A 65556-nucleotide genomic window follows, 5' to 3' on the forward strand; every position below is an offset into this window, starting at 1 on the left:
CCTTGAGGAGTGGAGGCACTGGCTGGAGGGAGCGCAACATCCATTTCTGGTCTGGACGGACCACAAGAACCTGGAGTACCTCCAGCAAGCCAAGAGACTCAATCCATGACAGGCTAGGTGGGCCTTGTTTTTCAGTCGGTTTGACTTCACCCTATCATACTGCCCCGGCTCTAAGAACACCAAACCTGACGCGCTTCCCAGGCTGTTCACTCCCACCAACAGGGAGAGTGAAGTTGGGCCTATTATCCCTGTGTCCCAGATTGTGGCCCCTGTCCGCTGGGGTGTTGAGGAGGCCATCCGACGAGCCCAACGCCAGGACCCTGGTCCTGGGACGGGGCCACCGGGCCTCTTGTACGTCCCATGTCAAGCCCGGGCCAAGGTCCTCCAGTGGGGTCACTCGTCCCCTCTCACCGCCCACCTGGGAGCTCGGAGGACCCTGGACTTCTTGAAAAGACGCTTCTGGTGGCCAAGCATGGAGAAGGAAGTAAGGTCATTCGTCCTGTCTTGTGATGTGTGCACCAGAAGCAAGAACCCACGACAGCATCCCCAGGGCCTCCTGCATCCTCTGCCTATTCCCCGGCGTCCCTGGTCCCATGTGGCGGTCGACTTCATCACGGGCCTTCCAGACTCTCAAGGTAACATGGTCATTTTAGTCATAGTTGACAGATTCTCCAAGGCCTGCCGCTTTATACCGCTGTGCAAGCTCCCTTCTGCCCTTGAAACAGCCCAACTAATATTTATGCATGTCTTCCGAGTCTTTGGTCTCCCACAGGTCATCATCTCAGACCGGGGGCCCCAGTTCTCCTCCCGAGTGTGGCGGGGGTTTTGCAAGCTCATCGGGGCCACTGCCAGCCTCTCCTCTGGGTTCCACCCCCAGTCCAATGGCCAGACAGAGAGGCTCAACCAGGACCTGGAAACCACCCTGCGAGGCCTGGTGATGGATAACCCGACATCATGGAGCACCTGGCTGCCATGGGTGGAGTACGCCCACAACACTCTGCAGTCGTCGGCCACCAGGTTGTTGCTGTTCCAGTGCCAATTCGGGTTCCAGCCACCTTTGTTCCCAGAACAGGAGGAGGACGCTGGGGTGCCCTTGGTCAACCAGTACATGAGATGGTGGCGCAAGACCTGGAACAAGGTCAGGAGGACCCTCATCCAGACTTCCAGGGCCAACCAGACTCAGGCCAACCGCCATGGAAGGCTTGCCCACATTTTCCGCCCTGGGCAGCGGGTTTGGCTGTCCGCCAAGGACCTTCCGCTGCGGGTGGAGAACCGCAAGCTTGCTCCTCGCTACGTTGGCCCCTTCAAGGTTGTGTGCAGGGTGAACCCTGTCACCTACCGGCTCCAGTTGCCCTGGACTCTTAGGATCAACCCCACATTCCATGTATCTCTGTTGCGGCCTGTACTGTCGTCCTCGTATGCCCCTGCCCCTAGGAATCCCCCGCCCCCCCGCATCCTCCAGGGTCAGACCATGTTCACCGTGCGCCGCCTGCTCGACTCCCGCTGGGTCTGCGGTGGGCTTCAATATCTAGTGGACTGGGAGGGCTATGGCCCTGAGGAGCACTGTTGGGTCCCCGCTCGGGATGTATTAGACAAACAACTTTGTCGGGACTTCCATTCGGCCCATCCGGATCGCCCTGGGAACGTCAGGAGACGCTCCTTGGGGGGGGGGTCCTGTTAGGACTGGGGACTGTCTTGGCCTCTAGAGGCTGCTGTTATTTCTTTTTCTTGTCATGTTTGTTTTGGCCTCTAGAGGCCGCCACTGTTTCTGTGTTTTGTGTTTGTTTTCATGTGCCTTTTACCCCACCTGTTCTTTATTTTCTGCCCCACCTAGTTTCCTAATTAACCTGTGTGTATATATACTTCCTCAGTTTAGCCCCTTGTCACGGAGTCTTTGTGCTGCTTATGGCTAGTAACCTCTGTCTCGTGTACCTTGCTTATGTCCTTGTGTTTTTTGGTATTTTGCTTTCTTTTTGGACTTTGTACCTTTTGGATCTTCTGAGCGTTTGCATTTTTGCCTTTTCTTTTCTGATTTTTGGACTTTGAACTTTTGGATGTTTTTTATTTTCCCTTATATCTTCTGAGCGTTTGGATTTTACTTTTGTTATTTTTTGCTTTGGATTTTGGATCTTCTGAGTGTTGTAAATAGACTGTTTTTGAACTCTACTTTTGCCTCACTCCTCTGCACTTGAGTCATTCCCCTGGTGGCCTAGTGGGGGTTTGCTGGATTACTACACCAGCAACCCAGGTTCTATTCCCAGCAAAACCCTAACACTTTTTTTTTTGCTCTTCAAGGTCTAAAGAATCATGGTATTTCAGGAGAGAAGGCACACGTTCTGTCTCTCTTGTCACCATTTGGTTTTAGCGTACATCCTGTCATGGCGGGATAGTTACCATTGCTATGGGGGTCACGTGATGGTGAAAAGCCTCTATGGTCCACAAGAGGAAGGTATTCAAAGTGAAAAGTTGTTGAAACATATGTGATTTTAAGTACAAATTTTCAAGTATTGTGCAGCGATGTTTGAACATGGTGATAACTGTCATAACAACTGAAGTTTACGCACTTCCTGTTTCCTGAGTTGTTCGCGCCGAGTCCTTTTTCCCGCGAGTGCCGGCGTTAATTACTAATCCTTTTTTAACTTTTTTTTCTATAAATAAATTTCCAGTATCCTCTTCATTTTTATTATACTGTCGCTTTCATTTTTGTACTTTTCACTTTCGCTTTCCTTTTTCCGTTTTTTTTCCCGGTTTTTTCTCTTTCTTTTTTCGGAAGAACGCAGAGACCGGAAGCTTTCTTTTTCTCTCCTCCTGTGTAAAGTCCACAAGTGGAGGCCATCTGATCTGCTTTAATATCAACAGATCTTCATTTAAGGTACGTGAATCTTTTCATCATGGCACACCTTCAGCCTGTTCAGTGTGCTGAGTGCAGGATGTTTAGTCATTCTTCCTCTGTCACTAGCGATAGCTCTATTAGCTTTACTTGTGATAAGTGCAGATTAGTTAGCTCTCTGACGGAGAAGATTACAGTGCTAGAAGCGCGTGTCCAGGCTTTAGAGCAGGTTAGTGAGCGTGAGAACAGTGTAGTTTCTGTTAGGGAAAGTCTGGACGCCCTAGGTGGAGTTAGCAATCCCCCAACTCCGGCATTAGAGCCCTTACAGCGGGGCGAATGGGTGACGGCTCGGCGGCATAAGCGTAGAGCCAAAGCTACCGCTGAGGCTTGCCCACGGGAGCACCACTCCTCTCCGCGTCACGTGTCGAACAGGTTTGCTCTCCTTAGTGATGCACCCACTGAGAAACCTGAAAGAGCTCTGGTTATAGGGGACTCTATCATACGGCACGTGAAATTAGCTCAGCCTTTAGGGGCACCAGCAGCTTTAGTCAGGTGTATACCGGGAGCCAGGGCGCCGGACATAGCAGGTAATCTTAGGGTCCTAGGCAAGCACAGGTTCTCAAAGATAGTTATCCATGCAGGAGCTAATGATATACGCCTTCGTCAGTCTGAGGTTACTAAGAGTAACTTTGTAGAGGTGTTTAAATTAGCGAAGGCGATGTCCGATGCTGTAGTATGCTCTGGCCCCATCCCAATGCGGCGTGGCGATGTAGCTTACAGCAGGTTATGGTCGCTGAACTGCTGGCTGTCCAGGTGGTGCTCTGAAAACAGTGTGGGCTTTATAGATAATTGGGCTAATTTTGAGGGCACTGCTGGCCTGTTAGGGCGGGACGGTATCCATCCCACTCGGGAAGGTGCTGCTCTCATTTCCTGCAGCATAGGTCATAGTCTCAGAACAGGCCTAGTTAATTTCTGACAATCCAGAGCCAAGGCCAGGGAGCAGACGAACAGGCTAAACCAACTGTCTGCTAGCTGCACAGAGTTGTCACTCAGGGCCCACTACATCGAGACTGTGTCTGTTCCCCAAGCTCAACAAAAAGGTAGAAATTTTCAGAGAGTTTGTTCCAGTAACCTAATCAAGATAAAATTAGATCATACTGACTGTACAGCTGCTGCCAGCACCTTTGATCTAAAGGTGGGGCTATTAAATATTAGATCTCTTACATCTAAAGCGCTAATGGTTAATGAACTCATTACTGATCAGGAGTTTAATGTACTGTGTTTAACAGAAACATGGATTAAGCCAAATGAATATATAGCATTAAATGAAGCGAGTCCTCCTGGATACAGTTATATACACTAGCCTCGTCTAACTGGCAGAGGAGGAGGCGTCGCGGTTATTTATAATGATTATCTAGGTGTAACACACAAACCTGGTTATAAATTTAATACATTTGAAGTTCTTCATACTCATATAATGTATGTAGCCTCGAAAAATAAGTCTACCCAGTTAATTCCATTGCTTATTATTTACAGGCCCCCAGGGCCATATTCTGAGTTTCTTTCTGAATTTGCAGATTTTATCTCAGATTTGGTTATTTCCTTAGACAAAGCTTTAGTTGTCAGAGATTTTAATATTCACTTCGATAACCCAGAAGACCCTTTAAAAACAGCGTTTGTGTCCATCTTAGATTCAGTCGGGATTAAGCAGAATGTCATAGGACCGACCCATAATGGTGGTCACACCCTTGATCTAATACTAACATTCAGATTAAACGTAGACAATATAGTCATACTTCCACAGTCTGAAGTTATCTCAGATCATTCTCATCTCATTCAAAATATGTCTGAGTAATAATATATGCACCTCACCACGCTACTGTATTAAACGTACTTTCACGTCAACTACTGCACAGAGCTTTATAAATGATCTCCCAGAGCTGTCAACTTTGATTGGGTCACTGTCAGCCCCTGCAGAACTTGATCAGGCAACTGAATGCTTAGAGTCAACATTCCGCCATACTTTAGATAATGTAGCTCCTCTAAAAAGGAAAATGGTCAGAGACAAAAAATTAGCACCCTGGTATAATGATGACACTCGCACATTAAAACAGACCACTCGAAAATTGGAACGTAAATGGCGTCAAACAAAATTGGTAGTGTTCAAATTAGCTTGGAAGGAGAGCTTCCTGAAGTATAGAAAAGCTCTTAGTGCTGCGAGATCAACATATTTCTCCTCCCTAATAGAAGATAACAAAAATAATCCTAGATTCCTATTTAATACTGTAGCAAAATTAACCAGGAATAAGTCCACTATCAACACATGCACACCTGCAGTATGTAGTAGCAACGACTTCATGAATTTTTTTAATGACAAAATTGAGAATATCCGACAAAAAATTCAGACTACTAATTTAAGGTTAGACAATGAAAGTGACCTTGTAGTTAACAATATAACTGTATCAGATCATCAGTTAGAATGTTTTACTCCCCTAAAAGAAACTGAATTACTTTCATTAATCTCTACATCAAAAGCCTCAACTTGCGTACTAGATCCCTTACCGACACATCTATTCAAACACATAATGCCTGGAGTAATTGAACCGCTTCTAAAAATAATAAATTCTTCTCTTATGATTGGCTATGTACCCAAATCCTTTAAACTAGCAGTTATCAAACCCCTGATTAAAAAACCTGACCTTGATCCCTGTCAGCTGTCCAATTATCGGCCAATATCAAACCTCCCCTTTATCTCCAAGATCCTTGAAAAAGCTGTGGCACAGCAGTTATGCTCATATTTACATAGGAATAACATCCATGAAATGTTACAGTCAGGATTTAGACCTCATCATAGCACAGAGACAGCACTGGTTAAAGTAGTAAACGACCTACTGTTGGCGTCTGATCAGGGCTGTGTCTCGCTACTTGTGTTGCTTGACCTTAGTGCAGCATTTGATACCATTGATCATTCCATTCTTCTGGAATGACTAGAAAATGTTGTGGGAATTAAGGGAATGGTCCTCTCCTGGCTCAGGTCTTATCTAACTGATCGTTATCAGTATGTTGATATAAATGGTGATATTTCTAGACGTACCGAGGTAAAGTTTGGTGTTCCACAAGGTTCTGTCTTGGGTCCACTGCTTTTTTCTCTATATATGTTACCTCTGGGCGATATTATTCATAAACATTGTATTAGTTTCCACTGTTATGCTGATGACACACAGTTGTATGTCTCTGCAAAACCTGATGAAAGACACCAGCTTAATAGAATTGAGGAATGTGTTAAGGACATTAGACACTGGATGCTTATAAATTTCCTTCTGCTTAACTCTGACAAGACTGAAGTACTTGTGCTAGGACCACATACAGCTAGAAGTAAGTTTTCTGATTACACAGTAACTCTGGATGGCCTTTCTGTTTCTTCACATGCAGCAGTAAAAGACCTCGGAGTGATTATTGACCCCAGTCTTTCATTCGAAACTCACATTGATAACATCACCCGGATAGCTTTCTTTCATCTCAGAAATATTGCAAAGATAAATTTAATGTCATTGCATGATGCAGAAAAACTAGTCCATGCTTTCGTTACCTCCAGGTTGGATTATTGTAATGCCTTACTGTCTGGATGTTCCAATAAGTGCATAAACAAGCTCCAGTTAGTTCAAAATGCAGCAGCAAGAGTCCTTACTAGAACTAGAAAATATGACCACATCACGCCTGTCTTATCCACACTGCATTGGCTCCCAATCAAATTTCGTATTGATTATAAAATACTACTATTGACCTTTAAAGCACTAAATGGTCTCGCACCACAGTACCTGAGTGAACTTCTGCTCCTCTATGACCCGCCACGCCTACTTAGATCAAAAGGTGCAGGCTATCTGCTGGTACCTCGTATAGTGAAGGCTACTTCAGGGGGCAGAGCCTTTTCTTACAAAGCCCCACTGTTATGGAACAGCCTTCCAAGTAATGTTCGGGAATCAGACACAGTCTCAGCATTTAAGTCTAGGCTGAAAACATATCTGTTTAGTCAAGCCTTTTGTTAATGGTGTTTATGAGGTAAAGGAGTAGATCTGGAGGGTCCTCAGACATAGAGTGTTTTGGTAAACTGGGATGTATGGATGCTGTCAGTCCCCACTCGCTTGCTCACTCGAGTTTGTTGACGGTGTAGTGGCTGGCTGCTTTATGTCCCGGGGCTCCCTCATGCCTGTGTTACCTTCTGGCTCTCTCCTTTTAGTTATGCTGTCATAGTTAGTTGCCGGAGTCCCTGCTTGTACTCGGTGCAAAATGTATACTGTTTCTACTTATTCAGGTGACATTAGGCATACCTAACCACCTGTGTTTTCTTTCTCTCCCCCCCACCCCAAATCTGTCCCTCTGAGTTACATGGAGTCAACAGGAAATCTTTTGGTGGAGACGGTGGGGACCTCGACTGGCTATCGTAGTCTGCAGGGAATCGGCCGTCAGACATTCTGTCGCATGTCCCAGACCCGGTGAAATGTAACTGAATTGTCTTGGCCAGGCCTAAGGGTCCCATCTGCATCTCATCATTGCTGAGGAGTGTGCTCCCATCACCCAATCAAGCATCCAGCCAGAGCAGGTCATGATATATTTTTTACCATATTAACATGCCAGGGCGGCACGGTGGTGTAGTGGTTAGCGCTGTTGCCTCACAGCAAGAAGGTCCTGGGTTCGGGCCCCGGGGCCGGCGAGGGCCTTTCTGTGCGGAGTTTGCATGTTCTCCCCGTGTCCACGTGGGTTTCCTCCGGGTGCTCCGGTTTCCCCCACAGTCCAAAGACATGCAGGTTAGGTTAACTGGTGACTCTAAATTGACCGTAGGTGTGAATGTGAGTGTGAATGGTTGTCTGTGTCTATGTGTCAGCCCTGTGATGACCTGGCGACTTGTCCAGGGTGTACCCCGCCTTTCACCCGTAGTCAGCTGGGATAGGCTCCAGCTTGCCTGCGACCCTGTAGAAGGATAAAGCGGCTAGAGATAATGAGATGAGATGAGATTAACATGCCATTGTGTGTTATGCCTGATGTAAAGACTCTCGTCTCTGCGAGCCTACCACACAGATTTAATACTTGTCATTTTTAGGGCATACCTAACAACGTGTTTTCTTTCTCTCTCTCTTCCCCCCCCATCTGTCCCTCTGAGTTACATGTTGATCCTGGGATTGAGATGCTGGCCTCTTCTGCCCCTCGGACCTGCTTGATCCATCCTGGTGCCCTGTGTCTGGTCGGAGTTTTATCGCCCCACTCCTGTGAAGGACGGCCCCATGAGGACAGTTGAGGGTTATACCTGTTAAAACTGTTAATATTATAGTCAGGCTGTCTGTTGTTGCCCAAATGAGGGTGGGTTCCCTTTTGAGTCTGGTTCCTCTCGAGGTTTCTTCCTCATGTCGTCTGAGGGAGTTTTTCCTTGCCACCGTCGCCACAGGCTTGCTCATTGGGGATAGATTAGGGATAAAATTAACTCATGTTTTAAGTCGTTCAAATTCTGTAAAGCTGCTTTGCGACAATGTTTATTGTTAAAAGCGCTGTACAAATAAACTTGATTTGATTTGATTTTGAAGTGGTGATGATCCTTGTGGTTTTCCAGAGAAGACTCTTTTTGACAGATTCACATTTCAACCACATGTGAAGCTCTGCTGCAAATGTGTCTCACATCTGTTTCAAGTCCAGTTTTTAACTGTGCAACAACAGAGTATGTATTCTGCTTCAAAAGAGACATATTTTCTTAAAATCATTTACAACTTCATCATCTGGTGAGTGTTTTCCAGAGAGGACATTTTTGACGGACAAAGGATACTGTCAGAGGCACTTAATTTACAAAATAATGTAACTTCCACTTAAATATGTTTCTATTATGAATGAAAGTACTGAATATGTCCCAAAGTAAAACCTAGTTAGTGCTAAAACAAAATGCAATTCTGAATTTAACCAGTAAAATCTGGGTGCTGAAAAAGTTAATGTTGACACCTTTCTGTTTTAGCCAGCATTCACTTCTTCAACAGTTTGTGCTACAGTAGCTCTTCTGTGGGACTGGAGCATATGGGCTAGCCTTCAGACCCCATGCGAATCATTGAGCTTTTGACACCCATGACCCTGTCACCGGTTCACCAATTGTCCTTCCTTGGACCACTTTTGGTAGGCACTAACCACTACATACCAGGAACACCCCACAAGATGTCCCATTTTGGAGATGCTCAGACCCAGTCATCTTGCCATCAAAATTTGGCCCTTGTCAGAGTCACTCAGCTCCTTACGCTTGCCCATTTTTCCTGCTTCCAACACATCAACTTCGAGAACTGACTGCCTCTTGCTGCCTAATATATCCCACCCCTTGGCAGGTGCCATTGTAATGAGATAATCAATGTTATTAACTTCAACTGTCAGTGTTTTTAATTTTTTGGCTGATCGGTATATACACACGCTGGACCTAGTTGCAGGAGTTAGTTGGTGTTATTCAAAAAGACAACCATGATTGTGAAACAGCCCTAATATGGTCAAATCTATCTAGCATTACGTATTATAAGATCTCTATAAATCAAAGATTATTAAACTTATTTTGAGACATTTTCACTCATTTAAGCTTCACATTTTCTTATTCTATTTTCAGATAAGACATTATACTAGATAAATTTGACTACATTCGAAATATTTTCACTTGGTAAAATGTCAGTTGTTGAGAAGGTTTTGGGTTTGAACCTGCAGGTCAACTGGGCCCTTTTTGTACAGAGTTTACATGTTCTCTTCATGCACACGTGGGTTCCCTCCAGGTGCTCCGTTTTCCTCCAACAATCCAAAGGCATGAGGATTAAGTCACCTGGCTACTCTACATTGTCCATCGGTATGAATGTGAGTGTAAATAGCTGTCTGTCTCTCTGTGTTAGCCCTGCAATAAATTAGCGACCTGTCCAGGGTGTACCTTGCCTCTTGCCACTCGGAATGGATAAGTGGCACAGAAATTGAATGAATGAACGAATCATGAAGTGGCCTATGCTTTTTAAATTACTAGGGGATCAATCTTTTCAAGTTAATTTCAAGCACTTTTAACACAATAATAAAAAGTGACACTTGTTTCATCAAAGGCAGAGTCAGCTACAACCCCGATTCCAAAAAAGTTGGGACAAAGTACAAATTGTAAATAAAAATGGAATGCAATAATTTACAAATCTCAAAAAGTGATATTGTATTCACAATAGAACATAGACAACATATCAAATGTCAAAAGTGAGACATTTTGAAATTTCATGCCACATATTGGCTCATTTGAAATTTCATGACAGCAACACATCTCAAAAAAGTTGGGACAGGGGCAATAAGAGGCTGGAAAAGTTAAAGGTACAGAAAAGGAACAGCTGGAGGACCAAATTGCAACTCATTAGGTCAATTGGCAATAGGTCATTAACATGACTGGGTATAAAAAGAGCATCTTGGAGTGGCAGCAGCTCTCAGAAGTAAAGATGGGAAGAGGATCACCAATCCCCCTAATTCTGCGCCGACAAATAGTGGAGAAATATCAGAAAGGAGTTCGACAGTGTAAAATTGCAAAGAGTTTGAACATATCATCATCTACAGTGCATAATATCATCAAAAGATTCAGAGAATCTGGAAGAATCTCTGTGCGTAAGGGTCAAGGCTGGAAAACCATACTGGGTGCCCGTGATCTTCGGGCCCTTAGACGGCACTGCATCACATACAGGCATGCTTCTGTATTGGAAATCACAAAATGGGCTCAGGAATATTTCCAGAGAACATTATCTGTGAACACAATTCACCGTGCTATCCGCCGTTGCCAGCTAAAACTCTATAGTTCAAAGAAGAAGCCATATCTAAATGTGATCCAGAAGCGCAGATGTCTTCTCTGGGCCAAGACTCATTTAAAATGGACTGTAGCAAAGGGGAAAACTGTTCTGTGGTCAGACGAATCAAAATTTGAAGTTCTTTATGGAAATCAGGGACGCCGTGTCATTCGGACTAAAGAGGAGAAGGACGACCTGAGTTGTTATCAGCGCTCAGTTCAGAAGCCTGCATCTCTGATGGTATGGGGTTGCATTAGTGCGTGTGGCATGGGCAGCTTACACATCTGGAAAGACACCATCAATGCTGAAAGGTATATCCAGGTTCTAGAGCAACAGATGCTCCCATCCAGACGACGTCTCTTTCAGGGAAGACCTTGCATTTTCCAACATGACAATGCCAAACCACATACAGTACTGCATCAATTACAGTATCATGGCTGCGTAGAAGAAGGGTCCGGGTACTGAACTGGCCAGCCTGCAGTCCAGATCTTTCACCCATAGAAAACATTTGGTGCATCATAAAACGGATGATACAAAAAAAAAGACCTAAGACAGTTGAGCAACTAGAATCCTACATTAGACAAGAACGGGTTAACATTCCTATCCCTAAACTTGAGCAACTTGTCTCCTCAGTCCCCAGACGTTTACAGACTGTTGTAAAGAGAAAAGGGGATGTCTCACAGTGGTAAACATGGCCTTGTCCCAACTTTTTTGAGATGTGTTGTTGTCATGAAATTTAAAATCACCTCATTTTTCTCTTTAAATGATACATTTTCTCAGTTTAAACATTTGATATGTCATCTATGTTCTATTCTGAATAAAATATGGAATTTTGAAACTTCCACATTATTGCATTCCGTTTTTATTTACAATTTGTACTTTGTCCCAACATTTTTGGAATCGGGGTTGTATATATAAGTAATCAAATGCACTATTCAAAAAAAAAAAAAAAATCACACACAAGTATGCTATTAATAAAATGACTGAATCTGTTACCCAACTTTGGCCAACCCCAGAATTCTGCTATAAGAGTTTTAGACTTTTTACTTTTGACCAATTCTCTGCTCAGTTATATAAAGGATCATGTTAAATGGTAGTGAGTGTTTTGTGTGATGCTTGCAACACAACAGGTCAGCTGTTTGAGCACCACAGGCTGACGGCCTTTGACCAGATTCCCAACTACACGTTTTCAGAATGATTAACTGCCATGTATGGTGTACTTTGTAAGAATAAAAATGCCCCAGAGCAACAATAACTGTCTGGTTGTGGGATCTGCATTACTGAAACAAGCAAATGACACACTGTTTTAATCACGTTATATGTCCATTTGTACATTTACTTTACACTTTACTTTCACTCATCACATCAGCATAGTGTTTGGTCTTGTTCTTTACACTATGACAATACTCTAAAATCTTCCCTTCAACTGATAACGCACACCAGAGCACATTCTTTCTTGCACCCACTTATTGAATTTTATTTTGAAATTTTTGGTTTTATATATTAATTTGTTTGATGTCTGTTTGATACTGGTTGCTCCAACGATTATACACTCACCGGCCACTTTAATAGGAATTTGTTCTTGATTCTAAGATTCCTGTTTTTGGCTGGAAGGAGTGGAACCCAATGTGGTCGTCTGCTGTTACATGCTGAGATGCTTTTCTGTTCACTAAGGTTATAGAGTTGTTATGAGTTGCTATATTTTTTCTGGCAGCTCGAACCAATCTGGCCATTTTCCTCTAACCACTCTTATCAACAAGGCGTTTGTTTCCACCCACAGAACTGTCACTCACTCAGTGTTTTTTGTTTTTCGCACCATTCTGTGTAAACTCTAGAGACTGTTGTGTGTGAAAACCCCAGGAGATCAGCAGTTTCTGAAATACTCAAACCAGTCCATCTGGTTCAAACCAACAGCCATACCACAGTGAAAGTCACACTTTGAGATCACAGTTTTTCCCATTCTGATGTTTGAACATTGTGAACATTAACTGAAGCTCTTGATTTGTATCTGTATGATTTGATGCATTGTGTTGGTGTCAAGGGATCGGCTGATTAGACGTCTGCATAAAACAGCAGGTGGTTGGGTGTTCCTAATAAAGTGGCCACCAGGTGTACATATTTTGTTCTTTCTTGTTAGGAGTTTGCCTTTACCTATAGTGAATACAATGTAACTGAAGTGTGTTTCCACTTTTAATTTTACATTGAGTTGGTTGGAGTGTAGGAACTTTCAAGCTGTAATCCATGACTTCCTGATTAAATGGGGTACAAATATGAGGTGACACAGAGGTCAAATTTCCTTAGGCATCCATCAACATGGGAAAGATAGCAGAACACGCAAACCAAATGAGGGAGAAGTGTGTTGACCTTCATAAGTCAGGGAATGGTTAGTTTTTGTTTTTTTCTTTTTTATCAGACATCTAATTTTTGGGTTTGTTTACCTGACATGTTTCGACGTACAACTTCCGTCTTCCTCAGAGTGTCACCGGATGTTATTGGTGACGCATCTTTTATCAGCTGCTGTTTCTGAAGGCGTGGCCTTCCTGTCTGGTTTGACAGGTCGGTCACGCCTTATACTGTCTGTTCGTCCCCTTTCAAAAGGGAAAATCACATTATGGACTGGGGGAATGCCAAAGTCATCTGCACAGAAGATAACAAACATCAGCGCTGGATCAGGGAGGCCATGGAGATCCGTAAGCGAAGCCCGAGGACCATCAACCGGGATGAGGGAGCATACATGCTCTCCCATACCTGGAGTGACATCTTGCAGGGGACGAACAGACAGTATAAGGCGTGACCGACCTGTCAAACCAGACAGGAAGGCCACGCCTTCAGAAACAGCAGCTGATAAAAGATGCGTCACCAATAACATCCGGTGACACTCTGAGGAAGACGGAAGTTGTACGTCGAAACATGTCAGGTAAACAAACCCAAAAATTAGATGTCTGATAAAAAAGAAAAAAACAAAAACTAACTATATTTAATATAAGACATAATGAACGTAATCGAAAGGTCAGGGAATGGTTATTTAAAAAAAAAAAAAGCTCCTCCTGAAAATGTCAATTTCCTGTGTCCTGTTAGGGCAATAATAAAAAGTGGACACCAACTGGAACTGTTACAAACTTGCCTGGAAGAGGACCCAAGTTTATTTTGCCCCATGTACAGTGAGGAGGAGGGTAAGAGAGACAAAAAAAAATCCCCAAGGATCACTACTGGTGAACTACAAGAAAAAGTACATTCTTGGGGTTTCCAAGTCTCCAAAACCACCACCATGCCTTTTCTGGTAATTAACCACAAACATAAGCACCTGAATTTTGCAAAATATTACTACGACTTTGACTGGAACTGTGTTCTATGGTCTGATGTAACAAAAATAAAGCTTTTTGTCAATAAACACTCAGGGTGGGCTTGGTGTAAAAAGAAGGATGGCTATTATGAAAAGAACCTGATCCCAGCTGTAAAATATGGTGGAAGTTCTGTGATGTTTTGGGGCTGTTTTTCCTCCAAAGGCCTGGAAAGCTTGTTAGGGTACGTGACATCATATACAACCTTTCACCATGTCCAAAATGTTACAGGGGAGACTCAGTGCTGTTTTACTGGCGGGGGGGGTCGTACAAAGTATTAAATGCAGAGGCACCAATAATAGTGGCACATGTATGTGGCAGTTCGTATGAGTGGAGCACAGAAAGACGGCAGGCCAGGATTAAGTTCCACAAAGAAAACTTTTTATTCTACTTAATTTAGCTTTTCAGCTTTTACTCACTCACTCACTCACTCTATCACACACATGCATTGTGGTTGGGAGGGAGCCTCCTTTCTCTGCTCTCTCTCTCCTTATATAGGGCGTGGTCACTGGGGAAGACACACAAACACAGATTAACCAACATCAGGTGCAGTGATTCTGCCACTTACCTTCCCTGACTCCGCCCTCCGGTCACAGACCACCGCTTGACCACACCCCCGCTGCCACATACCCCCACCGCCCGACTCAGGCCGGGCACCCGTCCGGCCTGCAGCTGACTCCCCCCCCCCCGACAGGAGAGGAAGTCCGCCACGACCATCTGCGCCCCCGGCCTGTGGACCACCTTGAAATTAAAGGGCTGGAGTGCCAGATACCAACGGGTGATCCGCGCATTGGCATCCTTCATGCGGTGGAGCCACTGGAGGGGTGCGTGGTCCGAACAGAGGGTGAAAGAGTGCCCCAGGAGGTAGTAGTGGAGGGCGAGGGCTGCCCACTTGATCGCCAGGCACTCCTTTTCGATGGTGCTGTAGCGCCCCTCACGCACCAACAGCTTCCTGCTTATGTACAGGACCGGGCGGTCCTCCCCCTCCTGGGACAGAACGGCCCCCAGCCCTCTGTCCAACACGTCCGTCTGCAATGTAAAGGGGAGAGAAAAGTCAGGGGAGTGTAACAGTGGCCCCCCGCACAGTGCAGCCTTCACCTCAGAGAAAGCCCACTGGCATTGCTCCATCCACTGGACCGGATCTGGTGCCCCCCTTTTAGTCAGATCAGTCAGTGGGCTGGTGATGTCTGAATAATTGGGTATAAACCTACGATAGTAGCCAGCCAGCCCCAGGAACTGTCTCACCCCCTTTTTGGTCTTGGGCCTCGGGCAGGCCGCAATTGCTGCTGTCTTGTTAATTTGGGGACACACCTGCCCGTTGCCCAAGTGGAAGCCCAGATACCGTACTTCCACCCACCCAATCGCACACTTCTTCGGATTGGCTGTGAGACCCGCCCGCCTCAGTGACCTAAGGACGGCCCTCAGGTGTTGTAGGTGCCGCGGCCAGTCATTACTATAAATAATGATATCGTCTAGGTACGCGGCCGCATAGGTGGCATGGGGGCGGAGGACCCTATCCATCAGTCGCTGGAACATAGTGGGCACCCCAAACAGCCCAAAAGGAAGTGTGACAAACTGGTGTAAGCCGAACGGTGTGGAAAAAGCCGTTTTTTCTCGGGATAATGGAGTCAAGGGGATCTGCCAATAACCCTTTGTCAAATCCAGTGTCGAGTAAAAGCGAGCCGTGCCTAGTCAATCGAGCAATTCATCAATACGAGGCATTGGGTACGCGTCAAATTTAGACACCGCGTTGACGTTTCTATAGTCTACACAGAACCGGACCGACCCATCGGTCTTGGGTACCAAGACCACCGGGCTGCTCCAGTCACTGTGGGACTCCTCAACGATGCCCATTTCAAGCATGGCCTCGAGTTCTTCCCGAACCACTTTTTTCTTGTGTTCGGGTAGCCTGTAAGGGCGGCTGCGCGCTACCACCCCCGGGGGTGTCTCAATATGGTGCTCTATGAGGTTGGTGCGGCCGGGCAGGGGTGAGAACACGTCCGAAAACTCGGTCTGCAAATGGGCGACCTCGGCGAGTTGGGTTGGGGAGAGGTGGTCTCCACAGGGGACCGGAGAGGTACGCGATACCAATGTTCCCTTTTGAACCTCCGGCCCCAGCTCCGCCTTCTCCGGAACCACCGACACCAATGCCACGGGGACCTCCTTGTTCCAGAGTTTGAGCAGATTGAGGTGGTAAACCTGTAGCGCCCCACCCCTGTCCGTTCGCCTCACCTTGTAGTCGATGTCCCTGATTCGCCGTGTAACCTCAAAGGGTCCTTGCCACTTGGCGATTAATTTGGAGCTCGATGTGGGCAACAGTACGAGAACTTTATCTCCCGGTGCGAACTGCCTAAGGCGCGTACCCCTGTCATACAGGTGGGTTTGCCATTCTTGGGCCTGCCACAAATTCTCCTGGGTTAGGTGTGTGAGTGTGTGGAGTTTTGCGCGCAGGTCCATAACCTATTGAATTTGATTTTTACTGGGCGAAGGTCCCTCCTCCGAATTTTCTCACAGCACATCTAGAATGCCGCACGGCTTACGCCCATATAACAATTCAAATGGGGAGAACCCCATGGAGGCTTGGGGGACCTCTTGCACTGCAAATAACAAGGGTTCGAGCCATTTATCCCAATTACGTGCGTCCTCACTTACGAATTTTTTAATTATACTTTTGAGGGTGCGATTAAACCGTTCAACTAAACCTAAACTAAAACTAAACTAAAACTAAAGCCTAGTTTGTGGGTGATACACACTCGTGCGGATCAGCTTAATACCTAATAAGCCATACAGTTCGTGCAGTGTACGTGACATAAACGAGGTGCCTTGGTCAGTCAGAATCTCTTTCGGGATTCCGACTTGGGAGATGACGCTCCTGGTGCATCGGGGATCTGAACCACCGCGCCCACTTCCATCGCTGAGCACTGCTGTTGGAGGTGGCCCGGCTCCCCGCAGCGCCAGCAAACCGGCCCGGGCTTCCTCTCTGCACCGGTGCTCTGGGGCTCACTCACCTGGGGGGGGAAGAGACAGACACAGAAGGGGAAAATGGGAGGGCACCGCGGGTGCGACGGGCCGGCTGGGGTGGGGCCGGCCCCCGCCTCCGCCGTGGGGGAATGGGGCGAGGACGAGACACAGGAGGAGAGAGGGGGAGAGACAGAGAGAAGAGGATGTCCGCTGTCCTGCCGTCGGAACAGCCGCCAAATGGTCCTCCGCCAATTCGATGGCCTGATCCAGCGACACCGGGCGGTGGCACTGGACCCACTCCGCGGTTCCCTCTGGTAGGCAGGCGATGAACTGCTCCAGTACCACCTGATCGTTTGATCCCCTCGGCATCGCGGTTGTCGGCCCTCAACCACCGCCAGCAAGCGTCCCGGAGCTGCTGGCCAAACGCGAACGGCCAGCCGACTTCCTCCAGACACAGAGCGCGGAAGCGCTGTCGCTGTTGTTCAGGGGTGCGCCCCACCCGCTGGAGGACGTACCGGCAAAGGTCCACGTAGACCAGCCGGCGATCGGCGGGGAGCTGTAACACAGCCAGCTGCGCCTCGCCTGTTAGCAGGGGGAGGAGGCACGACGTGCGCTGTTCCACCGGCCAGCCCGAGGCCTCTGCTGCCTGCTCAAAGAGCGTGAGGAAGGCCTCGGGGTCATCATGCGGGCCCATCTTAGTGAGGGTGAGGGGAGAAGGGCCCGCGGCGGTGGAGGTGGTGGACCCCGCCGACGCGAGGTGGTGCCGGAACGCTTGTTGGTCTTCCTGCTGCGCCAGCACCAGGGCCTCGGACCGGTGCTCCTGCTCCTTTCGGAGGGTGACTAGCGCCTGGTACTGGCTCTGCTGGGCCGTGGCGAGGGCGTGGACCAGGTCCGCGAAGGGGGAGGACTCCTTGGGGCTGTTCTTCCTGTGCTCGAATTTCCCGGGTTTCGGCACCACTGTGGCAGTTCGTATGAGTGGAGCACAGAAAGACGGCAGGCCAGGATTAAAGTTCCACAAAGAAAACTTTTTATTCTACTTAATTTAGCTTTTCAGCTTTTACTCACTCACTCACACTATCACACACATGCATTGTGATTGGGAGGGAGCCTCCTTCCTCTGCTCTCTCTCTCTCCTTATATAGGGCATGGTCACTGGGGAAGACACACAAACACAGATTAACCAACATCAAGTGCAGTGATTCTGCCACTTACCTTCCCTGACTCCGCCCTCCAGTCACAGACCGACGCTTGACCACGCCCCCGCTGCCACAATGTATTTTTGTTGAAAATAATTATGGCTTGATGAGGGATTTGTTTTTCTTTGAATAAATTGATTTCAATAAAGGTTGGATTTTTTTCTCATTTCTTCAGTGTGAGATGAAGCGAATTCACCAAAAGGTGGATTTTTTCTAGCCCTTTTTACTAAACTTTACAAGGGGGGATAATAATCGTGGAGGGCACTGTATATTCACTTGTAACTCAGTTTACAATTGTTACTGGACACTAAAAGTGCATCTGTTCAGGTTGGGTTTGAAACCATCCATCCATTATCTGCAGCCGCTTATCCTGTACAGGGTCACAGGCAAGCTGGAGCCTATCCCAGCTGACTATGGGCGAGAGGCGGGGTACACCCTGGACAAGTCACCAGGTCATCGCAGGTCAAACACATACAGACAAACAACCATTCACACTCACATTCACACCTACGGTAAATTTAGAGCTACCAATTAGCCTAACCTGCATGTCTTTGGACTGTGGGGGAAACCGGAGCACCCGGAGGAAACCCACACAGACACAGGGAGAACATGCAAACTCCACACAGAAAGGCCCTTGTCAAGACAAAGCACAAAGACAAGTTGAGCATCACTCTCCATCCAGCATCCAGTCACTAAAAGATGTCATTGTTGAAGAATGGGAAAAGATTGATGTAAAATGTCGCCAACTTGTTCATTCCATGCCTAGAAGACTTGGTGCTGTCATTAAAAATCATGGAGGCCATACAAAGTACTAGATGTAGTAGTTTTTGTTGTGGGGTGTACTCATTTTTGCACCACCCTAATTTGAGTAAAACTGAAAAAATGTGTAATCTAAGTTTATATTATTAACCTTACTTTCACGTTATAAGTTAAACAGATGTTATATTAAACTTTGTCTTGTCAACATTTTGGAAATTCTTTGTGTTCATTGAGATATTGTTTAAAATGTTACTTTACTTTTCAAAGGGGGTGTACTCATTTACGCTGAGCACTGTGTATATATATATATATATATATATATATATATATATATATATATATATATATATATATATATATATAACCTCTGGGTGATATTATTTGTAAGCATGGTATTAGTTTCCACTGTTATGCTGATGAGACACAGTTGTATGTTTCTGCAAAACCAGATTAGAGACACCAGCTTAATAAATTGAGGAATGTGTAAAGAACATTAGCCACTGGATACTTTTTAACTTCCTTCTGCTTAACTCTGACCCTGATACTTGCACTAGGACCACATGCAGCTAGAAGTAGGTTTTCTGATTACACAGTAACTCTGGATGTCATTTCTGTTTCTTCACGTGCTGCAGTAAAGGACCTCGGTGTGATCATTGACTCCAGTCTTTCATTTGAAACTCATATTGATAACATTACCCAGATAGCTTTCTTTCATCTCAGAAATATTGCTAAGAAATATAATGTCACTATATGACACAGAAAAACTATGCTTTTGTTACCTCTAGGTTGGATTATTGTAATGCCCCCCTCCCCCCTTCACTCTGTCTGAGACTGAGATGCTGATGTCTTCTACTACTTGGACTTGCCTGATCCATCCTGATGCCCTACTTCTGGCTGGAGTCTCATCACATTGCTCCTGTAGAGGACGACCCCATATGGACAGTCAAAAAGTCGCACTTGGAAGATGGCTCTGGACACTTACAGTAATACATTTATGTCTGAGGACTACAGTTGACTTGCTAACTTTAGGACTGCAGTTGTCATGAACAGTTTTGCACTCAAGTTTCCATCAATGAACAGTTTATAACTTCAACAAAACAGACTTCATGTTAAAACTATAATGAATTTCCTGGTTTTACAGTTATACTTTGTGACTCTATAGGACAGTGTTATAGACCCCTTCGCAGTAAACGTCATTCATATATAAGCGGAAATTGCGCGTGCAGCCTGGACCCAAAAAAGACTCAGAAATGCCTAGTTGTTGTGTTGTCGGGTGTCAGAATCGTAGCAATGATGGGGTTAAAATGTACAGAATTCCAGCAGGATCTCACCCATTCCAAAAAAAAAAAAAAAAAATCGCCGACGTCTATGACTACAAGCCATCAAACGTGTAGACTGGGATGAAAGTACCATCAAAAATGCGCAGGTTTGCAGCGCCCACTTCATCACAGGTAAGATCAGGCTAGTTATTAAATCTTTCTTTTTTATTCTTTCTAGTCTTCGTTTATTGATGTAGCAAAATACTTTGGTAATGTTTGTCTGATTAGCTGGGTCATAGTTACACAATGTAATGAATATTGTTAGCATGTTAACTTAGCTTTGCATGCAATTTTGTTTGTAGGAGAGGTCTCGCTTGACTCAAGCAGTCCAGATTTTGTGCCATCGTTATTTCTGTATGCCGAAAATCACAATTTTAAAGCAAGGATGGAAAGGTAAAATTGTGTGCCCTCACTCTAAATGCCAACTTACGTTGACTGCTCTAACCTAGCTCTCGCCCCGTTCAGTTTCATTTCTGGTCTCTGCCTCTCGTTTTTTACGCAGCTCTGATTTCTCTTAGCTGCACTCTTTACACTATCATTCCTTTCATGCCATTACCTCCTGCAAATTGCTGTTTAGTGTTGGTATTTGCTGTTGTAGCTAAAGCCACATTGCCATCACATCACTGGCATAATTTGATTAAAACAAAATGAATATGAATGTCCCATTGTTAATCAAGTTGTACATGCCCGCACATAACAATCATATGCGTCTAAAGACTTGTAGGCACGAAGTTTTTCATGGGTGTACACTGAAGTCTTGTCAATAAGGTTCGAGTATATATCTGGCCATTGTATACCAGGGAACTTACTAACATCGTCCGTCCACTCTTTAATTAAATACGGATCCGGTAGGCGATGTCCACTTGTTAGAGTTAACTTATTTATGTAGCATTCTCAATCTTGTAACGACAATTGTTTGGCATAATCTGACAGCTCATAATGCCGGTCTATGGGCAGCGCCATTGTTTCTGGGTCCAGGCTGCGCGCGCATCCTGGCAACGGTCGGTTTGTTTACAAACATGTGAAGGGGTCTATAGAAGCAAGTTATTTATAAATCACACTATCTGTTATCACCCAAATGAGGATGGGTTCCCTTTTGAGTCTGGTTCCTCTCAAGGTTTCTTCCTCGTGTCATCTGAGGGAGTTTTTCCTTGCCACCAGGGGCGCCGCTGGGGGGGAAGTTAGGACGATTCTAAGGGCCTGGCACTGACAGGGGGGCCTGTGAGGGATATTAATATTATTTTAATAGTATTGCCTTGTGTAAGTTTTTGAAATAAAATTTCATTTTATCTGTTAAAATAAGCAAATTATACATGGTTATGATTTGCTATAACATTTTTCTTGAATTATTTATGATATTGTCATTTCACCCCTCCACCCTTTTAACTAATGGTACAGTCTGATTCTGGGAGCGGGACACGTGAAATGTGTAGCTCCGTGTATGCACAGAGTTATTAGCGCAGCTTAGAGCAGCTGTCAGTTTTTCTATGTGCAACAGAGGTGTACATTCTAGAAGTTGCTAAGCAGGAGCAGGTGTGATAAATTATGAAGTCCGGATATCACACTGTGTGTGAAAAAAAAAATCACCTTTTTTCATAGGTATCTTCTGGGTGCGATTTGCTGGGGGGGATGGTGGGGATCATCCCCCCCTCTGGTTTTTATCTCTGCTGAAAAAAAATCCTCGGGGACAACCCCGTCAATAAAACAAACAAACAAACAAACAAAAAAGTTGATGACAGGCATGTTGTGACAGTTTTCTATGGTCTACATTGCACTCACTTTCAAAATGACCCGAAGTGGCAGCTTTGATGTTCACGAACGTCCCCAGCAAATAAATACATTGTAGATAATAACAATATCCGTGGAGCGCAGGCTGGACGACAACGGTGTGCTTGCTGCGTGTGCTGTGCTGTGCCCCTTAAGCTGGCCGAAGGATGGTGAGCGCATTCTGTTTGGGGAAGACAAACTTGTCAGAATTCAAAAAACCCTGGCAGCTAAGGTCTCTGACACCGTTCTGCTGCTGAAAGAATTTCGACAGTACAAGTTCAACGGAGTCCAAGGAGAAAATCTCCTCAACTTGCTTTCTGTCGTCTCCACGCTTCCCGTGTCAACAGCAGAGTGTGAACGTGGATTTAGCGCCATGAATCACATCCTTACTGATGAGCACAACAGAATGAATGTATCCACACTGAACAGCCTTCTTTTCCTCGCTGTCAATGGGCCAGACGTGCGTTCCTTTCCTGCTGAGAAATTCGCAGAAATGTGGATTAAAGAAGGGCAAAACGCGGCGGATAGCGCACCGACGGGAAAGCAGAAAAGGCCACATGAACTGCGCCATCAGAGCAAACTGTTCATTTAGTATTCATGTATTTTAATGATTTTCGAGTCACTGTCCATTTAATCCGGAGGGAGAGAAACATCACAGCAACGCGACAAGCAATGCGAACTTTGTTGTGTGTTAGTGTTTGTGTATTTAGTCAGAGAGATAGAAAGATGAATTTACTATCTCTGGTTTAGTGTTCGTTTTCATTTAGTGTTATTCATTTGATATCATCGGATGTTATTGAGCTGTTAGCCTATTGTTACCTTAATTTTGTGACGTTTCATGATTAAAAAAAAAAAAACATCCCCCCTTCTGGTTTTTTGACAAATCGCACCCTGGGTATCTTTATTGTATAATTAAGTCTAGATGTTTTGCCATTGTTCATGTGTGGATTTGTTGATATTGTTAAGTATTTAACTTTAATATTTTGCACATTAGCTGTGGTCTTAGGGTGTTTTCACACTTGGTCCCTTTCAGACATCTAACCGAACTCAGATCGATGACTCAGGATTTTTTGCGCATATGTGAACACTCCAACCGTACCCAGACCCCTTTAAAGCGAACCGAACTGAGACCACCTCAGGAGGTGGTCTCAGTACGGTTCGCCTAATCTGCGCATTGTGAACAAAAAGCGCACCGGGTTCACTTCGCCTTTTTCACTGTAGTTTAACCTTCTTCGTTTGCCGTAGTTGGTCACGTGACTGTAGCAGCCCATACGAAAAAGAACAGTAAAGAACTTATAAGAATTTACCACTGTCTTAGTAGTAAATCCTTATAAATATAAGGATAAATCCTTATAAGGATTTATAAATAAATATATATGCCATGTATGATTTACTCCTGAAAGTGGCCCATTTTGCATTTTCCTCATACAAATTTTTTATGAAAATCTAGTGTGTGAGAAGTGAACATTGTGCATGGTTTTTACAGATAATGTGTATGATGAATTACACCGTCTTTGTATGCTTCATGTAATGTTTGTAGTTTTAAATTATATTTTACAGTTTAAAATGTATATGCCTTTTATATGTAAATCCACACAAACATATGTGGATTTACATATAAAAGGCATATACATTTTAAACTGTAAAATATAATTTAAAACTACAAACATTACATGAAGCATACAAAGACGGTGTAATTCATCATACACATTATCCGTAAAAAACATGCACAATGTTCGCTTCATACATACTAGATTTTCATAAAAAATTTGTATGAGGAAAATGCAAAATGGGCCACTTTCAGGAGTAAATCATACATGGCATATATATTTATTTATAAATCCTTATAAGGATTTATCCTTATATTTATAAGGATTTACTACTAAGACAGTGGTAAATTCTTATAAGTTCTTTACTGTTCTTTTTCGTATGGGAGGGAAACTCAACTTCCTTTTGCAACTTACCACAGCCGCTTTACAGTTCTCTGAACTTACTGACTGACGAGTCGGCCACAATAATATAACTATAGAGTGCTTCGAGGTCAGCGCGCACCCGGCGGCGGCCATATTGGAAGTCAAAGCGCGCTGTGTCAGTGCATTGTTGTTGTCCAGCGAAGCAAAAGGGGGTGACAATGCCGAATACGTGTGTCATTGTTGGCTGTAGTAGCCGGGGGGAAAAGGGTGGCAAAAGCTTCTACAGACTCCCTAAAGTCGTGACTAACCAGGGAATTGCAGCACAGGAGAAAAGCGAGTGGAGGAGACGACAGTGGCTGGCTGCCATTAACTGATCAAATTTAGGACAGCTTGACTGTATCCGGATTTGTTCTGATCACTTTGTGACAGGTAGGTTAATATTGTCTTGAATTTCATAGTTACTAAAATAGTTACTAAAATAGTTATTTTAATTTCATAGTTACCGGTAGCATCCAGTATGCCGGCTGTTGTGTGACCATCGTTCTTTCCCTCAGTCTCGTGGCCGCTTCAACATAAAACAACAGGGAAGCAACATGGGAGCAACATTCCCCAAGTCCAGCAATGCAGTTGCAATGTGCACACAAAATAGCATGTCTCTTGTCAACTATTATCCAGGGGTGTAGACTAGGCTGGGATAGACTCTGCGAGTGTAACACTTTCCCTCTGATCACTTTTGTCTCTCCGTCTTCAGCAGTAAACACTGACACATCACGGACCCAACCGGACACAAATCTATCGTATGCTTCCATGCTCTTGTAGTTCTGGAAATCCTTTAGTTCACAAAATGGACTTGGGTGAAACACTAGATAGTTCACAAGATCTATGCATGTTAAATGCGGCAACAAGCTGGGGTCAGCTTTCCATTCCTTCTCACTAACAGTGTATGGATCTACATTCCCAATGAAACGTACCTTCTCAGCATAACGCTCCCGTACCTGCTTATCCAAACTTTCACAGTAGTGCTCCATCACTTCAGATGTCTAAATTCTTTAAAAAATCCAAGCTTTTAAGCCCTCTAACGCGGAAACGAATCGGTGAATGTGTACTCTATGATGTATACTCTATGAGCGCTCTGGAGCGAGTGACTTCCAAGATGGCCGCGCACGTGCAGTGTTACTATTTTTAGCATCATCTCGGAGCCCTTTATATAATTTATTTATTTATATATATATATAAATATAAACACACACACATATATATTTATATTTATATGCGCATCAGTAAGATGTATCTTTCACCTGTCAATCTGGCCTAGCCAGTGACACTCGGGAACAGACTGGGTGGCAACCAGGGACAGTCTGGTGACAACTGGAGAGACAGTTGACAGCTCGGAAAGACGGCAACCGGGGCAGGGAGGGTTAGCACCCCAACCTGTATCTCCCGTGAGGGAGAAACCCAAATTTGCTACGAAAAAGCCTTCTGAGACATACCCCCAGGGGAGCCCGAGAGGGGGGAGAATGAGAGCCCCATCCGGACGGACCTCACGGCATCGACAAATGGCAATGGAAATTCGAATATGAATGCACAGTGCATCTGTGGAAAAGTGTGCAAGAACTTGCGTGGCCTCAAGATACATCTGGCCAGGATGAAGTGTAGGGACCAGGGGAACACACTGCAGCGCACAGGACTTGGTCCTGGTGAGACGCAGGAGGAGCCCGGCCAGGAAGCACCCCACAGTGCCCAGCCCCTCCAAGCAGTAGAGCCTCGGAACCCCTGCAGGACATCCCATCAGAAGTGGATTAAGTGGCCTTCATCCAACAACCAGGCAGCATGGGCACAGTTTGACACAGACGTTAGCCAGATCTTGGAGACCACCACCAAGGGAGAAGTGGACAGACGCCTCGAGACCATGACAGCCATCATAGTCAGCTACTCAGCAGAGAGGTTTGGCCTCAGTGAGAGCAAGAACCCCAGGATCAAATACACACTGAACCGTAGGGCTACTCAGATCCACAACTTACGCCAAGAACTCCGGAGCCTCAGGAAGCAGTACAAGGTGGCAGCTGAAGAGGAGAAGCAACCCCTTGCTGAGCTTCGTAACATCTTGAGGAAGAAGCTCATGACGCTGCACCGTGCAGAAGGGCACCGAAGGCATAGAAAGGAGAGAGCAAGGAAGCGTGCTGCGTTCATCTCCAACCCCTTCACCTTCACCAAGAAGCTGCTGGGGGACAAGCGGAGTGGCAACCTCATGTGCTCAATGGCAGAGATGAACACCTTTTTGCACAACACCCTCAGCGACCCAGAGAGGGACCAGGAGCTTGGACCACAGAGGGCCCTCATTAGCCCGCAAGCACCAGCAGTGGAGTTTGTAATGAGGGAGCCCAGCTGGGCTGAAATACAAGAGGTCGTGAAAGGAGCCAGAACAGCATCAGCCCCAGGCCCCAGCGGTGTCCCATACTCTGTGTGCAAACGCTGTCCACAACTACTTCGACATCTGTGGAAGCTGTTGAGGGTGATCTGGCGGAGGGGTCAAGTCGTAGGGCAATAGAGATGTGCAGAGGGTGTGTGGATCCCAAAGGAAGAGAACTCAAGGGACAGTCAGTCAGTTTAGGACCATCTCACTGTTAAGCGTCAAAGGCAAGATTTTCTTCAGCGTCTTGGCACGACAATTAACAGAGTTCCTTCTGAAGAATAGTTATATTGATACCTCTGTTCAGAAGGGTGGGATTCCTGGAGTGCCTGGTTGCCTTGAACACACAGGAGTGGTGACGCAACTCATCAGAGAGGCTCGTGAGGGGAAAGGAGACTTGTCCGTATTGTGGCTGGACCTAGCCAATGCGTATGGCTCCATACCTCACAAACTTGTTGAGCGTGCCCTCCTGCAACATCATGTTCCCACCAAAGTCATTGACCTTATCTTGGACTATTACAACAATTTCAGGCTAAGAGTCACCGCTGGATCAGGCACATCAGACTGGCATCAACTTGAGAAGGGCATAATAACAGGCTGCACAATCTCAGTCATCTTGTTCGCACTCTCCATGAACATGATCGTCAAGTCAGCAGAGGTTGAGTGTAGGGGACCCCTGACAAAATCTGGAGTGCACCAGCCCCCTATAAGAGCGTTCATGGATGACCTAACTGTCACCACCACATCTGTTCCAGGCAGCAGATGGATTCTCCGAGGACTAGAGAAGCTCATCACATGGGCAAGGATGAGTTTTAAACCTGTAAAATCAAGGTCTCTGGTGCTCAAGAAGGGGAAGGTGACAGACAGGTACCGCTTCTCTCTAGCTGGAGCCACCATCCCGTCCATCACGGAGCAGCCAGTCAAGCCTTGGGAAGTTCTTTGACTGCAGCCTCAAAGACTCCACATCCATTCAGAGAACCAGCAAGGAGCTTGAGGGCTGGTTGAGATATGTTGACAGATCTGGCCTGCCAGGGAGATTCAAGGCCTGGATTTACCAACATTCCATCCTGCCCCGCATCCTGTGGCCTCTGCTAGTGTACGCAGTACCCATCACAACTGTAGAGGCCATGGAGAGAAAGATCAGCAGTTACTTGCGAAGATGGCTTGGCTTACCCCGAAGCCTGAGCAGTGCTGCCCTGTACGGCAGGAGTAACACCTTGCAGCTTCCATTCAGTGGACTCACTGAAGAATTCATGGTGACTAGAACTCGGGAAGCCCTGCAGTACAGGGAATCCAGGGATGAGAATGTGGCGGCTGGCATCCAGGTGCGGACAGGCCGGAAATGGAGGGCTGACGAGGCTCTGGAAGTGGCAGAGTCACGACTGAGGCAGAAGGTACTGGTCGGGTCCATAGCCTCAGGACGCGCAGGCATTGGCTATTTCCCATCAACCAGGGTGGACAAGGCCCAGGGAAAAGAGCAGCAACACCTCATTCAGGAGGAAGTGCGGGCAGGCGTGGAGGAGGAACGAGCCAGCAGGATGGTGGGAATGGGACAACAAGGAGCATGGACTAAATGGGAGAATGTTCTGCAACGGAAGATAACCTGGCCCAACATCTGGAGAGCAGACTCCCTTAACATCAGGTTCCTAGTCCAAGCTGTTTATGATGTCCTACCTAGTCCATCCAACCTTCATGTCTGGGGCAAAGCAGAGTCACCATCCTGCCCCCAGTGTCCAGGACGGGGATCCCTGGAACACCTCCTCAGCAGCTGCCCAAAAGCCCTTGGAGAGGGGCGTTATCGCTGGCGCCACGACCAAGTGCTGAAAGCGATTGCTGAGAGTATAGCCAAGGCCATTAACACCACCAAGGGCTACAGCAAGCCTAAGTCCATTAGGTTCCACAAAGCCGGAGAGAAGCCCACCATCCAAGCAGGGGCCAGGTCAGGTCTCCTTACCACTGCCACAGACTGGCAGTTGGAAGTGGATCTGGGCAAACAGCTGAAGATCCCAGCTAGAATAACATCAACACGGCTCCGACCAGACATGATCATTGTTTCAGATGCCACCAAACGATCATTCTGGAACTCACAGTTCCCTGGGAAGAACGCATGGAGGAGGCAAATGAGAGGAAGAGTGCCAAGTACCAGGAGCTGGTGGAGGAGTGCAGGAGCCAAGGCTGGAAGACCTACTGCGAACCCCTGGAGGTTGGATGCCGAGGATTTGCAGGGCGGTCCCTCTGCAAAGTCCTCACCATGCTGGGCCTCACTGGTGAGGCAAAGAGGAAGGCCATCAGGTCTGCAACTGAAGCCGCAGAAAGAGCCACTAGATGGCTTTGGATCAAGAGGGCTGATCCGTGGATGTATATATGTATGTATATATATATATATATATATATATATATATATATATATATATATATATATATATATATATATACACTGTATATATATATATATATATATATATATATATATATATATATATATATAAAATAATAAATTTATTTTCCTTAATCTGCACTGTTTTGATCAAAGAAGACAGCAGGGCAAGCATGGCAGCAGACATTTTGATTCAAGAGAAAATTACCCAGAATTCCGTGCACTGGGGGTCTGAGGGCTCTAGAGGACCTGGTGTGAACAGAAAGAGGACTGAGGCCCCATCAAAGCTTAACTGGACCAGAAAGAGAACCCAGTCCTCTTTGTAATAAATTCACAGTGTGAACAGAAAAAGAACTGAGTTCTTTTTCTGTTGGTCCACTTTTTGGTCCACTTAGGGTGTTTTTACACCTGGTCCCCTTTAAAGGAACCAGACTCAGTCCTCTTAGAGGACTGAGTCTGGTTCCTTTAAAGGGGACCAGGTGTGAAAACACCCATAGATATCATTGCTATTGTTCATGTGTGGATTTATTGATACTGTTGCTAAGTATTTAACTTAAATATTCGAGCATTTGCTGTGTTCTCTAATAAATGTGTGATGCCTAAAAGAAACCAAAAACACTTAGTGGATTTCTTGCAGTGCCCTATGTAATTGTATAAAAAAAAAACTAGTGTAGTTATTCATCAAGGCATACATTTGATCACATACAATAAGTCAATAAATGGAGGAAACAAAGGAATACATTTTGTAATCCTGATTATTGATGATGTTTGCTGGAGGGCTCTGGAGTATACATAATGTGCATACAGAATGTTATAAATCCATACTGATACAGTGATACATGCAATTTCTCTCAACACAAACATTTGGATTGAATGAACTCCATAGGCTACTGAGTGGCCTAATAATAGTTGCTCATAAAAGAAATATAATATATCTTCCATATATATCATGGAATTTTCATTTTAAGGCAACAGTCTATTCAGTCTAATTCTGACTGTTCTGCATTTAAAATGTTCATATACCAAATAATTGTATCACCTAAACTTGCTAGGGAGCTGATCACATGCATAGTAAAGTAGAAGTGCCAGCCAAAAACGGACTTCAAATTCAGTTGCTTGAGCTTGAAAATTTTACCGGGGGGGGGCCTAAATTGTAATCTTTCATAGGGCCCAAGATTTCTAGTGGCGCCCCTGCTTGCCACCGTCGCCACAGGCTTGCTTACTGGGGATAAATTAGGGATAAAATTTACTCATGTTTAAAGTCTTTTTAATTTTCTGTAACGCTGCTTTGCGACAATGTCAACTGTTAAAAGCGCTATACAAATAAACTTGACTTGGACAAGTAATGCTCTTTTTGTGAATGTAAATATTTTTTTTTAAACCAGAGATTAGGTTACTTGTCATTCTGTCATCTTCACTGAGCCCACTTCCTGGCATGTGCTGAAGTTTTTAATCATCTCCGTTAACAGTTGGCCAGACAGTTTGCTTTGTTTACCAGAGCTGAAAGACTGGGTGCTGCTGTGACGCATGTCTCTGTTACTTATTATTATGCTGAGCAACCAACTCTATATTCCACCTCAAAGAACAACTGCTCCAAATTTAGTTTATATTTAAAGAGCTTGTATTGGCTGATTATTTATAATATTACACTGTTCATTGCACGTTGCAGTACATTTTCAAATCAAAATTTTTCATGCATTTGGTTCTCCGAGGCCTTTTCTAGCTGTTTGTGTCTGTGCGTCACTTACATGATGGAAGTACTTATGCGCTATATATAGCTCTTTCAGTTTCATATTATTATTGAGGGGTGGCACGGTGGTGTAGTGGTTAGCAATGTCGCCTCACAGCAAGAAGGTCCTGGGTTTGAGCCCAATGGCCGATGAGGACTTTTCTGTGTGGAGTTTGCATGCTGTCCGCGTGGGTTTCCTCCGGGTGCTCCGGTTTCCCCCACAGTCCAAAGGCATGCAGGTTAGGCCAATTGGTAGCTCTAAATTGACCGTGAGTGTGAATGGTTGTCTGTGTCTATGTGTCAGCCCTGCGATGACCTGGTGACTTGTCCAGGGTGTACCCCACCTCTTGCCCATAGTCAGCTGGGATAGGCTCCAGCTTGCCTGTGACCCTGTAGGGCAGGATAAGCGGCTGCAGATAATGGATGGAAGGATTATTATCGACATTGGGGTGAGTCAATATATGGAACTTTCCTGCATACACTGAACTCTCATCTTTGCCACATAAGTGATAAATGACTAACAGCATCAACACCCTGTGGTATAGTGAAGTCTTTGACTTTTTTTTTAGCAGCATGTTAAAAAGGTCCTCATATTCTGTCCCATTGTCTCGTGGAGTAAACTGAGGGATTTCATACTCCCTGACATTTTAGAAGAAGTGCGACTCCGTCACAGGCGTCCCTCAATATGCTAAGCTCTACAAAGTCTGTACTTCCAAAGAACGACTGCTTTGGTTGTGCACATTAATAGTTGTAGATCAGTTCTAAATGGAACATAAAGTGACGATCACAAGATCAGAAATCTGTAAATTAGTAACATTTGATAGTGACAGCTTTTATAATGAATACCAAAGGAAAAATACCTACATGCAGAGTAAACCACCAGCACAAGTTAAGAAAATTGGAAATGTGCCATAGAGGATTTTTTTTTCTTGTCTTCATTGAGCTCACTTTGGTTGCATTAAAAGAATTTCAAGCAGCTAATAGTAAGCCCCTTAATACCCCCTTTCCTGGTTTAGGGTCCTAAAGGCTACTGCTTTTCATCAAAGATGGATTATTGCTGGAAGTGCTTGGTGTGTATCTCTTTAGGTCATGGCAGGGAAGCATCTCCATATAAAGTCCACCAGTAGCGCACTGGGAGAAGTGAAGGGACACAAACATGAGTATCAGCTTGCAGAGTTTCTATCCATCCATCCATTATCTGTAGCCACTTATCCTGTCCTACAGGGTCGCAGGCAAGCTGGAGCCTATCCCAGCTGACTATGGGCAAGAGGCGGGGTACACCCTGGACAAGTCACCAGGTCATCGCAGGCTAATACATAGACACAGACAACCATTCACACTCACACCTGAGGTCAATTTAGAGCCACCAATTAGCCTAACCTGCATGCCTTTGGGGAAAACCGGAGCACCCGGAGGAAACCCACGCAGACTTCACACAGAAAGGCCCTCGCCAGCCACTGGGATCAAACCCAGGACCTTCTTGCTGTGAGGTGACAGTGCTAACCACTACACCACCATGCCGCCCCCAGAGTTTCTAATGGTGTATTATTTCAAATGGGATATTTCTCCTCACCCTGGTTTAGTTTTTTTTATTATTATTTTTTAATTGTTTTGGTGATATCCCCCTTATGGTTTTCAGATGATTGAATCTGAAGAAAATGTTGACATTCTTAATTCTTTATTACAACACCTAGCCACTTTAATAGGAGCATTAAACTTGCTCATTCATGCAATTATCCAATTAGCAAATCATGTGGAATTCTGATGCCACTGGAAACACACATCAAACCAGGTGACACTTCAGCTGTCCAGTCACTTCAGTGAGAGCTTATGAGAAACGTTAGAAGAGAATGGCCAAACGGGTCAAGCTGACTGGAAGGCTATGGTTGCAGAAATCAGAAAAACATCTCAGAACATACAAAAGCCTTGAAGTGGATGGACTACAAAAGAAGATGGTCACATCAGGTTCCACTTCTTTCAGCCAAGAACAATGTTCAGAGGCTACAGTGGGCATAGGTTCACCAAAACTGGACCAGAGGAATACGTTCCAATTTTCAACTGTCCAGTTTCTGCCCACAAACCTGCCTCTCACCGGATGTTTTCTGTTTTTCACACCATTCTGTGTAAACCCTAAAGACTGTTATACAGCTCTCAGGAGATCAGCAGTTTCTGAAATATGCAAACCAGCCCATCTGGCACTAGCAACCATGCCCACATTCTGGTGCTTCATGTGAACGTTAACTGAGGCTCTTAATCTGTTTCTGCATGATTTTATGCTTTGCACTGTTGCTGCTATGGCATTAGCTGTTTGGATGATTGCGAAAGCATAGTTAAGCATAGTTAAGAATGAAAGTAGTGTTTTAACTACAGCTAGTACATCATACAATGTTTCAAGTATCTACTATTTTCATTTTGTGTCTGAAACGTGCTTCTTTGGAAACTTTCTCATCACACATGAGTTCACATACAAGCTTTTAAACAATCCTGAAATCATTAACTATCCAAAAACCCATATGAGAATATGGGTCTATATGAGAATATGGGTTGTTGCAAGGTGTTGTATGTATTATTAATATGAGTGATGAGAGGGTTTTTTTCCCCTTCCCCCATGCTATACTGACCTCTAGAGGAGCAGCCATTCAGAAAGTACATTTCAGTTACAAAGAAATTCTGAATTTATTTCTAAAGATTCATAAATATAGCACATATGAACAAAACCTAAAATAATTTACAGAAGTTAATGTTTAAAAAGAAAAAGGTTTAAAGTTTGGCATTATACTGCACTCAAGTTTCTGTCTACTCTCGATCATTTGCAACTAAGACTTCTTCCCTAGAATGGCACATTAGCAGCATTTGTTTTTGTTTTTTTTCCACCACTGACTCTAAAAGAGTAACTTTGCAAGACTGATAGTGCAGTAGTGGAACATTCTGTACAGGTCACATCACAGAAGAAGGCCTTGAGAAGTAGGTTACAGAGACACCTGAAACTACTAGTCTAATTTGTTCTGTGGTGGTTTGCTACATTTCCTTGAGAACTGTTTGAGCAGAGATATAAAGTGTGCCTTGAGGTAATACTTTTCAGGTTGATGTAGTGGTTAGCACTGTTGCCTCACAACAAGAAGGTTCTGGGTTCGAGCCTAATGGCCGACGGGGGCCTTTCTGTGTGGAGTTTGCATGTTCTCCCCGTGTCTGTGTGGGTTTCCTCCACAGACCAAAGACATGCAGGTTAGGTTAATTGGTGGCTGTAAATTGACCTTAGGTGTGAATGTGAGTGTGAATGATTGTTCGTCTATGTGTTAGCCCTGTGATGATTTGGCGATTTGTCCAGGGTGTACCCTGCCTCTCGCCCATAGACAGCTGGGATAGGTTCCAGCTTGCCCTGCACAGGATAAGCGGTTATGGATAATGGATGGAAGACTGAATGCTTTGGTTAATATTCTGATGGTCAAACATACTGTATCTAGCAGGATGCTTCCGAATGATGTGTTAAATGTTCCATTACTTTTGGAGTAAGTCATTTCTCTGATTTATTGTGATTACTGGCAAATTAGAGAAATTATTTTTGTCAGAGGTCACTTCCACACCACTTTGGACTACACAAGATTACATCCTTCAAAAGGGATATTTGAGGAAAGATCACAAACGGGTGCATAAAAGGAACCAAAAAATAAAAGTATAGAGATCTTGTGCTTCAGTCTGAATTGAATACTTTCCACTCCACAAAATATGTGCCCCGATTTACTTAATCCATGTACACTTGAATATAATCTATAAGAAGGGTTCCTAATTAGAGCGTCTTAGGCTTATACCACAATGTTGTTAAAGTATAAGAAACTGTGCACAATAAACAGAATAATTATGACAATACCATTGATTGTTGGTGTGTTACAAAACCATAGTGTGTTTAAGCCCCTGTCATGGATTAAATGAATGAAAGTGGCAGGCAGTGCTGTTACTGTGCCTGACAATAAAAGACCCTGAACTTTGATGGCATAAATAGCTGCATTTGCTTAAGCCATGAATCAACTGAGCAGCATATATATAAAGGATATTACATGGTTGCACGAAGATATGAAGTTTATCTTCAAATGGTGAATGTACACATCACGAGTGAGCGAAGCAAATGAGTTTTTCTTGTTTTTCAGCACAAGAAGTTTAACTTCATATCTTCTGCAACCATGTAAGGTTCTTTATATTATATGTACATATCCACAAAAAATATGCAAGCTAATCAAAAGAATTTTAATTTTGAACTGGTTCGCCATTTTTGACAACGTGCATCTAGTCAGCAGGAAAACACTGGGAGTGACGTCATCGGAGTAAAATACTGGGAATTATTATACATACAGGACACTTTTTCGATAGAATAAAAACATGTATTCTATTCCCTTCTAGCGGGTTTCATTCATTTGGTTTAATAGACCCCTTCGCAGTAAACGTCATTCATACGCAAGCGGAAATTGCGCGCGCAGCCTGGACCCAAAAAAGACTCAGAAATGCCTAGTTGTTGTGTTGTCGGGTGTCAGAATCGTAGCAATGATGGGGTTAAAATGTACAGAATTCCAGCAGGATCTCACCCATTCCAAAAAAATCGCCGACGTTTATGACTACAAGCCATCAAACGTGTAGACTGGGATGAAAGCACCATCAAAAATGCGCGGGTTTGCAGCGCCCACTTCATCACAGGTAAGATCAGGCTAGTTATTAAATCTTTCTTTTTTATTCTTTCTAGTCTTCGTTTATTGATGTAGCAAAATACTTTGGTAACGTTTGTCTGATTAGCTGGGTCATAGTTACACAATGTAATGAATATTGTTAGCATGTTAACTTAGCTTTGCATGCAATTTTGTTTGTAGGAGAGGTATCGCTTGACTCAAGCAGTCCAGATTTTGTGCCATCATTATTTGTGTATGCCGAAAATCACAATTTTAAAGCAAGGATGGAAAGGTAAAATTGTGCCCTCACTCTAAATGCCAACTTACGTTGACTGCTCTAACCTAGCTCCCGCCCCGTTCAGTTTCATTTCTGCTCTCTGCCTCTCGCTTTTTATGCAGCTCTGTTTTCTCTTAGCTGCACTCTTTACACTATCATTCCTTTCATGCCATTACCTCCTGCACATTGCTGTTTAGTGTTGGTATTTGCTGTTGTAGCTAAAGCCACATTGCCATCACATCACTGGCATAATTTGATTAAAACAAAATGAATATGAATGTCCCATTGTTAATCAAGTTGTACATGCCCACACATAACAATCATATGCGTCTAAAGACTTGTAGGCACGAAGTTTTTCGTGAGTGTACACTGAAGTCTTGTCAATAAGGTTCGAGTATATATCTGGCCATTGTATACCAGGGAACTTACTAACATCTTCAGTCCACTCTTTAATTAAATACGGATCCGGTAGGCGATGTCCACTTGTTAGAGTTAACTTATTTATGTAGCATTCTCGATCTTGTAACGACAATTGTTTTGCATAATCTGACAGCTCATAATGCCGGTCTATGGGCAGCACCATTGTTTCTGGGTCCAGGCTGCGCGCGCATCCTGGCAACGGTCGGTTTGTTTACAAACATGCGAAGGGGTCTATAGCATGCACTATTCTTAGCATATCGCTTATCCTACATATATTATGTCACTCTACCCAATGGAGAATGAGTGTGCAATATGGTTTACGATATTGCATGGTTGTCAAGACAACATGATATCACACGTCGGAGCTGATGCAAATATCCAATGAGAAGCATTTCTTTGTTTGCCAGGAAAGAGAAAGACGCGTTGAACACCCAAAAAGCTACCAAAACTTCATTAGATATTCTTACAAGCAGTGGCGAACCATTACTATTAGAGCTGGGACTTCAGCTCAGCCAAAACTTAACCAGACACCAAAAAAGCAACAGGGCAAAGAATTTTGCAAGGAATAAGCAGCAGGGTGCGAGGTAGCTCCGTTGTGTGTAGTTGTTGATGTTGATTTTAAAAGTAACTAAGTAAATTACATAGGGAAATGAATACTTAAGTCTGAGTGAAAAGTACTGTGGGGAACGTACGTGTAAGAAGAGTCTGGAGACACAAATCTTAGTTTCTCGGTCGTTAGCCTGTGCTACTTGCTCTCTATAGATAGTTTTCACATGACGTCACAGAGTCGGGGATTCCCTAGTGGCGGCCATCTTGCGGGTCAAGCTTACCGTACGGGTCACTGAGCACACATTGTAACGCACGAGTACAAAGTCTTCAAAAGAATCCAAGCAGGCTATTTAAAGCTAGCAATGGTGCACACCTGTTGTATTCACGGCTGTCGTAATAGGTCAGATGATGACGTCAAGCGGAGCTTTTATGGAATTCCCACTGTACGGGAGCACGAAGGCGAGCAAACAAAGAAACTCAGCATACAAATGAGAAATCTATGGCTTGCAAGAATCAACCGCAAGGATTATCAGCCTTCCAAACACAGCAAAGTCTGCTCCGATCATTTTATAAGTGGTAAGTTGTTTAAATAAACAATCAGTTGTGTTTAAGTTTGTTTTTGGAAACCAAAACATCGTGTAAATCTCTGGAGGATGCCTAACTGGAACTGATGGTACTGTAATACCACTAATGGATGTAAAATTTGTCTTAAATCAACTCGATATTATACACACACATATTTATATGCAGTGTTGAGAGCTCTAAAATTCCAATGTTTACATACCTTGGCTGTAATTAGGACACGGCTGTCACTTGTTTTTATATGGTGGACTTCACGGACCCAGCCACAGACAAAATAATTGTATGACTCCAGTGACTTGTATGCTTTGAGGTCGTCAAGTGTGTAGGCACTTTTACTATTCACGAAATAGTTCACAATATCAGGGTACGATATGGATGGCAGCCCTGCATAGTCACTTGAAAATGCATCTTTGTCCACTTCGTAGGGGTCAATTCCCCCAATCAAGGCCAGTTTGGCTGCATACCGTTGTCGTGAGATGTCGTCCAATGTATCCATATACTTCCGTTTGCTTGATTTTGCCGACATTGAGCTTTATTTTAGAAAATTGACTATATAACTTTATAAATTCCTCCGAGATAACGTAGCCGGTAATAGCGATGGTCCGGTTTGTTAGCCCCACAAGATGGCGGCTGGAGGGCGTTCCCCGGAATGCCGTGACGTCAGTGAAAACTATCTATAGCACTGGCTTGATTGCTTTATTAGCATTCGCTAACACTACTGATGAATGCTACACCAGCTGGAAGGTGACTTCACTGCTGCACTGACTGTGTCGACTCACAGGTAAGCTAGCGTTAGCCTTCGAGTATGCTGATATGAACAGAGTGTATAATAAAAACATTATTATTATTGGCTGGATTTTTTTCATGGTATATCAGATATATTCCATTCAGCTACTCATCTTTGACTCATTCAGTATCATGCTAGCTGAATGGAATATATCTGATATACCACTCAATGCCAGCCAATATTATTTAAATATGTCACTCAGATCCGTGATGTATTTCATATAAAAAATGCAAGTTTTTCAACATGAGAAGATAAACTTCATATCTTCAAGCCAATGTATGATTTTCTTTTTATTATATAGACACATTCACAAACAAAAAGTATCCATATTTATCAAAACAGTTCTTTGGTTGGGCGGCACGGTGGTGTAGTGGTTAGCGCTGTCACCTCACAGCAAGAAGGTCCGGGTTCGAGCCCCGTGGCCGGCGAGGGCCTTTCTGTGTGGAGTTTGCATGTTCTCCCCATGTCTGCGTGGGTTTCCTCTGGGTGTTCCGGTTTCCCCCACAGTCCAAAGACATGCAGGTTAGGTTAACTGGTGACTCTAAATTGACCGTAGGTGTGAGTGTGAATGGTTGTCTGTGTCTATGTGTCAGCCCTGTGATGATCTGGCGACTTGTCCAGGGTGTACCCCACCTTTTGCCCGTAGTCAGCTGGGATAGGCTCCAGCTTGCCTGCGACCCTGTAGAACAGGATAAAGTGGCTAGAGATAATGAGATGAGAGGAGTTCTTCGGTTTCCTCACGGGTGACATATAGAGATTTATGTCCTAGTTTTGTACCTCCATGTCCCGGATGTGGCATGTATGAAAAATATGAGTGGTGTATTTCCCAGTAAAACATTTGTTTCCATATAATATAATACATTATACTGCTTTCTGAAGATTTTCATGTTTTATGGATAGACAGGGTATTGAGCGGCAGTGACTCATGACCACAGTTTTTTGTTGGGCAAGATGGCATTTTATAATGATATAGGCTGAAACAAAATTAAGTCAAGAGGCTCTTACACTTGACTTATGCTACATGGTACAATCTAGTCATTTTATTTTTTTTAGCAACCCTGTAATAAGCAGTTAAGGAATGCCAACAGACATCAGAATACAGTCATCCAGAATACAGTCTAACAGCTTGTTTTGAGATGTTTTAGACATAACCTAGTATCAAAGTGTGTTTGAGGTAGCAGGTAACATTTTCCAGCAAAATGTCAGGCTCAAAAACTATATAGAAGACATGAAACCTGATCAAAAAATTTAGGTATTGGAAAAGGGATATTTTTCTTTTATATCTCAGTCTTTGCATGGGAAATATGTATTCCTGATGTAGAGATATTACCTGCTCCTAATCCCTCTTTCCGTCTCCCAAACTTTGGATTATATCTTACAAAGAAATGCTTCTCTAAATCATAAATACACAGCTGGCAATACACTTTGCCTTTAGTTTTGTGGAAATTTCTGAATTTAATTTTGATCATTTGCACACAATCTTTTTAGCTCTGGAGTACGTTTAAACTAGTCCATCCTGGCAACCGTATTATGAACTGTCCTGTTCTCTGCTCTTCCCCCAAGCATGGGGTAACATAAATCCTGCCCCAATAGAAATCTATTCATGCTTGTTGCAGTTTTTGACCACTAGGTGCAATAATAACTCAATGGAAACTAATGGCCCTTTTCCACTACCCTTTTTCAGCTCACTTCAGCTCGCTTCAGCTCACTTCAGCCCGACACGGCTCGCGTTTCGACTATCTAAAAACAGCACGACTCAGCTCGCTTCAGCCCTGCTTAGCACCCAAAACTCGCACAGTTTTGGTGTGGGGCTGAAGCGAGCCAAACCGAGCTGAGTGAGGCTGGAGGCGTGAGCAGACACTCCCCTGTGCACTGATTGGTGAGGAGGAGTGTCCTCACATGCCCCGCGAGCACGCTGGGATCTGTAAACACCGTAAACCCGGAAGAAGGAGAATTACGAATTACGAGAATTATGAAGCCTTATGCGCCTCGCCTCATCTATACGCTCTTGCCAGTATCTGTTGGCGTTGTTAGTGACAACAAGCCACAGCACCAAGACCAGCAACACTAACGACTCCATGTCCTCCATGTTTATTGTTTACTATCCGGGTTGTGAGACTACCGCTTAAAAGGTCACTGATGTCACTGTTTGCGCCGCCTAACGACATCACCTGACGTCCACCCACTTTCGCTAACTCCACCCAATGTGTCCACCCACTTCCAGCCAGCACGGTTCAGCGCGGTTGTAGTCGAAATGCAACTCCAACAGCCCCGCTCAGCTCGACTCAGCCCGACTCAGCACGGCATGGCTCAGCCGCGTTGGTAGTGGAAAAGCATCAAAAGTGAAGAATACCTCCATTTAACACACCTGACTTCAGTCAGGGGGCGGTGCGGTGGTGTAGTGGTTAGCACTGTCGTCTTATAGTAAGAAGATTCTGGGTTTGAGCCCAGTGGCTGACAGGGGCCTTTCTGTGTGGAGTTTGCATGTTTTCCTGGTGTCTGCGTGGGTTTCCTGTGGGTGCTCTGGTTTCCCCCACAGTCCAAAGACATGCAAGTTAGGGTAATTGGTGGCTCTAAATTGACTGTAGGTGTGAATGGTTGTTTGTCTCTACAGTGGTGCTTGAAAGTTTGTGAAGCCTTTAGAATTTTCTATATTTCTGCATAAATATGACCTAAAACATCATCAGATTTTCACACAAGTCCTAAAAGTAGATAAAGAGAACCCAGTTAAACAAATGAGACAAAAATATTATACTCCGTCATTTATTTATTGAGGAAAATGATCCAATATTACATATCTGTGAGTGGCAAAAGTATGTGAACCTTTACTTTCAGTATCTGGTGTGACCCCCTTATGCAGCAATAACTGCAACTAAACGTTTCTGGTAACTGTTGATCAGTCCTGCACACCGGCTTGGAGGAATTTTAGCCCATTCCTCCGTACAGAACAGCTTCAACTCTGGGATGTTGGTGGGTTTCCTCACATGAACTGCTTGCTTCAGGTCCTTCCACAACATTTCGATTGGATTAAGGTTAGGACTTTGCCTTGGCCATTCCAAAACATTAACTTTATTCTTCTTTAACCATTCTTTGGTAGAACGACTTATGTGCTTAGGGTCACTGTCTTGCTGCATGACCCACCTTCTCTTGAGATTCAGTTCATGGACAGATGTCCTGACATTTTCCTTTAGAATTTGCTGGTATAATTCAGAATTCATTGTTCCATCAATGATGGCAAGCCATCCTGGCCCAGATGCAGCAAAACAGCCCCAAACCATGATACTACCACCACCATGTTTCACAGATGGGATAAGGTTCTTATGCTGGAATGCAGTGTTTTCCTTTCTCCAAACATAACGCTTCTCGTTTAAACCAAAAAGCTCTATTTTGGTCTCATCCGTGCAAAAAACATTTTTCCAGTAGCCTTTTGGCTTGTCCACGCGATCTTTAGCAAATTGCAGACGAGCAGCAATGTTCTTTTTGGAGAGCAGTGGCTTTCTCCTTGCAACCCTGCCATGCACACCATTGTTGTTCAGTGTTCTCCTGATGGTGGACTCATGAACATTAACATTAGCCAATGTGAGAGAGGCCTTCAGTTGCTTAGAAATTACCCTGGAGTCCTTTGTGACCTCGCCGACTATTACACACCTTGCTCTTGGAGTGATCTTTGTTGGTCGACCACGCCTGGGGAGGGTAACAATGGACTTGAATTTCCTCCATTTGTATACAATCTGTCTGACTGTGGATTGGTGAAGTCCAAACTCTTTAGAGGTGGTTTTGTAACCTTTTCCAGCCTAATGAGCATCAACAACGCTTTTTCTGAGGTCCTCAGAAATCTCCTTTGTTCGTCCCATGATACACTTCTACAAACATGAGTTGTGAAGATCAGACTTTGATAGATCCCTGTTCTTTAAATAAAACAGGGTGCCCACTCACACCTGATTGTCATCCCATTGATTGAAAACACCTGACTAATTTCACCTTCAAATTAACTGCTAATTCTAGAGGTTCACATACTTTTGCCACTCACAGATATGTAATATTGGATCATTTTCCTCAGTAAATAAATGACCAAGTATAATATTTTTGTCTCATTTGTTTAACTGGGTTCTCTTTATCTACTTTTAGGACTTGTGTGAAAATCTGATGTTTTAGGTCATTGTAGCAGTGGGGGTGTGGTCAAGCGTTGGTCTGTGAATGGAGGACAGAGTCAGGGAAGGTAAGTGGCAGAAACACTGCACCTTATGTGAGTTAACCTGTGTTTGTTTGTCTTTCCCAGTGACCGCGCCCTATAAAAGGAGAGAGAGAGCAGAGAAAGGGAGCTCTCTCCCGACCCGAAGGCATGTGTGTGCGAGAGTGAATGAGCTAAAAAGCCACCTATAAAACAGAAAATAAAGTTTCTGAGAACTCACTTCTGGCCTGCCGTGCTTCTGTGCTCCACCCACCTGCTCTGGTTCTACAGTGGTGCCGAAACCTGGGACGGAGCGCAGAAGGAGACAGCCCCATGGAGTCCTCCCCCTTCAAGGACCTGGTCCATGCACTCGCCTCGGCCTAACAGAGCCAGCACCAGGCGCAAGTCGCCCTCCGGAAGGAGCAAGAACAATGGTTCGAAGCCCTGGTGCTGGCACAGCAGGAAGATCGCCAGGCGTTCCGGCACCTGCTCGCGTTGGCGGGGTCCACCATCACCATCGCCGCGGACCCTCCCCACTTCACCCTAACGAAGATGGGTCTGCATGATGACCCCAAAGCCTTCCTTGCTCTTTTTGAGCAGGCAGCAGAGGCATGGGGTTGGCCGGAGGAACAGCACGCGGCGCGCCTCCTCCCCCTGCTAACGGGCGAGGCGCAGCTGGCTGCGCTACAGCTCCCCACCAACAGCCGGCTGGTCTATGCTGACCTCCGCAGGGCCGTCCTCCAACATGTGGGGCGCACCTCGGAGCAGCAACGGCAGCACTTCCGCACGCTGCACCTGGAGGAGGTTGGCCGGCCGTTCGCGTTTGGCCAGCAACTCTGGGACGCTTGCCGGCGGTGGCTGAGGGCCAACAACCACGACGCCGAGGGAATCATCGACCTGGTGGCACTGGAACAATTCACTGCCCGACTTCCAGAAAGAACAGCGGAGTGGGTCCAGTGCCATCGCCCGGCGTCGCTGGCTCAGGTCATTGAGCTGGCAGAGGACCATATGGTGGCTGTTCCGATGGCAGGACAGCGTGTCTCCTCTTCTCCCCTCTCTTCTCTCTCTCTCCCCCCTTCTGTTTCTCGTCCTCACCCCATTCCCCCACCACAGAGGTGGGGGCCGGCTCCACCCAAGCTGGCCCGCCGCACCTGCGGTGCCCTACTGTTTCTTACTTCAATGTCTGTGTCTTCCCCCCCCTCAGGTGAGTGAGCTCCAAAACACTGGTGCAGAGGGAGAGCCTGGGCCGGTATGCTGGCGCTGCGGGGAGCCGGGGCACCTCCAGCATCAGTTTTCAGTGATGGAGGTGGGCGCAGTGGTCCGGATCCCCGACACGCCAGGGACTACCCTTGATTGGGCCGGAGTGTATTGCACACCGGTGAGTATCCAAGGGGATACGTATCAGGCTTTGGTGGACTCTGGCTGTAATCAGACCTCAATCCACCAAAGCCTGGTGCAAGATGAGGCATTGGGGAGAGCACAATTGAAGGTGTTGTGTGTGCATGGGGATGTTCACAACTACCCTTTAGTGTCGGTCCACATTCTATTTCGAGGGGAGAAATTTATAGTAAAAGCGGCGGTTAATCCTCGCCTTACCCACTCGATAATTTTGGGGACTGATTGGCCGGGATTTCGGGAATTAATGTCACATTTAGTGAAGAGTGGGGCCTGCCATAATTTAGCGGGGGGAGGTCCTGGTGTGGCATTGGTGGGAGCAGCTGTCACAGAGCCATCTACATCATCACTGTGTCAGAGTGAGGAGCAGCAGGCTCCTCCTCCCTCTCTCGGGGAATCCCTCGCAGATTTCCCATTAGGGAAGTCGCGAGACGAGACTCTGCGGCATGCGTTTGACCAAGTGAGAATAATCGATGGTCAAATGCTCCAGCCAAACGCCACCCCATCCTTCCCCTATTTCTCCATTATTAAGGATAGGTTATATCAAGTGACGCAGGACACTCAGACGAAGGAACCGATGATACAGCTTTTGATCCCAAAGAGCTGCTGGGAATTTATATTCCAGGCGGCTCACTTTAATCCCATGGCCAGACACTTGGGGCAGTATAAGACACTAGCCCGAATAATGGCCCGGTTCTATTGGCCAGGGATTCGCGGTGATGTCCGTAGGTGGTGTACGGCGTGCCGCGAATGCCAGTTAGTAAATCCAGTGGCCATTCCAAAAGCACCTTTACGCCCTCTGCCATTAATCGAGACCCCGTTCGAAAGAATTGGGATGGATCTCGTCGGGCCATTAGATCGGTCAACACGAGGATATCACTTTATTTTAGTTCTGGTTGACTATGCAACGCGATATCCAGAAGCAGTGCCTCTTCGCAATATCTCAGCACGCAGTATTGCAGAAGCACTCTTCCTCATCATCGCCCGAGTTGGAATCCCCAAAGAGATTCTGACTGATCAAGGCACTACATTTATGTCATGCACACTGTGCGAACTGTATGGGTTACTGGGAATTAAGCCTATCCGCACCAGCGTTTATTAACCACAAACGGATGGCTTAGTCGAACGGTTCAACTGCGCCCTCAAGAACATTATTTGAAAATGTGTAAGCGAGGACGCACGCAGCTGGAATAAATGGCTCGAGTCCCTGTTATTCGCAGTGCGAGAGGTCCCACAAGCCTCCACGGGGTTCTCCCTATTCGAATTATTATACAGGCGTAAGCCACGTGGCATTTTAGATGTGCTACATGAAAAGTGGGAGGAGGGACCTTCAATAAGCAAAAATTAAATTCAATACATTATCGACCTGCATGCCAAACTCCACACCCTCACACACCTAATCCAGGAGAATTTGCGGCAGGCCCAAGAATGTCAAGTCCCTCTGTACGACAGGGGCATGCGCCTTAGGGAATTCACACTGGGAGATAAAGTACTCGTGTTGTTGCCCACGTCGAGTTCCAAATTGATCGCCAGGTGGCAAGGACCCTTTTGAGGTCACATGGCGAGTCGGGGACGTCGACTATGAGGTGCGGCGAATGGACGGGGTGGGGCGTTACAGATTTACCACCTCAATCTGTTAAAACTTTGGAACAAGGAGGTCCCCGTGGCATTGGTGTCGGTGGTTCCAGAGAAGGCGGAGCTGGGGCCAGAGGTTCAAAAAGTAAAATTGACATCACCCACTGCTCAGGTCCCCTGTGGAGACCACCTCTCTCCAACCCAACTCACGGAGGTCACCCAGTTGCAGACAGAATTTTCTGACATATTCTCGCCCCGCCCAGCTGCACCCACCTCATAGAACACAACATTGAGACGCCCCTGGGGGTGGTAGTGCGCGGCCACCCTTACAGACTGCCCGAACACAAAAAAAAGGTGGTTCGGGAAGAACTCGAGGCCATGCTCGACATGGGCATTGTCAAGGAGTCCCACAGTGACTGGAGCAGCCCGGTGCTCTTGGTTCCCAAAGCCGACGGGTCGGTCCGGTTCTGTGTGGACTATAGAAAAGTCAATGCAGTGTCTAAATTCGATGCGTACCCAATGCGTCGTATTGACGAGCTGCTTGATCGACTAGGCATGGCTTGTTTTTATTCGACACTGGATTTGACAAAGGGATATTGGCAGATCCTCTTGACTCCGTTATCCCAAGAGAAAACAGCCTTTTCCACACCGTTTGGCTTACGCCAGTTTGTCACACTTCCTTTTGGGCTGTTTGGGGCGCCCACTACATTCCAGTGGCTCATGGATAGGGTCCTCCACCCCCACGCCACCTACGCGGCCGCATACTTGGACGACATCATTATTTATAGTAATGACTGGCTGCGACACCTAAAACATCTAAGGGCCGTCCTTAGGTCACTGAGGCGAGCGGGTCTCACCGCCAACCCGAAGAAGTGTACGATTGGGTGGGTGGAAGTACGGTATCTGGGCTTCCACTTGGGCAATGGGCAGGTGCGTCCCCAAATTAATAAGACAGCAGCAATTGCGGCCTGCCCAAGGCCCAAGACCAAAAAGGGGGTGAGACAGTTCCTGGAGCTGGCTGGCTACTATCGTAGGCTTATACCTAATTATTCGGATGTCACCAGACCACTGACTGATCTCACTAAAAAGGGGGCACCAGATCCGGTCCAGTGGACGGACCAATGCCAGCGGGCTTTCTCTGAGGTAAAGGCTGCACTGTGTGGGGGGCCACTGTTACACTCCCCTGACTTTTCTCTCCCCTTTGTTTTGCAGACAGATGCGTTGGACAGAGGGCTGGGGGCTGTTCTGTCCCAGAAGGTGGAGGTGGAGGATCGGCCAGTGCTGTAGATCAGCCGGAAGCTATCGGTGTGTGAGGGCCAGTACAGCACCATAGAAAAGGAGTGCCTCGCCATCAAGTGGGCGGTCCTTGCCTTCCGCTACTACCTACTGGGACGCCCTTTCACCCTCTGTTCGGACCATGCGCCCCTCTAGTGGCTCCACCGCATGAAGGATGCCAACGCATGGATCACCCGTTGGTATCTGGCACTCCAGCCATTTAAGTTCAAGGTGGTCCACAGGCCGGGGGCGCAGATGGTCATGGCGGATTTCCTCTCCCATCGGGGGGGTGTCAGCTGCAGGCCAAACGGCTGCCCGGCCTGAGTCGGGTGGTGGGGGTATGTGGCAGCGGGGGCGTGGTCAAGCATCAGTCTGTGAATGGAGGGCGGAGTCAGGGAAGGTAAATGGCAGAATCACTGCACCTGATGTGAGTTAACCTGTGTTTGTGTGTCTTCCCCAGTGACCACGCCCTATAAAAGGAGAGAGAGAGCAGAGAAAGGGAGCTCTCTCCCGACCCGAAGGCATGTGTGTGCGAGAGTGAATGAGCTGAAAAGCCACCTATAAAACAGAAAATAAAAAGTTTCTGAGAACTCAGTTCTGGCCTGCTGTGCTTCTGTGCTCCACCCACCTGCTCTGGTTCTACAGTCATATTTATGCAGAAACATAGAAAATTCTAAAGGGTTCACAAACTTTCAAGCACCACTGTATGTGTCAGCCCTACAATGACCTGGCGACTTGTCCAGGGTGTGCCCCACCTCTCTCCCATAGTCAGCTGGGATAGGCTCCAGCTTACCCACAACCCTGCACAGGATAAGCAGTTCCGGATAATGGATGGATAGAATGGATGGATTTGGTGTGCCCTTTCAGCATAGTGTAATAGTCTGGCAAGATTTCTGAAATACTAAATGTAGGCAAATATACACTGAGGTTTCTGTCATCTGAGCACTTCGTCACAATTTGGACTTCATATAATTAAGTGTGGTCGACCTATTACTAGCTTATTCACCAACTGCATTTTGCCCTGATCAGGGTGACTCCAAAACCTCTCCACTGCGGTAATACACACACACACACACACACACATTCACAATTTAAAGTAGTCAATCCATCTACAGTTGCAGTCAGAAATTTACATACATGGACATGAAGGTCATGGCATTATTGGGCTTTCACTGATTTCTTTGAGGGTGGTGCAGTGGTTAGCACTGTTGCCTCACAGCAAGAAGATTCTGGGTTTGAACCTCATAGCTGACCAGCGCCTTTCTGTGTGGAGTTTGCATGTTCTTTTCATGCCTGCATAGGTTACCTCCAAGTGATTCGGTTTCCTCCCACAGTCCAAAGACATGCAGACTAGGTTAACTGGCTACTCTAAATTGCCCAGCTTTTCCTGTGACCCTGACAGATAAGTGGTATAGATAATGAATAGATGAATTGATTATTTCTTTGAAGTGTTCTTTTTTCTGTGGCAGAATGGTTGTACAACATACATTTGCCAGAATTCTGGTTGGATGTTTGACCACTCTTCTTGGCAAAATTGGTAGAGTTCAAATAAATTTGTCTGTTTCCTGGCACAGATCCTGATTTTTAAGCATATGCCACATATTTTCAATAGAGTTGAGGCCAGGACTTCCTTTAAGATTAATGTTAGTCCGCTTTATCCATTCCACAACCAGCTTTGATGTGTATTTGGGGTCATTGTCCTGTTGGAACACCTAGTTGTGTCCAAGTTTCTGATTGTTTGAGGTTATCTTGATGAATTCTGAGGTAGTCCTCCTTCTTCATTATTCCAGCCACTTTGTGTTATGCACCGGTTTCACTGGCAGCAAAACACTCCCAGAGCATGATGCTACCACCACCATGCTTAACAATTGGTACCGTGTTCCTCTGTACCGCTGGTCATCGTGGCCAAACAACTCAATCTTTGCTTCACCTGACCTTAAAACTTTCCCCCAGAATTTTTTTTCTTTGTGCATGTGGTCAGCTGCAAACTTTAGTTGAACTTCAAGGTGTTGATTTTGGAGCAAGGGCTTCTTTCTTGGATGACAGGCTCTCAGTCCATGGTGATATAAATCTTGCTTGACTAGAGACAGTGTTCCAGCAGCTTCCAGTTCATGGCAGGCCTGTGCCTTGGTGGTTTCTGGGTTGTTCCTGATCATCCAAACCAACCTTTCAGCTGAGGGTGATGGTTTGGGTCTTCTTCCAGCAAAGTGGCTTGGCAAAGTGGCTACACCTCCCAAAACATGTACTTATGTTCAGTTGCTTGAATTGATGATCTTGGAATCTGCAGTTGTTTAGAAATGGCTCCAAGAGATGTTCCTGGGTTGTGTAAATCTCTGATCCTTTTTTTCCTCAGATCTGCACTGAGCTCCTTGGACTTTCACATTGTACTACATGTAGGTCAATCCAATAAGTGCTGTCAAACAAACCCTTTTTATGTTGGCAAAGGGAAGCTACCAGCTGAAATCAATTATGGTCACTAACAATAAGTTAAGGGGCTTTGACCTTGGTCATTTAAAAGACATTTTGGAACCTTAAGCACCACTGAATTAATAATATAATTGGGTGTGTGTATAATTTTGACCATGTTGATTTTAGAAAACCTAAAATAAATGAAAACTTGTGCGCCAAATTCTTTTTTTCCTATTAATGATGCATGTTGTACAAATCATTCTGCCACAAAAAAAGAATAATTCAGAGAAAAAAACTGAAGGCCCAATATTGCCAAGAAATTCACATCTATGATGACATTCATGTCCGTGTATGTAAACTTCTGACCACCAGCATGATTTTGGGTGGTCAGAGGTAATCAGAGTACCTAACAGAAACCACACATATGTTTAAGTTAGATGTTAATGTACAACCTCGATTCCAAAACGTTGGGACTTTTTGTTGGTACAGTCATTCACAAGCAAAGATGGGGTGAGGTTCACCACTTTGTGAAAAAATTCTACATACCCTATTAAAGTGTCAGGTTTATATGATAAAAAAATGTAACTACCATAAATCATGTCAGAACTTTTTCTACCTTCAATATGACATTGCACAGTATAAAAAAAAAATAAGTGAAAAACAATCAGAAACAGGTGGCAGGTGGCACAGTGGTGTAGTGGTTTGCACGGTCACCTCACAGCAAGAAGGTCCTGGGTTCGAGCCCAGCGGCCGGCAAGGGCCTTTCTGTGTGGAGTTTGCATGCTCTCCCCATGTCCGCGTGGGTTTCCTCTGGGTGCTCCGGTTTTCCCCAAAGGCATGCAGGTTAGGCTAATTGGTGGCTCTAACTTGACTGTAGGTGTGAGCGTGAATGGTTGTCTGTGTCTATGTGTTAGCCCTGTAATGACCTGGTGACTTGTCTAGGGTGTACCCCACCTCTCACCCATAGTTAGCTGGGATAGGCTTCAGCTTGCCTGCGACCCTGTAGGACAGGATAAGTGGCTACAGATAATGGATGGACAATCAGAAACATTTTAGGGAAAAATTAGGGAAAATAAAAAAAGTTACATTGACCTGGTTGCATAAGCGTGCATACCCTTTTATAATTGGGAATGTGGCTGTGTTCTGATTAACCCCAAATTCTGATTAACCCCAAATACAGATCAGCTGTTTCTGTAGGATTTTTTACATTTTCTTAATTTCATTGACTGCTGGAGCCATGGTCCACAAAGACCTTAAAAAGTATGTACAATATCTCATTTGTTGAAAGGTAATGATCAAGAGTGAGGTATAAAAGGAATTCCAAATCATACCATGGAACAAGGTGAAGGCCATCAACAAGTGGAGAAAATGGAGCACCACAGTGCTCCAAGAACATCACCAAGAACAGGATGTTCCTCCAACATTTACACAAGAACAAGACAAAAACTTCCCAGAGAGGCTGCCACAAGACCTACAGCAACATTAAAGGAGCTGCAGGAATATCTGACAAGTACTGATTTCTGCATGCAACAACAATCTCTCTAATTCTATATATGTCTGAGCTATGGGGTAGGGTGGCTTGACAGAAGCCCTTTCTCACACACACAAAAAAAACGTCTAGACCCAAATAAATCACTCCAGCCCATGTGGCAAAATGTGTTATGGTCTGCTGAGACCAATTCTAAAAGGTATAATAATTCCATAATTCAAAAAAGGTTGTTTGGCACAAAAAATAGCACATCACCAAAAGAACACTATATCCAAGGTGAAACACGGTGGTGGCAGCATTATGCTTTAGGGTTGCTTTTCTTCAGCCAGAAGATCTTCTGGACAACAGTCAAGTCAGCAGTCTTCCCCATGATTGTGGTTGTGTGTACTGAACTAGACCGAGAGATACACTGTGTTCATACTGTTTTACTCAAACTCGAAATGAAATATTCTAATATTTTGAGATGGTTTTTTTTTATGTTTTTGTACTGTATGCCATACTGATTAAAATTAAAATAGAAAAATGCTTGAAACATTTTAGTTTATGTGTAATGAGTCTATAATATATAACATTTTCACTTAAATAACATGGAAAATATTGAACTTTTTCACAATATTCTAATTTTTTGAGATGCACTAGTGTGTGTGTGTGTATATATATATATATATATATATATATATATATATATATATATATATATATATAATGTGTGTGGTTGTGTGTATTGCATTGCATTTGATGTCAGTACATCAAGTTACCTATCCTTACCTATCCTTTGTATGCACTAGATGGAGCTACTGAGCTATTTCTCAGTCAAAATTTTAACCTTACAACTTGAGAAAAGCCAAAAGTAATAATGACACTGTAAGAAGGCACTTCATGGTAACAAAAGTTTGGTAAACACAAAAGTCAGGGTGGTAGGTGGATTGGCTAGTTTAAATTGTATATGGGGGTGTGGGTTGGTGGGTGTTTGTGTGTGATTTAACTAAAAAAGAGCTGTTAGTTGACTCAGGAGTGTTGGGAGCAGGGAAAACACTAAAACGTGCAGGACAGGATCAAGGCTGAGAACCTACTTGAGATGTATGCTGCCCTGGCAGCTTCATGAGACTATGCTGTTAGGAAACATCAAGATAACCTGTGTCTTAAAGCAAGTGTAGGTTTGGTTAATTACAGTAAGTCTAGATTAGTTATTCATGTAGCTGCTAATAATGTATGTCTTCATCAGTAAGAGGTAGCTTAACTAAAGGAAATCTTGCCAAAGTGTGTAAATTAGTGATGTCCAAGGCTGTAGCATCAGGGGTGGATGAACAAATTAGCTTCTGCCTAAAGCTTGCCATAGTCAAAACCCACTATAGAACTCACTATAGAACCCACTGACTCTCACAAAAATTTGCGTGATATAGTGTAGTGACTGCTGTTCAACATCAAATCCCAGTTTTACACCGGTGCATTGCATAATAGTGGTGTAGGGAATGCAATTGTAGGGCCAAGCTGTTTAACAAAAATTGCAACCAAAACAAGAGAGCACTAAATAATAATAATCAAGACCATGGGGAAAAAAGGCCCTGTGATGACCTGGTGACTTGTCCAGGGTGTACCCTGCCTTTCGCCCATAGTCAGCTGGGATAGGCTCCAGCTTGCCTGCGACCCTGTAGAACAGGATAAAGCGGCTAGAGATAATGAGATGAGATGGGGAAAAAAGAAGTGTGAGAAAATGAGATCAGGGACAAAACCAAAGAAAGAGGTATGTAGATAGTTTAGTATCATCACAGAGAAGGCTTTAGAAAGGCATATACTAATTGTGATCAGGTCTGGCAAGTATGAAAGTTATTGCAGTGATTGGTCACATGGAGAAGCATGGGGTCCTGACATGGAAGTAGACTGGACTCATGGGTAATGTAGTTTGAATGGTTGGGAGTAATACAGAAAATAGTACAGCACTGGTTAAAGTTGTAAATTACAACTTTACAGGGAGTTTTTCTTTGTGACCATCATAATTATTCCTATTACAACTGAGTATAATTATTAATAAATATAGTATTAGCTTCCACTGCTATGTGGAACTGTATGTTTCAGCTAAAACTGCTTAATAAAAAAGGTAAGCTTTCTCATTATGTAGTCACTCTGACCTTTGAGTTGCATCATGTGCAGCAGTGAAAGACCTTAATGTGATTATTGACTCCAGTCACACATTTGAACCTAACATTTGAACCTATTACTCAGAAGTTGCAGGATGCAGAAAATCTAGTTCATGTTTTTGTTACTACTAAGGTTGCATCTTGACCTACTGGTTACAAAAAAAAAACCTCTCTTTTTATAAATGTCCATAATGTGCAACAGATCTCCAGTTTCTGATCCTCCATAATTATGTAAAAGTACACAGGATGGAACATGAAACTTGATTGCCTCATCCCTGTCATCCACAGTGTCAAAACACACTACAGAAGTTTACCAGATGCTGTACCATTACATGGGACACCTAACACCCAGTCTGGTTACTTGTTTGTCAATGTACTGTGGAAGATGCAACAGCAGTTCTTGGAAATGCCAGTTTGACTTGTGATTAAGATGCATTTCAACGACAAAGGATTTTAGAGTATTTTTAAATGCAAAAAATACTGATCCAGGGAATATTTTAGTCCAAATGTTTTGATCCAACTTCACAAATAAAAATCACCAAATATACAAAATGTTCATATTGGACACAAAGACATCTCTGCCCAGGGGTGGACATTAAGAAAACAATCTCTACAGCCATGGTTGTCTAGCATGTTGGATTACATATACCTTCACTTCTAAACTGTCCCAGTTCATGAAGATTTAATCGATTGCTGAAATTATTGAAACATGAAGACAATACGGATACCTTAATACAGAGAAAGCACTAATGGCTATTAAAATACATTTTTCTTTTCGTAATTGTATTCTCCTAATACCGCCACCAACTTTGTTGGAGGAGGTTATATTTTCACACACACTAATATATATATGCTTGCTTGTTTGTCTGTTCCCAACATAACTCAAAAAGTCAAAAAAAATTTGTTGAAATTGAGGAAAGGTGGACCATGGACCAAGGAACAATTGATTAGAATTTTATGAAAATCTGGATATGTTTGTGGATCCAGGATTTTTTTTTTTTTTTTTTTTGCCTTTTCCCAACGTAACTCAAGAAGTAGGGAACAGATTTTGAAGTTTTGAGAAAGATTGTGCCATGGGCCAAGGAACAATTTTTTAGAATTTGATGCAAATCCAAACGTGTGGCTTGGTGGAGGTATACACAGTAGAGTGCCCTTCTAGCTTTGAATGGCCTTGACTGTGTATCTGGTGACCTGACATGATGTAACACATTTATAACATTGTATTTATCAGATATGTACATAGTCTCTCAACAATCCCATCTTCTCTCCTTGTTTTCTTTCATTTGGCTGCCGAAGTAACAGCATGAGCCTTGCATAGAAAAAGAAGGTGAGGGCATTCCAAGTACATGACCAGCTACTCAAATGTCTGTTGGGTGCCAGAAACTTCAATACCCTATGTAAACAGGGAAGAATCGTGTGTGCTGGAAAAAAGAGAGGGGGAAAGGGAGCGTCACATGTTGGTGTTAGTAAGAGTAGCTGCAGCTCAGACAGAGGCAGGGGCATTTCTATTTTTAGGGTGACTGGAATGTACACAGAGCTTCATGGAAGGAAAGCTTGACAACAAACACAGCATGATCCTTCTTATAAACATCCATCTACTTCTGTTTCAGATTGCATGAAAGATACAAAGAGACCCCAGAAAACACAAGTGATAGATTTGGTACGAAAACCCACAGGATGTGTTACACACTGACTAAAAACAGGTAAGATGGCTGACTACCTGACAGTATAGATTCTTTAGAAACATCTATAGACGCTATATTCACAAACCCAGGTTGCATGCCCTGTTCTGACTTGATAGTTACTGGGGACTAACATAATAACCTAAATAGGCATAAATAAATAGTATTATATTGCACTGAAAATAAGACATTTAACATGTTGCTTCTTTTTGCAAATAATAAATAAAATGGGAACAGTCCTCTTGCAAGAACAGTGCTACCATGTTAACATGTGAAGACATCTCAGGATAGATAAATGAGCTAGAAATAAAATATAAATTGTGTACTATGTTATTTTTATATGTACCCATTCACAGAGTATGTGTAATTAAATATTCTTTATATAACCTTATGGATTTTAATGTTAATCAGGCTTATAAGATAATGCTATTTAATCTTAGAACAATGACAAAAGCTGTTTGGTGGAGCGGCACAGAGCGTAGAATTGCTGCTTAACAGCTCCAGGGTCTTTGGTCCGATCTCGAGCAAGTTTCTGTGCATGTACTCCCCATGTCCATGTGAGTTTCCCCTGGGTTCTCCGGTTTCCTCCCACCACCCAAAATGTAGTAGGTGGATTGGCTAAGATAAATTACCCCTTGGTATTGATGAGTGTGTGAATGTGTGTGCATGGTGCCCCATGATGGATTCCCATCTCAGGCTCCAGATACACTGTGACCCTGGCCAGGATGAAACAGTTATTAAAAGAAAAGGTGACAAAAAGGTGTTTAATAATTGCTAATTGTGGGTCTGACTTCTCCATCTACCAGGGGTGATTTCTCAGAGACAACAAGGGAAGCCGAGCTTCCCCTAAAATTCTCTCCCCAAACTGCGGCATCTACGACATTGAATTCTCATTAAAACAATAACTTGCATAACATAATATATGCCCAAGATTGTATTTATGTTCATAACTATCCTGTAACTTATTTGAGTGATGTCTGATGAACTTGCAGTTCGCTACGAGAATCACCTTTGCTGCCAGGCTGTAACCTTTCTTATTTCAATGGGCTCTATGGACCGGCAGCAGTGTTGCCAGATTGGGCAGTTTTAAGTGAATTTTGGCGGGTTTTGAACATATTTTGGGATGGAAAACGTCAGCAGTATCTGGCAACACTGACTGGCAGCCGGGTATCCGTTGCAGTCTACGAGACGGCTCTGAACAGCCAATTTCGGCTAGTTGTTATTGGTTAAAATTAACAAAATCGTCACTTCCAGGGAAGCCGGGCTTCTCTGGGACTAAATGAGACAGTGGGAGGGGCAAGAAGCCGGGCTGTTAAAGGATTATTGGAGGTAGTGTTTGAAAGACATGAGGAGGGCGGTACTTCGGCGAGGAACACGGAAGTATGATCAGTCAGTCCCTAGCGGATGTCGAGAAAGTGTAGTCGTGTGCCAAAGTGCTGTCCGAATTTCTTTTCATATAAACGTTTCTTCTCATTGATGTCTCTGTACATTACTCTGTAAATAAATGTAAATATTACTCGTTGTGCTCCGTTAACTTTCATCCATTCTATCAGTTTGATCATTCGTGAATTCACTCGTTTATTTCATTTGTAGTTCAATCTGGTTGTAGGCTAGCTTGAGCCTTATTGGGATCTGCAGTGCTAGCTGCTAACAGAAATTGGTAAAGTCTCTGGAAAGCACAACCAGCTGGTATGATAGGGTCACAGACCATTTTCTGGAAAAGGAGCGGAGGGCAGAATTTGTGTATAAATAGTGTTCATGTATCTGAAGTGTGTATATTGTTCAGTAATGTTAAGAGAATGGTGGGCTCTGTGTTATAGGTTATACCTGGGTATAATATTCAAGGTTCTGTGTGTTGCATAGCCTACCTGGTTATGAATTTCCAGACTGTGTTGCAGAAGATGTTCAAGGATGTGTTGCACAGCTGGGTGTTGTGTTAAAGACTCTGTGTTGCATATCAGGGTATGATGTTCAAGGCTCTTCGTTGAATAGCCAGTGATTTTTGGATGTTTGAAATTTTTGATTAAGGATATGAGGCACTAGCCTGGCAAGCCAGACTATAACATGAAATGTACAAGCAGAAATACTTTCTGCCACTAGGTAGGGTTGTCTAGTTCACTATGCTAATGGGGCACACCTTTCTATGCTTTGATATCCGGCCTACAGGTTTTACGATGAATGCGTAAAATGGGCTTCCCCTGTTTTAAAAACCAGCAGCCGCCACTGTTATCTACTGAATGACAACTCACTGATAGCATGCGCAAGTAATATGCCATCAATCATGAACTCTAATTAATGAATTATTTTAATAAAATTAATTCTGTTTGTCCTAATAATGACTACATTCAAGATGTGGTGGATGTTAAATCTGTCATCTCCTCTTGCTGACAGCCTAAATGGTGCATTAACGGATGTCCTACACTATAAAGACAAAGAGCTGTTGTCCAACCTCCTCTTGCAGCTGAACAACTTGAGGAAGGAACAAATCCTCACTGATGTTGTCCTTTGTTCTGATGGTAACGAGATTCCCTGTCACCGCAATGTTCTGGTGTCCAGCAGCCCCTACTTCCATGCTATGTTCTGCAGCAACTTTCGTGAGAGACAGCAGGCTCGGGTGGATATGCAGGGAGTTCCCTATAATGTCCTGAACAGCATTATGGACTATGTTTACACAGGAGCCATTAGTATTACCATGGAGTCGGTTATCCCTCTGATGCAAGCTGCTGCGATGCTACATTATGAGCGGCTTTTTGAGGCCTGCTCAACCTTCTTGCAGGCCCAGCTCAGGCCAGATAACTGCTTGAGCATGATCCGCCTTTCAGAGATTTTGCACTGCACCAGTTTGCTGCAGAAAGCTCGAGAGATGGCTGTGAAAAGCTTCTCTGATGTTGTGGCTTCTGAGGACTTCTGTGAACTTTCCCTGAAAGAGTTGGTTGGTTATTTAGAAGATGACCAATTGTGTGCTGAGGAGGAACAGGTGTTTGAAATTCTCCTGGCTTGGATCCATCATGACCCTTTTGCCCGCCAAGGTGCTATCCACGACCTTTTCCGACAGGTGAGGCTCCGACATGTCCATCCCTCCTACCTCTTCCAGTTCATTGCCAATGATCCATTAGTGCAGTCCTCCTCCCTTTGTACTGAGATCATTGAATCAGTCAGACGTCTCCTCTTTTCTGTTGGTTCCCATTGTCCGGGTGATATCCAAGGACTCTGGACTGCTCCACGGCGCCATGCCTGTAAAGAAGCTTTAGTGGTTGTAGGTGGGCGTAAAAACAGTGAACGCACATCTCGTGAGGCACTGCTATTTGATGAACAGACAGAGAGCTGGCAATGGCTGGCTAAGTTACCTGTAAGGCTATACCGTGCCTCTTACGTCTGCATGCATAGCATCCTCTATGTTCTGGGAGGTCTCACCATGACCACAGGAGGAGGTGGTGTACCCACTGCCACAGTTTACACACTCTCCTTAAAAATGAATCAATGGAGGGTTGCAGAACCCATGCTGGTGCCTCGATATGGCCATCAGAGCATCTCCTATCTACAGTTCATCTTCGTTTTAGGTGGCATTACAGGAGACAGACAGATCTCCAGTGGGGTGGAGAGATACAATACCATGTTCAACCTTTGGGAGTCCATGGCTCCAATGCCAGAAGCAGTTCAGCACCCTGCTGTAGCAGCACATAACCAAAGAATCTATTTATTTGGTGGGGAGGATACGATGCAAAATCCAGTACGAATGATTCAGGTATGGTCACTAACAATCTCAAGATTTTAATGATCTGCCATACAAGATGATAGATCTTTTGAAAATTGGTTTGGTGCAACATTTTATGTTCACCTAGGTGTATCACATTGGAAGAAATCTCTGGTGTAAAATGGAGAACAGGATGGTGAAGAATGTTTGTGCCCCTGCTTCAGTCATTGATGGCAAAATCTATATTATTGGAGGTATGCTGGGTAATTTAATTAACTGTGCCAAAATTCATTCATTCATTCATTATCTCTAGCCGCTTTATCCTTCTACAGGGTCGCAGGCAAGCTGGAGCCTATCCCAGCTGACTACGGGCGAAAGGCAGGGTACACCCTGGACAAGTCGCCAGGTCATCACAGGGCTGACACATAGACACAGACAACCATTCACACTCACATTCACACCTACGGTGAATTTAGAGTCACCAGTTAACCTAACCTGCATGTCTTTGGACTGTGGGGGAAACCGGAGCACCCGGAGGAAACCCACGCGGACACGGGGAGAACATGCAAACTCCACACAGAAAGGCCCTCGCCGGCCCCGGGGCTCGAACCCAGGATCTTCTTACTGTGAGGCGACAGCGCTAACCACTACACCACCGTGCCGCCCCTCTGTGCCAAAATGTATGTTAAAAAAGTCCAGATTTGTTTAGTTGCTTCTATTTGCTCAATCTAGAAACCTTTCCTTTCACAGGCTATACAAGAAGAATGGTGGCATATGACATTAAAGCAAACAGATTTATTAAATGCAAGAATCTGAAAGAGAGAAGGATGCATCACTCAGCCACAGTCATCAACAATAGACTGTATGTCACCGGGGGCCGATTCATTAACAGCCATGATGATGTTCAGGATTCAGACAGCTTTGACTGCTATGACCCAGAAACAGACGCATGGACTTCAAAAGGCACTTTGCCATTTAAACTTTTTGACCATGGCTCAGTTCCAATGGTGTGTATCTCACACAAGCCTTTTCCCACATGAGTGTGATTATAACACTGCTGAAAATTCAGCACTATGTACACAGACTGAGAAAGCTATGTCTATAAATAAAAAAAAGCTTTCCATGACTAAGATGCATGTAGGAGTCTGCATGTTTTTACAGGATAATGCATGTTGAATATTGGTTGCAGTTAATGAGTAACATGATGTACTGCTGTCATACAGGAAACTTGGTCATAATCTATTCGATTCTAGAGCAGCAGCATTTACAGTAAGCATGTAATGCCTCATTGTAACATGTTGCAAGAACACTTCTTCAAAATCTTAGTTCACATTTACAAAATCTGATCGAACATCTTGGCTGTTTTTGGTTTCTTTTACTGTAAATAGGTACTGTATGTACATGAGTTATTTAGTTTAACTACCACTTCTTTAATGTCTTGCACTTTATAGTGAATGCTTGCATTATCCACAAACATTCCTACAATTTCTTTTTCAAGGATTCTTTTAATGAATTTCCATCGTTCCTTTAAACAGTGTCTGCAGCTCTATATCAAATTCCATATTGTATTAAGTTTTATTATAAAATTGCCCACGTGGACAATTCAATGTAATCATGGTTGGTTTTGTTTTTTGCTTTTTTTTTTATTGGTTCATATTGATTTTAAATTAAAATGTATCAAAGCATACCCTATGTTTTAGATGTTTGAAATAAAAAAAAAGCATGTGATTATTTTGAAATTATGTGAGTGTATGTACCTTATTTCAGTACATAAGTAACTGTTAACAACATAGAAACTGTTAATAAGTAGTGTTTCTACTTATGTGAAACTAGTGTTTCTACACTTTGTACAGGTTAAAAAGTAAACTATGAACATTTGCTAAAGTGAAACCTTTGTAAACTTTGCATATATTACCCATGTTGATCCAGTATCGTAATGCAAAAGGCATGTTATACAAGTCCAGACATGAAGCAGTAAATCACAGAGGTCAATGAACTATCACTGGTCTCTTCTATTGTTGCATGGGATGTTTCTAAAATACATGATGTACATTTGTAAGGATAGCCAAATTTGATCTTAATGGTGAAACCTTGGATATACATTGAATATACTGTCAATTTACCACTTTGCAGTTTTGGCAAACTTTTCTGAATTTGCACAGGCATTTCACAGGAAATCCAACTATTTACACTTCTAGGACCTATAGATATTCTTTACAGACTTACACAAAGAATTAGGTGAAAGTTGATGCTAAAAAGGTCCTGTATCTATTATTGAAACCCCTGCATTTAATACTGTGTACAACCTCCCTTTGCCAGTAAAACAGCACTGAGTCTCTCCAATAACATTTAATAAGGTTGGAGAAAATAGAGCAGGGCATCTAAGACCATTCCTCTTTACACAGTCTCTCCAGATCATCCAGGGCCCTCAGTCCTCTCTTGTGCTCTCTCCTCTTCAGCTCATCCCATAGGTTTTCAATGGGGTTCAGGTCAGGGGACTGAGATGGCCATGGCAGAAGCTTGATTCTGTGGTCAGTGAACCATTTTTGTGTTGATTTGAACATAATTTGGATCATTGTCCTGCTGGAAGATCCAATGACGACCTGGTTTTAGTTTCCTGCCAGAGGCAGACAGATTTTGATTTAAAATGTCCTGGTATTTCATGGAGTCCATGATGTCATGTACCCCAACAAGGTTTCCAGGGTCTTTGGAGGAAAAACAGCCCCAAAACATCACAGAACTTTCAGCATATTTTACAGTTGGGATCAGGTTCTTTTCATTATAGCCATCCTTCTTTTTACACCAAACCCATCTGGCCTGAGTTTCCCAAAAGCATCGCAGCACAAAGATCATCGTTAAATGGTAGAGCAAGCAACACAGTGAAGGCTCTCTCCTGGTTAAAATGCTCTTAGGCCCTGTCCACACGGCAACGGATTCAGGTGAATCCGATACAATTGTTTATTGTTTCGGCCTGGCGTCCACACGGCACCGGTGTTTTGGGTGCCCCAAAACGCAATCTTTTGAGAACAGGTTCCAGAGTGGAAAGATCTGGCAACGTTGCCGTTGCGAAGTCGTCTGGATGAGTAGAACGGATTTGTTTACGATGACGTCACAACCACATGACTGTGAGTGCTTCACGCTGGGTAGAAGTGTAACAAACTCGATGCGAGTTGTCAACAAATCCTATAACTTGGTTCATGAAACACGCTTACAAAATATTTTCACTGTGAATATTTATTGTGTAATGGTGCAGAGAGAGAGAGAGAGAGAGAGAGAATAACCCTTAGGGCAGAATCAATCCCGCCAGCAAAAATAGAGAAAAAAAGGAGCGATCTCACCTCTTCAGATGTTGGTTTAAGTCCTACAATACATTCCTCAAAAAGGGCGTAGAAGAACAAATTAATCCATCAACGTATAGCATTCAATTTATTCCGGACCATTAAAGACGCCGCCTTCCGCGTAGAATCATACGTCATCCTCGCCGCCATATTGGATGGGTCAAAGCGGAGAATAAAGATGCCTCATTCATGTGCTGCGTTTAACTGTACCAACAGGTTTGCCGTCCAAACGAGATCACATGGGATTACCTTTCACAGGTGAGACTGGAAAAATACTTTTCATTGTATTTGGTCATTATAATGTAATTTTACGAACAGATTTTTCTGACTTTGTGGCTAATATGAAGTCTCGCGCATAATAGTTTATGCGCATGCGTCCTTACTTCTTCTATTGTTCTGGTGTCTCCGAAGGGACCGTCTTACAGCGCCCCTAGAGGTGTGGCATGTGTATTGCATCGTTTTCAGCAAGCGTTGCGTTGCCATATGAACCTGATATTTTACTGATCGTTGCCCATTTGGACGCGATATTTTTTTAAATAACATCTCGTTGCCGTTGTCGTGTGGATGTAGCCTTAGTGTTAAGAAGCTTTTGGGAAACCCACCACTGTTAGGTTTTGTTCTCTCTGTACCGAAGGAGGTTGAATTGACAAAGTATGATCTAGGAATGTAGACCTCTACTGCCTAAGAGGTTCTGCCTCACGGATTGATCCGGGAGCAAACAGTCACTGACACGGGCACAGTTGTTCAGAGATGATTCTCAGTTTATTGTAGGACAAACATGAGTATATATTCGCATTCAAGATTGTGTTGTAACTATGTGATTGGATGATGATTTAATTGATGAAGCCAATGTTGTAGTCGAGTCACTAAATCTCGAGTCAGAGTCCAGTCTTGAGTCCCCAGTATTCAAGTCTAAGTCAAGTCCAAGTCATTAAAAAAATTGAGTCGAGTCCGAGTTGAGTCCACTATTGATCCGAGACAAGTCTGAGTCGATTCCACTATTGATCAGAGTTGAGTCCAAGAACAATACTCCAACCTCACCATTTGACGGTGGCTGTTTTAGTGCCATTAACATTAGTTTGTTCCTGAACATGACGTATGAAAAGGTGAATGTGCATTCTCTGTCAGGTAGTGTGAAGTATTCTGTCAGAGATGGTTGGGAGATGGATGTAAGTGCAGAACATGTGTTTATTAATACAAGTGAAGACAGGTAAACAATCCAGAATGGCAGGCAAAATCGTAAAACAGTGAAACAGGTGAAACAGGCAATAGGTCAAGCGAGGCACAAACATCGTGGACTAGGCAGAATCAAAGACAAGAAACAGGAAATCAGGGATCAGGAAACCAAACAAGGAAATAAGGATTGGTAATGTGTCAGGAACATAACTCAATACTTCGCAAAGTAAGTGCACTTTCACAGTTTTTATATCACCATGCTGATTGCTCGCTCATCCTGTGCAGGTGTGAGTCGTTTGCAACGTGTGCGCGAGTCTGCTTGGCATGCACGCTGTCCGGATCATGCCCGCGAGTCTATCTGATGCATGCGCCAAGGCGCGCAGGTGTGACACTCTTGCACAAACTTAGTACAAAAATTAATGTAGATATAAATATCTTATGCTAAATTATTATGGCATGTTACAAAAAATAAATAAAAAAAAAATCAGAGTCCTCATCTCCAATTTACAGGTCCTAATGCAGTTAATGCATGAGTCCAAGTCCTCAGTGCTCAAGTGCAAGTCGAGTCATGAGTCCTTAAAATTAGGGCATGAGTTGGACTTGAGTCCGAGTCCTGGACTTAAGTACTACAAGCCTGGATAAAGCTAAATTATCTATGTATAATGTAAATGGGTGATGAAGCATTACATCACTGGTTTAGACTACACTACTGTATGAAAGAAGAGAGACATTATGGACCATTACATCACCAGTCAGGATCATAGTCTTATGAAAAGAAGAAATGTGTTACTGGTCAACATCACCTTCATTACGCAGAGGGCAGAATGTGCGAGCGAATATAAATCTCAAGGATTTAACTAACCAAAACAAGTAGCAATCAGAACAGCCTGTACCAGTTTCAAGCATGCCAAACACATATTTCTGTCAATGCCCTCTTAGATCCTGAAAGGATCTGATGCATGCTTGATCACACTGGACTTTCCTTGTCTTTAAGGCCCTGTCCACACGGCAACGGATTCAGGTGACTCCGATACAATTGCTTATCGTTTAGGCCTGGCGTACACACGGCACCGGCGTTTTGGGTGCCCAAAACGCAATCTTTTTGAAAACGGGTTCCAGAGTGGAAAGATCTGGCAACGTTGCCGTTGTGAAGTCGTCTGGATGAGTAGAACAGATTTGTTTACGATGACGTCACAACCACATGACTGTCAGTGCTTCACGCCGGGTAGAAGTGTAATGAACTCGATGCGAGTTGTCAACAAATCCTATAACTTGGTTCATGAAATGCACTTACAAAATATTTTCACTGTGAATATTTATTGTGTAATGGTGCAAAGTGAGAGAGAGAGAAAATAACCCCTAGGGCAGAGTCAATCCCGCCAGCAAAAATAGGGAAAAAAAGGAGCGATCTCACCTCTTCAGATGTTGGTTTAAGTCCTACAATACATTCCTCAAAAAGGGCGTAGAACAACAAATTAATCCATCAACGTGTAGCATTCAATTTAGTCCGGACCATTAAAGACGCCGCCTTCCGCGTAGAATCATACGTCATCCTCGCCGCCATATTGGATAGGTCAAAGCGGAGAATAAAGATTAGCTGCGTTTAACTGTACCAACAGGTTTGCCGTCCAAACGAGATCACATGGGATTACCTTTCACAGGTGAGACTGGAAAAATACTTTTCATTGTATTTGGTCATTATAATGTAATTTTACGAACAGATTTTCCTGACTTTGTGGCTAATATGAAGTCTCACGCATAATAGTTTATGCGCATGCGTCCTTACTTCTTCTATTGTTCTGGTGTCTCCGAAGGGACCGTCTTACAGCGCCCCTAGAGGTGTGGCATGTGTATTGCATCGTTTTCAGCAAGCATTGTGTTGCCATATGGACCTGATATTTTACTGATCGTTGCCCATTTGGACGCGATATATTTTTAAATAACATCTCGTTGCCGTTGTCGTGTGGATGTAGCCTAAGTATACTGCTCAAGTTTTCAATCAAAGCTTAAGTAATTGCTGACAATCACGTCCAGATCACCTGTAAATGAAACACCAAGGTTACTTTTGGTCCAAGGGGTTGGAAATGGTTGGCCCATAATTACCTCAAAAGGAGACAATTTAGATCTTGAATTGGGAGTTATTCTAATTTTGCAAGGGATAGATGGTAGAAGGTAAAGTCGGCCTCAGTACCCTGAGTTTGTAGAAAAGCTAATGTCTAGTCTGTCACGAGACAAAGAAAAATGAGAAAACATTGAATAAACCAGTGATTCAGAAACATTTGAGCAAGGTTTTCTCTCTTTGGCCACCCACTTAGCGACTTTGTTTGCAGTGTGGTTCCTACTGGCCTCAGTCGAGTCAGCAGAGTCGTGACCTTTGGTTGTAACGATGAACAATTGTTTTGGGCAGAGAACATGCTTCTAAAAGATCTATGACAAGAGAGGTGTGTGATATGTTTACCATCAATGCCCTTAAAGCCACGTGAATGCCAGATTTTCCCAAACTCATGAGCTACCCCAAAGGTGTAACAGGAATCTGTATAAATAGAATACCCATTCAGAAAAACTAAATCATTAGGTTTTGAACAAGAACGGTCAGCAAACATATGCACACCATGCTCAAAGGGAGTTTGAGACATATCACACCTCAGTGATGAGGTGGTGGTAATTTCATCTCAACAGTTGTGTTCCAACCATGCTGGATCTGGGCCAGACCTGCAGGAAGACAACAGGTGGGCTGAACACAGTTCATAGATTCATAACACGATGGAGCTGAAGCCTTTCCACATGCATTTACAGATGATACAGGGACTGACGGGCACACCACCAATGCGGATTTGGTTAATTTCATGTCTTTTTTTTTTTTTTTTTTTTTTCCAGCCTTTTTTCCATGAGTGTGGGCACTGTCCCAATTATGTTTCTGATTATGCCAAGCATTCAAACTACACTTCATATGGTCAAAATCCCAGCTGGCATCTCCCAGCTTATCATATACCATTAAACCAGCACTTAACAAATGGTTCTCATCAAAAGTACCGTCTCTGGTTTCCATTGTGGTTGAGCCTCTGTCCATTTGGCCAAATTATTAATGAAAGGCTGCACAAAATAGCCAAAGCTCTCATCACACATGAATTGATTTGGAGTCCTATCTTCAGTCATAGACTGACTACTTCCACTCATTTTGACACACAAAACACACACAAGGAGAATTTCCTAGGTGGAGTAAGGTAAAATTTCAACAAGTTATAGTCTTGAGAAATAATTTGCAGGTTGGAGTGTATAGACCTCTCAACCTGTCTCTAGGAACACCATTGAGAGCATATCCAAACAGTATATGGCAGCTTTAGAATATACATGGTTGAGTAAGACTCAGTGACCTTCTCATTCCCTAGAAATGCTTGGACAAATCAGACAAATCAAATCCATCCATCCATTATCCATAACCGCTTATCCTGTGCATGGTTGCAGGCAAGCTGGAGCCTATCCCAGCTGACTATGGGCGAGAGGCGGGGTACACCCTGAAAGGTCACCAGATCA

The 65556-nt window shown here is 44.1% G+C and overlaps 1 protein-coding gene and 1 pseudogene across 2 annotated transcripts; both read left to right on the forward strand.

The window, feature by feature from the left end:
- Positions 1–25803: 25803 nt before the first annotated feature.
- On the forward strand, positions 25804–48460 carry LOC132886214 (uncharacterized; annotated as a pseudogene).
- Positions 48461–53670: 5210 nt separating this feature from the next.
- klhl38b (kelch-like family member 38b) lies at positions 53671–59044 on the forward strand. Of its 2 annotated transcripts, none has more exons than XM_060920435.1 (4): positions 53671–53835; positions 56206–57559; positions 57657–57762; positions 58259–59044. In XM_060920435.1, the coding sequence occupies exons 1-4, from the start codon at positions 53810–53812 to the stop codon at positions 58546–58548; spliced, it is 1776 nt and encodes a 591-aa protein (XP_060776418.1). In that variant the 5' UTR covers positions 53671–53809; the 3' UTR covers positions 58549–59044. The 2 variants fall into 2 exon arrangements, with proteins under 2 accessions (XP_060776418.1, XP_060776419.1); XM_060920436.1 differs by lacking the exon at positions 53671–53835 and adding an exon at positions 55936–56078.
- The last annotated feature ends 6512 nt before the right edge of the window (positions 59045–65556 follow it).

This window comes from Neoarius graeffei, chromosome 5, assembly GCF_027579695.1.
Source record: "Neoarius graeffei isolate fNeoGra1 chromosome 5, fNeoGra1.pri, whole genome shotgun sequence".
NCBI lineage: Eukaryota > Metazoa > Chordata > Actinopteri > Siluriformes > Ariidae > Neoarius > Neoarius graeffei.

What these genes read in the sequence shown, in the direction of transcription:
- klhl38b (XM_060920435.1), top strand. Translation starts at nt 53,810, where the DNA reads ATGTGTTACACACTGACTAAAAACAG. An exon ending in ATCCAGTACGAATGATTCAG is followed by an intron (nt 57,560 to 57,656) that starts GTATGGTCACTA and finishes ATGTTCACCTAG; the next exon opens with GTGTATCACATTGGAAGAAA. An exon ending in CAAAATCTATATTATTGGAG is followed by an intron (nt 57,763 to 58,258) that starts GTATGCTGGGTA and finishes TTCCTTTCACAG; the next exon opens with GCTATACAAGAAGAATGGTG.